The sequence below is a fragment of the Papilio polytes genome, unplaced genomic scaffold, assembly GCF_000836215.1.
Source record: "Papilio polytes unplaced genomic scaffold, Ppol_1.0 DF824303.1, whole genome shotgun sequence".
Classification (NCBI taxonomy): domain Eukaryota; kingdom Metazoa; phylum Arthropoda; class Insecta; order Lepidoptera; family Papilionidae; genus Papilio; species Papilio polytes.
In genome coordinates, this window is record NW_013524901.1 from 2,911,256 (window position 1) to 2,983,344 (window position 72,089).

At 31.4% G+C, this 72,089-nt stretch overlaps 3 protein-coding genes across 4 annotated transcripts; all 3 read left to right on the forward strand.

Annotated features, from left to right (window-relative positions):
• The first annotated feature begins 25,848 nt into the window (after positions 1-25,848).
• On the forward strand, positions 25,849-49,100 carry LOC106102071. Its single transcript, XM_013281481.1, has 5 exons — positions 25,849-25,978; positions 43,812-43,877; positions 45,744-45,922; positions 46,373-46,751; positions 47,429-49,100. Exons 2-5 carry the CDS (start codon positions 43,854-43,856, stop codon positions 47,480-47,482), a joined length of 636 nt encoding a protein of 211 aa, XP_013136935.1. The 5' UTR covers positions 25,849-25,978; positions 43,812-43,853; the 3' UTR covers positions 47,483-49,100.
• An 11,725-nt stretch (positions 49,101-60,825) lies between these two features.
• On the forward strand, positions 60,826-63,242 carry LOC106101003 (cuticle protein 19-like). Its single transcript, XM_013280075.1, has 4 exons — positions 60,826-60,904; positions 61,763-61,906; positions 62,628-62,724; positions 62,835-63,242. Exons 1-4 carry the CDS (start codon positions 60,890-60,892, stop codon positions 62,996-62,998), a joined length of 420 nt encoding a protein of 139 aa, XP_013135529.1. The 5' UTR covers positions 60,826-60,889; the 3' UTR covers positions 62,999-63,242.
• An 877-nt stretch (positions 63,243-64,119) lies between these two features.
• Positions 64,120-68,859, forward strand: LOC106100988. Of its 2 annotated transcripts, none has more exons than XM_013280055.1 (4): positions 64,120-64,355; positions 64,769-64,855; positions 67,589-67,685; positions 67,738-68,859. In XM_013280055.1, exons 1-4 carry the CDS (start codon positions 64,332-64,334, stop codon positions 68,700-68,702), a joined length of 1,173 nt encoding a protein of 390 aa, XP_013135509.1. In that variant the 5' UTR covers positions 64,120-64,331; the 3' UTR covers positions 68,703-68,859. The 2 variants fall into 2 exon arrangements, with proteins under 2 accessions (XP_013135509.1, XP_013135516.1); XM_013280062.1 differs by having other exon boundaries at positions 67,750-68,859.
• Positions 68,860-72,089: the final 3,230 nt, after the last annotated feature.

Genomic DNA, 72,089 nt, shown 5'->3' on the forward strand with positions numbered 1-72,089 from the left:
TAAGCACTTTTACAGGAAAAAAATAACATTGCAGTCTAAGTGGTAATAACATGGTCAAAATTAAAATTTGGAAATCACCTACTTCAATGTTATATCTCGATACTATAAAAGTATTTTAACACTGAAAGAAACAGCACATGATGTAAAACTAGTACTGGCAGGAAGTTAAAATATCTATGTTTGATTTTATTGAATTTTACAATGTGAGTTGTCTCACGATCAATATCAATATTGACTGATTTTGTTTTCTCTCTCAATTATTTAAAATATGAAATATACTTTTTGTCTAGCGAGGTTAGAAAAAAGACTAGCGTCATTACATCCGCAAGTAAAAAAAAAAAATGTTTTGGAAAGTTATAACTGTCCTTGAAAAAATTTGCTAGACGGAAAAAAATATTCTTGGTATGTTTTCTGTCTTAATTACAAAACTAGCGCTAATACTAAAGTATACAAGTTCAATAAAGTTTTCGCAAGATGACAGAACACTTGGGAAGTGTTTTATTCACAATGAAAGATGGAAAGCAATAATCCTTTCACCTCATTCTCACGATCGAAATTTATATTACTTAGTAAAATTGCAACCGGCTTCGAATACAAACGACGAAACGTGAAGCAAATGTCACTTAACAAACTGAAGCTTAGCAAGAAAATGTGCGCTTTAATAAAATGTAATAAATGGATTTATAGACTTTTGTTTTAATAATAATCTTGACTTCCCTGATCTTTTAATTAACTACTAATTTAAAAAAAAACAAAGTGAGATGAAGAAATAGATTTGTTAAATAATTAAGATACTTTTCGTTACATTTTGGACTAAAATATATTTTTAAATCCCTCACAATACTACGTTATTTAATTCATATGATTATTTAGATGATTTATGTGCATTAGAGAGTGTGCACACCTGTAACTAAACTATCGCACAACTGTTGTATAATTATCGATAGTTGATTGTTTCGCAGCCAAAGCAACTGTTTTGTTGTACAACTAAAAATCAAGTAGTGTGCGCACATCTACATAAGCTCATAGGAATCAATGCGAGACTGAGTTGTACGATATTTTAGTTTCATGTGTGCACACGCTCTTATGGTACATCAAAAAGGTTTGACAATGGTTGAAAGCGCAGACATCTAGTTTGCCGCGAGCGTGGGTGTCAGCTTTGTTCATTATGCACGTAGTAGCTATGGGAGGGTTAGTTGCAATGATCGCATTGTTAGTTGCGCCCAACTTAAATGTCAAGGCCGATATATCTGCTTTTGTTTTATTGTCAAGTATCAACATGGTGCAATCCAATTTAACATATTGATCGGTAATTTCAGCAATACATTTAGTTTTTGTTATTAAATAAAAATTTCATCTACTTAAATGTATTGCAGAATTCATATATGTTTCATGGTAATTGGCAAAAGAATACCGTTACCAAATATTGATGATCAAAAGTTGCTGTGAATCAACTAGCAACCTTAAGACAACAAAGTTAGTTTTAATTAAAAAAGACCTCTCTTATTAAAAAATCCTAATTTCTTAGATAATTAACAGTATTAGAATAGTAGAAATTGACGACCTACATTATTAACATTCTCTTATCATATTTGGTCATGCGATCAGCATCTGGGTGCGACATTAATAAGGACGAGGGCAGACAATTATCGTGAATGTAAATTAGTTAAGTGTGACGTCTGCCAAGCCTTAGGAATAACGGAGGCTAAGTTAGCGTGCGAGAATGTCTACCTATGCCATTCATACTTAAGAAAATTATTGTATCACCTAACAATAAACATGAAATGTACATCATGTACATGATAACTCCGAACCTTTCAGTATTCTAATATTCAATCTAATGAGGTATTTCCATTGTCCAACGAGTTAATTATTAGCTTAAGGTAACCTGTTGTTATCTGACTAGAACAACGAGTGAGCTAACACTGATCTTCTATTTAGAGTTGAGTCTATGAGAGTCATCATCGAGATTCTACTATCCCCTGTCCTAAGAGGGGTCGGCACAGTATGTGCTGTTCAATACATTTCTATCATCCGAGATATTTGAATCCATTCCCTTAAGTATATCTTCTTTAACATAATCCAGCCATACTTTTTTCGGTCTTTTTCTACCTTTATAGCCATCCACATTCAATCTTAATAGAGTTACAGATATTCATTGGATGGAAACGGTACAAATTTTGCACTAATAATAGAAGTAGTTTAGTTAATGTTAAAAGAAGCTTAGTCATTGTAGGAGTTTACTTACTGCATCTTATTTATTACTGGTCATCATAATATTAAATTTTTCTATACAATAACTGTTTATGTAAGAGCATTATGTAATAATTTAGTTTGCATTGATGACTGTGCATCTATGAGTCATTTAAAATGATTTAACCTCAAGTGAACTGCACGCTTGCTGGTCTTTAGTTATTTATCGAAAATATTTAAGATTACTAATCATGTAAATATTGCACATTGATTCACAGCGCCTGTCTACACCGATATAAATAAAAGACAATCACTGAGTTTACGTCATAGTTTACAATGACTACATTTGGTATACCACAGTAACAGTGGTAGAGCCCGCTTTAATATCTTCGCACAAATGGTCTGTCTCGCCCGTTGGTATACTACGACCATACAGAAGGCAGGCGAGAAATGGGAGCTATTCCGCGTCTCAACTGATGAGTGTGGTGCCGGAGGCCTACTTTTAGTCTATTTCCCTTGCCATCATTTCCTTAAGAAGAGGATGGGATGGAAATGGTGAGTTGACGGTGGAGGAGACATAGAAAGGAGAATATCCTCTTTATGTGCGTCTCGGCCTTCGTCGATTTAGGGTAGCCGACGCATCTGATTGCGGATGTCAATGAGCAGTGATCGCTTCGCGATTTCGGCGGTTTTAGGTGGCCGTTTGCTCGTTTGCCACCTTATGATATAAAAAAATCCATGATACGGTCGCAGTGAGCTTAAAAGAGTTATTTAGGGTAGATGTAGTATGACAAATCTACAATAAATTACTGCATAATAAATGATTAAACGGTTTAGAGAGCAATTTTTAATTTTTTTATTAAATCTTTAGTTGTTAAAAAAGAACAGAAAATATTACAAGTGAAAAAAATTTGCTGGTATTATCATAATTGAACAAGCAAAAATTAACTATAAAAACAGACGATCAGTATCTCAGTAAAAACTAACCTCTAAATATATTGTCCCCGGCGCCTCACACAACCAGTTAATAAGCCTGCAAAAAAGTTTCAATGACATTTAGGTGTAATATGAAGGATAAAGTCTATACGAAATAACAAATCAATAACTAATTTAAATGCTCAACTTTGATGTCATTTAACTCAGGCAACTTCGGTATATTAATTGGACAAATGAATTGCCAGAATGATAGCGCACGTTTACAATTACAGTCTGATGACTAAACTAATTTTAAACCTTCAATAATATTGCCTGATTTTGTTGGTATCGATAAATCTCGTTATATTTATATCTATCTATACTATTATAATAAAGCGTAAACACACACTTCTTTGTTGCCTAAGATTTCAGTATATTTATGAATCATTTTTTTTATAAAAAGCCCTACACTTACGTCACGCTTTAGGCTATTGGATAAAATCCTAATGTAGGAAAGAGAACAAAAGTTGCTGCCAACATCAAGGAAGCAAGGTTATCATCATGTCGTCATTTTGACATTTGTAATTGATAATTTGACAAATGTAAACAATGAAATAAAATTTTCAAATTTCATGCGGATGAAGTCGCACGGGAACAGCTAGTTTTAGTATAAATGTAAATATGTTTATTAATAATTGTTGATGTTTTGTTTTAATATGGGAATTGTCACTTACTTTGAAAGATTGATAATTAATGGCCGGTTTCCCAGCTACATTTAACTTCATTAGTGTTCTTGGTTAGATAACTTTATGAAATGCGTTTCCGAACTACATAACTTGATTTCTACTCCGTTGAAATTGAAACACAGGTCAACCTAACACTCACGAATCAATAGGTAATGACAAAATAAATGCAAACTTCAGAAACCCAGCATAAGTGTTTCGAAATATAGAAATGTTATACAAATGTTAAATTAATACTAAGTACATTTAAACATTCGTTTAAAAAAAATCTTGACAATTACGTTTGACAAAGATGAAGTACCCGACATGTTTGTATGTAGGTATGTTATTTGTACTAGTTAACCTTCAGAGCGGACGCCTTTTTGTCGTGCGGTCATCAGCTCCTTGGCTTCGGCTTGTTAAGACGATAATAATATATGATAAGCAAATAACTATAGTAATTTATTAGAAGGATTTGTAATTTACACGTATCATGAACTCTATATTTTACGATTTTCAAATGTTTGCATATGCTTGCATAGTTTCATTAATTCCATGTTAGTGGATTGCGAACTCACGGATGCACCTTAGTTTAATCCTAAATCAGCTTTTAGTGTTCTTAAACAGATAAAGTATCTGTGAACCCATATTTACAACACGTGGACGACCGCCCGGGGTCCGGGATTCCAGGTGGAAACTGGACAACTTTGATCAATCCCCATCTTACTTCTTACTGATATTAAAAATGGGAATGTTTAGATGGATGGATGGTTGTTAGAGTTTGTAGCCTAAACTGCTAAATGGATCATAATGAAATTTGGCACAGATATAGAGCACAGTCTAAAATAACACATAAGCTACTTACTTTTGTTTTTATTTCTACGTATACAGAGTTGCGGGCGTAAGCCAGTTACAAATAATTATTTTCTATCATTCTGTATGACAAAAAACTATATAAAAACTATTCCAGTTCAGGAAATAAAGAGTTTCCAATGTATAACAAGGCAAAAACTATGACTTTGTTTTGCTTTAATTAGTCAATATGTTTTATTCATGACCTCTGGGAACTTGAAAAATTTAAATAAAAATACTTCCAGTTCATGTAAAATGTAAATCAAATTATACTCATATGTTAAGTGTACATAGTAAACTGTTTAATATCTTGTACAATTAATTTATATGCGGGGCGTAGAGAAGTTCTTGTATAATTACAATATATCGATTTAGTATTCGAGTAGTCGAAACATTGCGTGCACTAGAACGTAATTAAAGTGACGTAATGCATTGATAAGGATGCGACTTTTCAATTATAAATCGATGTTTTGAATCGATGTCTTCGTGAGGAACTTGCGTAGTAACTGCACGATTTTGACTCATGATAGTTATTTTAACTGGCTAAACGAGACTCGTCGATTGTGAATCAGGTTTCATAAATATATTTCTTTTCACAGTTATATTTGAATTAACCAAAAATGTTGCCTGTTAAAACAATTGAATAAAAATTTTGCCATCCCTATATTAACTACTAGCATCCCCCCGCGACTCCGTCCGCGTGAAATTAAAAAAAAACATTACAAAATATAGCCTATGTTACAGAAAAATTACCTTCCTAACGGTGAAAGATTTTTAAAATCGGTTATCAGTAGTTTTTGAGCCTATACATTACAATCAAACAAACAAAGCTTTCCTCTTTATAATATTAGTACAGATTGATAAAATAAAGATAAATATATTTTTTTTATCTTTCACTGTCTGTCACTACCAACCTTACTACTGTAAACCGTCATGATGTTAGTTTAGTAGTAGTTTCGGCATAACCCTAAAGTGCCTTGCTGTTAAGTGTATTGCTGTAAATTATACAATATATATTAATATTGTAACCTATATTACTGACCTTTACTTATTTAGATGTAATGGGTGCACATAAATTGTAGTATATCTAGTTATTCGCATATGGAAATGCAACAATACAATGTAAGGTGCAAAATAACTCCAGTATTACGAAGTTACTTATAGACGTAATATTTTTATGGTAATAAAACATCTGTTATTTTCCTAGACTATTGCGATAAAGGTGATTGAGTAAAACTATATTGTACAACACATTTTCACTATATATACATCAAAGATTAATTTATGAATAGCCTTAATAAGTAGCTGTTCTCGTACGGCTTCATCCGCTCGGAATTATGAAAATCTAGTTTTATTGTTTACATTTGTCAAATTATCAATTGCAAATGTCAAAACAACATGACATGATGACAAACCGTTGCAATCATACTTCCTTGATGTTGGCAGCTTGTAGCTTATGGTCCCTTTCCCACATCAGTGTTTTTATCCAATTTATTTACCCCCTAAGTTTAATAGTGTGAAAATATATAGCTTAAAGCGTGACGTTAAGTGATTGGATTATTCAAATTTTTATTAAAGAAGTAATTATTCAAAAATATGCTGCTATTGCTGACATCTTACGTCACAAAGTAGTGTGTGTTTACGCTTTATTATATTTGTATAGTTTTAATTTACTTTGAGCTAGTTTTTGTTCATTTCTTGTGTAGAAATAATCGTTTTTTGACCAAATTTGTATTTTATTATCAATTGATTGAAAATTCGAATAGGATAATAAAGTTTTAAAACTAATAAACGTAATGTAATAATAATAAAGTTAGGAAACACAGCAGAAACTTGAGAGCAAAGATAGTTGGGACTTTCCAATAGAAATATATAAAACATCACCTTTGGAAGTAAAATTCTATTTTTGATTATCCACAGAGCGTTTCCGATAAATCTAAAAAAACTTGTGCTATGTAAATTTGGTATAGATGTGGAAGATAGTCTGGAAGAACACATAGGCTACTCACTTTTTTTTTTAATTCCACGTGAACGGAGTCGCGGGCGAAAGCTAGGACCATATAAAAATTACTCGTTATAATATAAAATTAACATTTATCGTACATTGGTATGTTACAGTGGTTATATTTCGAAAAATTACTATTTACTATTTACATTTCGAAATATTTTATACATTAATAACTCTAACTGGGTTCTTAACAATTAAGAAAAAAATAAATAAACATATGTGGATAATCTAGAACATAATATTCTATTTTCGCAACATTTTATAATATTAACACGATATTAATAAATATAACTAATCGCATATATTTCGAAATTAGGATAGATTTAGTGACGAAATAATAAATATAAACGTATTTATGTGATCTGCCATGTGCTTTACATTTAAATGATGTTAAACTATAGTAAATATTATCCATTTATAAGAAATAAAATACTAGTCTAATACATTATGTATATTAAATTACTTTAAAGTATGATTAACTGTATTTATATGACACATATACATATTCTATCTATTCTATACATACAATAAAACTACCTTTCGCCCGCGACACCGTCAGCGTGGAATTAAAAAAAAACAAAAGTAGCCTATGTGTTTTTCCAGACTATCCTCTACGTCTATACCAAATTTCATCCAAATCCTTTCAGTCGTTTAGGCTAAAAACTCTAACAATCCATCCATCTAAATTTTCGCATTTATAATATTAGTATGAGTATGATTGGAGTGTCTGTCTGTAATATCTGAAGAAAAAATCCAGATTTCGGAAAGATGTATTTGCGTTGCCAATAACAAAAATCGCATTTCATTTTTTTATCTGCATATCTGGCCGCTAGCCGCGTTTGTTCCGCATAATCTCCGAAACAGCTCTGCCGATTTGGACCGGACTTTCACTGAAGGGTAGCTGACATAACCAAGCACATTATAGACTACTTTTACATCCTAATATTGCGTTGACGAAGTCGCGGGCTACAGCTAGTGTACTAAGAAACACTTTAACTTAAATTATTAACAAAGCGAAAATGTTAAATTACCGAATGCGTCTGTAAAGGTTTATATGCATTTGGTTAAGTACTCTTATTGAAGAAATTAGTGCATTCTATAAAAGATAAAAGCAAATTAGTTTTTACTTTAAATCATTCGAAATCTTTGAAGCAGTTTTCTTGAAAAAATTTTATATTGACTTTTCATCCGTTTATAGTATGTCAGATGTTATGAATTTAATCTGACATTTATATGTTAGCTCATCAAAGTTTACATAAAAGTTTAAACTTTATACTGGATTATTTATCTCATAGCGGATTAATTTATTTCAATTTAAATCGACATTTAAGTTAAACGACTCAATTACAAATGTGAAAAATTACACGAGCCTCTTTATGAAGTAACGAAGATTTTATCAATTTGAAAGATAGCGGTATTTTGTCTTGAGTTCAAACTTAATTAAGAAAATGAGTTATGGCCGGTTTCCTACCTACGTTTAACCATTAGTTTTTTAGTTCGATAACTTCATGAAATGCGTTTCCGAAATACGTAACTTGAGTTTGAATGGACCACTAGATAATCTTACTTCTTACTAATATTATAAATGTGAACGTTTAGATGGATGGATGTTTGTTAGAGTTTGTAGTCTACACGGCTGAACGGATCTCGATGAAATTTGGCATAGATGTAGAGGATACTCTGGAAGAACATATAGGCTACACTTTTGTATTTTTTTTAGTTCCACACAGACGGAGTCGCGGGCACAAGCTAGTGATGAAATATCTTCAGAAACCCAGTATTAATCAATTAAGAAAACTTTTTAACAGTGTAATCACCAAACTTAATAGAAATACATACTATATATAATAACTTTTTAAACTTCATCATTATCCAGGTCACCTTAATACATAGAAATATGTTAAAATTGATTTGATATTGCATCTGGTTTAACTTCTATGTAATCGCACATTTAAATTCGTAACTTCGAATTATTCCATTTAATATTCAAAGGGAGGTCGTATGCGTCTCTTATTTGGTGCTACAAGTTATGAGTTTAAACCATTAACATTAAATAGTATAATTGTAGCAAGAAAAAGTAGATTCATCTTAATTAATAGAACTTTATTAGTTTTCTTTTTAAATAAGGTGGCAAACGAGCGAGTGGCCACCCGAATCCAACAAAATAGCGAAGCGACCGCTGCCCGCAGACATCCGCAATTGCAGATGCGTTGCCTACCCCTATCCGACGGAGGAGGAGACGCATTTAAAGAGGATACTTTCCTTTCCTATGCATCTCCTCCACCGTCAAATCCGCTTCCTCTTCGCATCCTCTCCTTATAAGGGGCGGTAAAGGGAATGGGACTTAAATTAGGCCTTCGGCACCACACTCATCAGACGAAACACGGAATTGCTTCCATTTCATGCCTGTCCTCTGTGTGGTCGTGGTATTACACCGGGCGTGCCGGCCCATTCGTGCTAAGATATTAAAGCGGACACTACCACTGTTAAAGTTAGTGTCACCAATATACAAGGCATCGTATTTATTTAGTGTCTGATTATATTTGTGGTAGCAATTGTTGATCTAAAATTTGTATCTCTCTATCTTGGTTAATGATACCATCTCTTGTAATCTCACGAATTAATACCAATACACTTTAATGTGATAAATTTGAAAATATTGAAAAACAACGAAATAAAAACAGAAAAATAACTAGCGAAAAAGATGGTTAAAACTGCGAAAACTTACACTTAAATACGGATTTTAGTTGGTTCAATATGTTCTATTTTATTCACATTATGCAACAAATCTTATTCAAATTAATTTCAGTCTTTATTTACTGATTATCTTAATATTTTTTTAATAATCATTTTCTAAACGAATGCAACTTTTCATAATCAATACGAATTTAGGCTATAAAACCATATTAGGATAAATTAATTAGTATTTTTATTAATGAAATACATAATCTAATAAAATAAAAAGAATATAACGACTAAATTTGTGTGGGTAGTTTATTAATATCGTAGTTTGATGTCTTCTTGACATGATATAAGCTGAAAGCTTGCATTGTGATGACGAAATCTAAATAAAATCAAATGTCACACTGCAACCTATGAGAATTTTTAACAAATTTCAACAAAACATTTACATTAACTTGGGAAGGCAATCAATCTAATAAAATTTTTGCCGTGGTCTAAAGTTGACAACCCTACAAAAATCGCGTCCTAACATAAATCTAGTTTACGAGAGCTATTTTCGAAGTAAGGATCACTGTCCTTACTCGTAATCACTATTACAAAATCTATGAAGTATAATGGCATCTATTCGTGTCTGGTGCGGTCATGTGGTGAAACAAGGCAACGGTTTTAGAAGCATCTCCGTTGCGACACGATCTAAGCTCCGAGATGCGAGCACGCACTAATTGGATAAACCGGGATGTATTCAGATGTTAAATTAAGTCAATTTAAATTGAATTAATTGCTTACGTTCACTTGCAACCCACTAATAGTTCAGATTCCGATTTAAACAACGTTTTTTATTGTACAAATTGTCACATGTTTGGAACAATCTAGAAAAAAACAATAAATCGTAATACGATACGCGATACACAACTTGCAATTTTTGATGAATGGATTTGTATGTGAATAATATCTAGAATATCATAATTAACAATTCCATGATATTTCTTTGTAAACTACTTTGCTGCTTTCACCTGCAGATGTTTGTTTTTTCCCGTATATTTAATTTGTTCCGTAACGCTTGACCAACCTCTGATATTTAAGATGACTAACAACTAACAGCAACCCCTTAATTTCTCTCTACAGTACTCTGGTAACAGTTGCCTATGATTTCTACACCATCTTATTATTTAAGTCAGTCGCTGTTGGTGGAATCCTAATTATCTTGTGGTTACTTTGACTATCGAGAAATGGACTAGACAAATAGACACTGGTGTACTTAATAATATGGTTATGGAAAAGATGACACTTATCCATGTGCTAAAATTGAAATGTCTTTATAAATCCAGCCAACTCAAATTTTTGCACACTTACATAAACTGAGCACAAGTAAAAAGTTTAGAACTTATTGTTCGTTTCTTAACAGAGGGTAATGAGCGCTTGACAGATCCTGTCTTTTAGAAGTCATAGAGTGGTTACATCGAGTCGCAGCAGTTTTTCGTAATAGACTTCAATAGTATGTAATCGATTAAACAGTTAAACTGTATTCTGTACTTAAAATTGCGCCATTGTATAAGGAATCAATTGTCATGTAAGGGTAGTTAGATTATTGCGAGAAATTAGTCTTTCGAAAGAAGGGAATAGGTATAGCAAAATGTAAATACTTATATGCAAAATATAACAGCTTTAAACCAGTTTATAATAGAATCTAATTTATCGTATTTGGTGTAAACAGTGTTGGTACTACTTCAAAAAAAATATTTGCACTACTTCTTGAATGTCTTGTTACCAATGTCGATATAAAATATTACATTAGTAACCGTTGCAAAATCATTTCTCTGTAAAATTTGTTATATTTGTGTAGCTATTATTAATCTTTCGAAAGCAAACTGTCATTGATTTTGTAGGACGTAATATAAAAACTGTTTACAGCATGCGTTCATAAAACCAGACGAATATTACCATTCATAAAATTTTCGCCTCAATCTCAATGTCGAAATATTTTACACAATTAGCCAAAAGTTATATTTTCCGAACGAAATTAGGTTCACTGTTATTGAAAACTGTTTAATCAATCCGTGGTATAACATTTCTGATTGCATAAGTTAAGACATTATCTTTAAGAAAAAAAATAACTCACATATGATCTTAATTCTATCCAAAATTGACAACTAGTCTCAAACCTTTAATGTCTTACTAATATTATAAATGCGAAAGTTTAGATGGACGGACGATTGTTAGTGGTCTAAACGATCGAACGAATCGAAATCTAGATATCTGTGACAAATTTCATCCAGATCGCAATGACTGTGCTTTAGCATATTCTGGAAGAACACACACACTTTTGTTTTTTTCAATTCTACACGGACGGAGTCGCGGGCGAAAGCTAGTATGTAATAAATTGAAAGAAAGGAATTCGTAATGGAAGGTTCTGATCACCGCGGCTAGAACAAGGTCTTCCATAAAAGCCTTTTATATGTAATTACAACCGAACATATCAAGTTTACGTATAGATAACCGATTTACATATCGGCATTTTAAATATATGCCGTTCTAAATTAGATGATCTTTAACGCTTTTAACTTACCGCTTGTAATATTTGAAGGTTGTAACGAAATCTGAAGTAATTTCTTATCTAGTAATATTAAAACATTACTTGCATATTTATGCAATTAATTAAAACATATAAATAAAATGGTAAATAAAGCTGATGGATTGAAGCTTATTTTAGCGGTCAACCGCGTATCGGTCAAGGTCAATGCGATTTTGTTTTAATGAATTTACACTTTGGTTTAATTTTAGCAGATTTTTGTTTATTTACTAATATTTTTTGTACCAACTAAGCTCTGGGCTTGACAGGATATGGATTACGAAGATAATTCAATGAGATTCGAAACTTTGACCATGTAATGGGCAATCCGAACTCCTAACCAACTATTGGGGCTTCTTTGTTTGATTTCTTGGTAAAAAAATGCAGTTGATAATATCAAGATTTTCTCTTTTAGTACTGTGTAGACTTTCTTATGTTTGCCTTATAGATTCATTTTCATGTAATTATAATAATTTTACTCTCTTCTATTAAATAAGTTGTTTCTAATGATCGGTGGTATGTTTGATGGATCGGTTAATTTAAATGTCACTACTTATAGGAAATTTCCTCGTGACTGAAAGTAAATAACATACTAAGTGTTAAATATGTAATTGTGCGGATACGTAGTTACTTTAGTTGAAAAACTTGTGGAATTAGCTACTGGTACCTAAGTATCGTAAGTAGACGCAATTATTAAGTTACATTATTCCATGGACGATGTCTATGAAAGATAATTTAGAGTGTTTGTATTTTTTTTTATAGAAAGCTGTAAATATTGTAAAGTTGACTCTAGTTGACTAGTTTTGAGCTTTTTTAAAGAGAAGCAAGTCGTTTCACGATAAATGTATAAGATTCTTTGTAAGCTATAAAATCTTGTTTAGCAGCCTGTCTTCGTTTCACATCATAGTAGACAACTGGCGACAAGGCTATAATTTTGCATAACACGATTTAAAACTAAGACCTTTATTTTTAAACGTAACCAGTAGTTGAGAAATGATTTTATCTTTTATATCAGAGTGAATTTGCATTCGATCCGTGACATCGCGAGCGCGTGCGCAGTTTTTAATCCAAATTTGTAATCGGCTTGTTTCTTACATTTTCGTCAAATAAATCTTTCGCCATTTAAATGTTCGTATAACGCTTACTGTTCATGATCTGTATAACGGTTAAGTGTGAAGAAACAAAATAAATATTGCAATACAAAGGTTAAAAAACCTTGAAGGTCTTTAAATTTTGTTATTATTTAAGTTTCGTTTGTCTCAAAATTATACAAATATAGATTGATATTGCATAGGGTCAACGTACCTATTTGTTATTTTTTGCTTGTTTACTGTACCGTTTTTGTCATTGAGGCAGTAATTTTTTTTTCTTATCGAATTTCGTTGCATTTATGTCTCAGCGTCACAAAAATAGACTTGTATCAGGAAGCTCACAACTCCTTTTTAGGATTCTACAACTTTAGCGATTTATAATGAAAGCATAATTTAAGCAATGTTTAATATCTAATTTAAGATCAATGTTGAAAAAAAGATGTACGAATGTTTTATATATTTTATTGAATAAAAAACTATAATGTATAATAATGTTACTCAGTGTTTTGTTTTGAATAAACTAAAAATTAAAGAATCGATTTTGAAAACTATTCACCAATGAAATTGACTTGGTTTTTCCTCTCATTCCAGCTTTGGGTAGAGACCCGAAAATGCTGACAAGGAACCAAAGAAACGACGTCAATACTATAGCAATGACCTATTACGAACATTTGTAAAATTTGTAAACCAATGTTGTTGGTATCGAGACGACAATTGGGTAATTTGTTATCTTACTACTTTACGTACTCTTGACAATGTCTTCGATCATTAATGTTTTCTTTTATGGTAAAAACAAGTAAATTGGATATCTTTGTACTCGACTACCATAAATGAGTTGAATAAGATACGTAACAGAGAATTTCAATTAGTGACGTCATTAATCACAAATTCTTATCGGAGTTTAAGGATTAAATTTAAAGTTTAAAGGGTCATCTTAAGATCGAAATAATTTCATCAGAAATGCTTTTGTCAATTTTAATGTTTTTGGATTGATTGTCTAGGCTACGTAATTTAAATAGTTTGGGGTGTTTATAGCCTTACGAAGGATGTAAAAACCTTTGTGGGTGCTTCAAACTCCTCCTATATTACACACTTTATTAAAATACAGAAAGAAATTAGGACATATTTTTTTTGCAGTATAGCGCTGATTTTTATATTTCTTGTCAGTCTATAGAGTTATACGAAACCACAAATTTTCTACACTCTTCAGTAAGAAGTTAGGAAGCATAATAATTGTTGTTATAGACACCAAAAATGCAATTTGAAGTCTTACAATATGTTCAAAGTTTCTTTAATAATTCATAATAAAATATTACATGTCTGTATTTTTTTTACTCTTAGATGTACATGTATTGTTATTATGTTTCAGCACAGTTTCTAAACTCATTATTCAAAGGCACGTTTATTCGCCTCCTAATAATATTATCTCTACGGTACTAAATTTACTTTTATAATTATGTCTGAATTAACTTGGTAATAAAATAAATTTCATTCAACACACTGATTATTAAATATTAACAACCTGTACTTATCTTTTTAAGTATAATTTTTATTTAAATATATTTATGGAACGAAGTGGCAGACACGTTTTTACTTTTAGTAAATTAAAAAAGAAACAATTCATAGTGTTTATGATCACTGAAGTAACTTAATCTATGGCTACTTATATTAAAAAAAACAGCATTGTTAAAGCTGTCTATGAATAATTGTGGGCGGTATAGGATACCGTTACTACATATTCGAAGGTATAAACGATCAAGCATTAAATGGGAGGACAAAATTTGACAGCTATTATGTATTGTCATGACATTATCATACAATAAGCCTCCGGAACGAGCACACTTAAGGTGCAATACTAATCAAATAAAAAATTGTTTTGGCAGTATAATAGTCGCATAGAAATATTAAATAAGCACTCACAAACTCATCCATGAATTCTGACTAATCTAACTCATACTGAAAATTGAAATGCGAAAGTTTAGATATATGGTTGTTTGTTACTATGTATCAAAACAGTTTGACGGATCTCTGTGATATTTGACACCGATATAGAACATAGTCTAGAATAACGCATGTACTTATTTTTTTTTTATTACACGCATTTGTAGGCAAAAACTATTGTAGATAAAGCAAAAGTGAGGTGTTCTCACGAACGTGTGCGAATGGTCTTATTAAAAGCACAAACCGTGACATTAAATTGAAATTCACGTTTATTTCTTATTTTGTACATACTATAAATAATATTTTTTCTACAATATGTTGACAATTCTCTTATTTAGTAGAGTTAAATGATTGTTTTATTTGTCCTCTAAAGTTGTCTTCATTTCTTAGATGGATGGATGGATGTTTCTTCATTGTTTAGATGGATGGATGGATGTTTGTGAACGTTTGTAGCCTAAACGGCTGAACTGATCTCCATGAAATTTGGTATAGGTTTAGACCATAGTCTGGAAGAACACATAGCAAACTTACTTTTGTTTTTTTTTTTGTATTCCACGCGGTCGGGAAAGCTAGTGAGTTATATTTTGATGATCAGTACAACACAGGCTAGATATTCTTTATTCGAATTTAGAATCTCAGTCTTTGATAAATAGCTCATTGAAAGCGATCACGATGGAATTCGACCGTGGCTTTTCTGTTTTAGGACTATGATTGCGACATCGCCATTGAAATGAGGATCAGATAAATTCGTTACAATACGGAGTCTGTAAGACGTCTTATAAAATGCTTGCTTGTTATAGTGCTCATTCAAGCTGAGGTGTTACTGGATTTGTAAGAACTGGTACTAAATATGATCTTAAATGCAGACTTTTATAGTCCAACCGAAAATATATTTTAACTAACTTCTTATAAAACTCATCTTTTATAATTGTCCCGAAGAGGATAAAAATATTTGTTGAATATTTCAATCTAAAACATCGAACTCATCTTACTTCTTTTCTTACTAATATTATAAATTCAAAAGTTTACATGGATGAAAGTTTGTTAGAGTTTGTAGCCTAAACTACTTAACGGATATTTTTTTTAGATGTAGAGAATAGTTTAGAAGAACATAGACTACTTACATTTGCTTTTTTTAATTCCATGCGGACGGTGTCACGGTCGAAAGTAATTATTAAATAAAACTAATTATTATTTAAGGGTGAAGAAGTCAACTCCTAATAATGTACAAGACTTCCTTCCTTTTTGATTAGCAGGTTTAACGTGATATTTATTATGATTGATTATGTATGCGCAGAATAATAATATGCCATTATCTTGCAAATACAACTTAACATTCCATACAACATTAACTACAGACCCACAGAGTTCAGTGTAATTTGCTACCGCTGTTTAAGTGATTTATCGGGTCTTACGAAAAATTTAAGTGAAAATCTTTATTAATTATACTTGTACAGTCAACTGCAGGTCGGCCAATAAGTAAAGAGCACCGCTGATTGATAACACGCGTGGAATGATGAAGGTCAAATTGAAAGGTAAATGCAATTTTAACCATATTCTTTTAAGATTGGAGTCATATTATAAGAAATATGATATTTGCAACATTCTAGTGCAGTTATGTCCTTGTTTTATTTTGTTTACTCAGTGTGTTTATATTTTGACGGTTTTATACATTTTTTGTAACTTATGGTCAAATAATTATTTACCAGCAAGATTCTTATATTACACTAGTTGTTGCTCACGACTTCGCCCGCGTCAAATTTACATTATAATAAAATACGTATTCTATGCAATACGTAGCTTTTTACTAGTGAAAGATTTTTTTAAATCGGCCCAGTTGTTTTTAACTTATTGCAATACATACAAAAATACATTTTTTCCTCTTCATAATATAAGTAAGTATAGATAGATTTTTTTTAATAATAACTAATAATACGATATAGGATCAATACTACATTACATGTAGAAAAATAATTGAAAATTTATCATTTAATGGATAATTTTGATAATAATAATGTATTTTTTGTCACTTTTTCTGTGTTGTTTATTTTGAAAGTATCTCGGTGTGAGTGAGGTCAGTTTGTGCGGCATACTTTACTGTATACGTAATACATCGATTGTTCTATCGGGGGTACGACGGGTTTAGAATACAAAGTTACTTTGAACCCAAATTCGGTTAGATTTGAAGGCATTATTACGTTTTGTTACAGATTTGTTTGTTTTTTTCATGTCTACATATGTTATTTAACTAAATAATATATAACAACTGTTAGTTAAAAAAATCTTAATAAGGGAAGACGGATCCCTGCTGGCGACGCAGTTGTGTTATTGCCAATTTTTACAAGAACACAAGTATTACAACTACTCTACTCAAAATAATAAGATACTCCACGTATTACTTATCTTCTTAAAGTTATACTTGTAGGAGTGGAAAGGTTTTTCTATGTTTATCAAATGACGTAAACAAATGCCTTTGTATTTATAAGATGTGGTTTTCATAGTACTTATTACGTTGTACGATGTGCCGATGCGGTTAAGCAACATTTTGTGCGGTTAATAAATTTATAGTTGACCGCTTTTGGTGCGTTTAGGCGCTTCGTGATTCTAGCATCAGTGTCTCAAATACGTGTATATAAGATTTTAAAACATATACAAATAAATCAAATGTTACAATTAAATATAAAACTTGATAATAGTAGTATGTTTGAGAGTCAAAATCAACAATTTTTTCGAACCTCAACCTTTAATCATAATAAGATTTACTAAAAGTAAGCAAGACAATTAAGGACTTTTGAAGACGTAGTAAATCATTTCACAACGTGTCTTTCATCACAGTTGTGCCTTATTGCTTCAATCAATATTCCAACTTTTGTTATAACTGTGTCTAATCTAAATTTTCAATAAGCGTGAATACATATGGATGTGATAAAATAGTTTTTGATAAATCGTAGACGACCGTGCAGTTATTTCATTACGTTTTGTACACAGTAAATATTAATAGACGTCGCGAATGAATAAGTGTTTATTGCGAATTGCAAACCTTTATCACGTTGCAACAACATTAATTCAAAAAGGTACACGTTGGATTAATAATTGGCTTAACATCTATTGTATAAATATACTGACATTCCGACTCTGTCCGCGTAGAATTAAAAAAACAACAAACAGCATATGTGTTCTTCCACACTATCCTCTACATCTATGCCAAATTTCATTAAGATCTGTTCAGCAGTTTAGGCTACAAACTCAAACATACATCTCTCCATCTATCCAAACTTTCGCATTTACAGTATACTAGCTATTCCCGTGCGGCTCCATCCGCATGAAATAATGAAAATTTTATGTTAATGTTTACATTTGTCAAATTATCAATAGCAGATGTCAAAATGACATTACAAACCTCGGCTATCTTGCTTCCTTGATGTTGGCAACAACTTATGGTCTCTTTCCCACTTTTCACTAACGAAGGAATTATTCAAAAATATGCTGTAGTTGCTAACATCTTAGGCAATAAAGAAGTTTGTGTTTGCGCTTATTATAATAGTATAGATGAATACAATTGATCTAAATTGGTCGACTGTTATTTAATAGAAAGCAAAGTCTATGGATATGGTATGGACTAGGAAGTCATGCTTTCTTTGTCGACCATTAAGTCCAGTGTACGTGTAAATTTATTTGTTTAGTAATCTAGTCTTAAACCAGAAGTTCGTTATTCAACCGTTATTTTAGCTTTGAAGATTTGGATCTTCGCATGCTCTTTGTATACATTTTGATGTGAAGTAATACATGGTTAGTTAGTATTGCATTTTTTTTATGAATGACCTACATCATCCTATTTAAGGACATTTCAGTCGTTAAAATCCAAATTGAAATGCCATCAGAATTCGACGTCCGGGTTGTCAAATTTTTCTTATTCATCTATACTTCCATACTTAATATTATAAAGAGGAAAACTTTTTTGTTTGATTGTACTAAATAGGCTTAAAAACTACTAGGCCGATTTTAAAAATTCTTTCACCGTTAGAAATATTATTTATCTATGAGTAATATAGGCTACATTTTTTCATTTCTTCATTATTATTTCTAAATTTCACGCGGTCGGAGTCGCAGGCAAATGTTAGTTTTTAATATTCTTATAAGCGTTACTATCGAAATTTAATCAAATAATAATTGAAATTGAAATAAATAAATTGAATAAATAATAAAATAAATATTGCTATTTCAAAAATGTTTTCAAGCAGTTGAGATGTTAAGTTTGCCGCGATTGTTTTTTTTGTTCACCGCGTACCTATATTAAAAAGATTTAGATATTTCTTAAACCTTAACAACAATATTACTTGATGTAATTTTATACGATGCTCGATAAAAATGATAATATATCTACACTTATAACTTGAAATATTTAATACATTTAGAATTACGATGTGCGAAATAGGATGAAATGAATCGTTGATAAGATCGAGAGAACAATAGAAGAATGACAGCATTGTGTGAACCAGTAACGCAGAGAAATAGGTATCATAAACGAAAATGCGGCAGTGAAATCATTTTGATTTGTCAATTTATTTCAAAACAGACGAGAGATTGGTGTCGTTACTTGGCGTTAACTTCTCAAATATGAATAAGCTTTGCAAATATCAATACTATTCGAGCAGGCGCACACCATTGACTAAACTATCGCACAGCTGTTAGGCGATCGACGATTGTCGGTTGTTTTGCAGGCAATTCAACTGTTTATTTACACACCTAGAAACCGAGTAGTGTACGCACCTCCATATAAGCTCATAGGAATCAAAGCACGACTTAACAAAATTCGGTAGTCTAGTCAAAGGTGTGGACGCGTTCTTATATGTTTATTCCCTTTCTTTGGAGTTCATATTAAACTGGTTTGGCGGTAGATTTATAAAGATACATATCATATGGTATTTACAAACGGATTCGATAATTAAAAACCCAAACAAAAGAATTAAACGGTAATAAATCCTACACAATTTACAAGGTTGTTTGCTCATCGTCTGAATGCCATGCTCGCTCGCCTATGACTGACCTCGACGGTAAACACTTAGATGGATGAAAAAATGACACAAACAGGTGTAATTTCCTGCGATTGAATATGCTTATTTTACAATTTACATTAACGATAAGGAACAAAAAACTTGTACAAGACAATTAAAAGACACTACCTAATGTTAATTAAAATTTATTCACAGAAATACACAAATCTATACAAATATCTACTACTTTAATATTTAGCAATTACCTTGATTATCAAAACAAAGTTATATAGATTCAGAAATATTATTCAAACACCATTTCAAATAAAATTCAAGATGATACCAAGCTTTCGACATGAGCTTAAATTTATAGTTGCGTGTAAATAATGTAAATCATTACATAAGGGCGAATACCGCTTTCTTTACATGTTCTTAGTGGACAACTGCCGGCACAATTTGAATGAAACTTTCACCAATGTCCCTACAGCTTGGATAAGATAAGCCATACCTTTGCCACATTGTAGAGCATGGAAGCGAATTTTACTTCCCTTTCACATGAGAAATGGGTCACCAGTCAATCTTGTTAAATTATTTTATAGTACAACAGCAACATGCGAACTCTATTTATTATCTAATGCGTCTGCAATCGGCAATTATCTATACAAATCTCTACTAATACTATAAAGAGGAATATTTGCATTGAAGGATCTCCGAAACTACTGAACCGAATTCAAAAATTCTTTCAACATTAACTACGTTACCACTAAATAACATAGGTGTGTTTTTATAACTAAATACGAGAAGTGTATTTCATGACACCCTGAAGAAGCTGGGGCGAAGCAAAATATGACAATGTTTTCTATTTAACTGTCTGTCATATCTTTATCCACCCTTTCCGTATCATTAATTTAAAAAAAAAATTAGTTACGCCATTTTGAAAGCGCGGAATTAAAAAAAGGTAGCCTATAATATGCCTATCCATGTCAGCTACCCTCCAGGGAAGTTCCCGTCGAAATTGGCCTAGCCGTTTCGGAGATTCCCCAAAACAAACGCGGCTTGCGGACAGACAGGAGACACACAGTCCGACAGACAAGAATTTTTAAATTCGATTTTCGTTATCAGCAATGCAAATACATCATCTTCCCGAAATCTGGAATTTTTCTTTTGGTATTACAAACAGACACGCCAATTTTATTATATGTATAGATAAATGCACATACAATTGCAATAAATAAAAAAAATGTTGTTCTTTACGTTTAAAAGTCTGTTTAAAATTAATTTCGTCGTGTAATGCGGTCAGCGATCTTTTGTCTGTTGTTATCCATATACGTTTATCATAATGGAGGTCAGTCCTTAATCTTCTTATCGTGTTACTTACCGAGGCTTGGACAGACGGCTGCGGTAATTTAGCACGTTTAAGTCACAGTAGCGACTCACGGACAATCTTTAGACCTCATTATTAACGACAGTCGACTGTTGTGTGCCATTTAAGATGCTAAAAGATGATTAATCTCATTTAAAACCGCTAACCACTATTCAGCGGTAACACGAACTACAATAATTTCATCCAAAATTAAAAGCTTTAAAATATTCAATATTGTTTTTTATGCTAAGTTTCTGAAGATTCCATTTGCTTTATTATTACTCAGCGATTATTAAGAGTTAGGTTAACCTATGTTTGACGTAAAACTCAAGTTACGTAGTTTGAACGAATGAAACTTTAAAACGTTGCGAAACCGGCTATTAATTGGCTACTTCAATGAAGGTATACTGTCAACAAAAGCATAACATGCAGTTCAATAACATTGTGCTAAAAAGAAGTATGCCCTTCAAATTACTTACTTAAATGTCAAGTTTCCGTAAACAGTAATATCTATTCTTTATGAAACCAGATAACAATGATATAATTGGTTTAAACAGCTTTCATAAAACAATCTTATTCAGGTTTGGACAACCAACGGAATTATTAAATTGATATAATTTCTTACGATTTACTTGAAACAAAGTGAATTCTTTTGTTTTTAATATTAGTAAAGCGTAAAAATACAATAATATTATTATGTTCTGTATAATACGTTTCTTCACTTTATCATGTTGTATCGGTATTTTAAAGAATTCACTTGCGACATAATTGATGTATAGTAATAATAATTTAATATTTTGCAATCGATGTTGCCATAAACGAACATTTAGTGTAAGTCCATAAGCAATTTATGTCCACAAATATTTTTGCGAAAACTATCCACTTCACATTTTCTTACAATCGAAAATTGCGAAACTTCGAGTATCTGCACTTATTCCTATTACATTTAAAATTCTTTTAATCCTTACGCGAAAAAATATTTCAAACCAATCGTACAAAGTATCTTAAGTACGATTTTCTCTACAAATATATATCGTGGCACGTGAATAATTTTAATAAGAGACCTTTGCCCGGTAAAATAAGCAGCGAAATACTATTGCAGTAATGTTATTTAATAACAGTTTTGGAGTTGTAATTCATATTGATTTATTTGCCAATCTTCTACTGAACGATGGTATTGTGAGAAAAAAATGTTTTATGGTTATCACGAGATGATATACCATTAAAAGAAATAATTATCAAGGTTTAACATCGCCTATTAGAGTATAAATCTTATCTTACTAATATTATAAATGCGAAAGTTTTGATGGATGGATGTTTGTTAGAGTTTGTAGCCCTAAACGGTTGAACGGATCTCGATGAAATTTATCATAGCTGTAGAGCGTAGTTTGGAAGAACATATAGGCTAGTAACTTTTGTTTTTGTTCAACGCGGACGGAGTCGCGGGCGAAAGCTAGTAAATGTATCTATTTAAATCTTTCCTCGTCGGATTCCTTAATCGTTGAACGCTTTATTCTTATACTATATAATAGTAAGTTAATTTGAGAAGACCCGTGTGTGTTTGTTCTCAAAGAAATGTTATTCGTTTTATAGGTAAATTTTTTGCTCGCACTATGCTTCATTTTTTAACTTCGTATGGTAACCCGGAATGGGTACAGCTTGTATAGCTACAGTGCGTAGGCTTACAGACTAAGTATACGTTATCCAGAAGAGGTGAACCGCTTAAGGCAGATTATAATGATGTATGTAGCGTTAATTGTATAGAGTGCCGCCTACTGTACTAAATAGTACGGTATTATTATGTCAGACGCTCTACTTCCTGAGAGTTTGAACATAAATAAGGATTAAAATTGCGGATTATACATAATGAAAATAATCAGAACAATCGTAACAAAATGTTTAAATGCAATTATTCTCTGCTTAAATGTTATTTTGAAAACTTAAGACGACTTTTTCTGTAGATACATTAAAATGATGATTTTCCTAAGATACTTAATCTGTTATTAAGAGCACGCTCACACCTGTAATTAAACTATCGCATAACTGTTTAGTCGCGCTTTGATTTTTAGAGTTTTTATAGAGGTGCACACACTACTCGATTTTTAGTTGTGCAATTAAAAAGTTGAATTAGCAGCGAAACAATCGAACATCGCACAATAGTTGTGCGATAGTTTGATCATAGGAGTGCGTCCGCTCTAACTCCGCAGATTTATCTGTTGATCGATTTTGAACACTGAGTTATTAATTAGTACCGACCACATTTAATATTTGTTTACAAATTGACTTTCGATATTTTCTTAGTGTCCTTACAGACGATAATGTACCTTTTTACCTCAAAACTGATATATCCTTATTTGGAGAAACACATGTACTTATAACACTTTAAAAATGTTGATTTTGTGAATGATGTTATTTTTAACAGCATGTCGTCATTTTATTTATTTAAATTCAAGAGTTGGTACAAAATGACAAAAACATTTGTAAAATCCTTTTTATAAACTCGTAACAGATTTCTCAAGGACACAGTACCCAAGTTAGTATTAAAATAATATTTGTAAAGCATAAATAAGAAGCGACCGTTCCCATAGACATTCGCAATAGCGCATGCGTTGCCTACCCTTAATCGACAGAGGAAGAGACGCACATAAAGAGGATATTTCCTCTTCCTATGCGTCTCCTCCACCGTAAAATCCACACTCCCTTTCTATCGTATTCTTATAAGAAAAAGGGTGAGAAGGAAAAGGGACTAAAGTTGGGACTCTAAGTACGGAAGACGGCCCTCTATCGACCTATTAAGTACGGATGACTCTTTTCTTAGTCATTACTATTTAAAAAAAAAAACAACCTAACAGTTTTATAATAATTAAAACAATTTTTATAATTAGTTGAATATTTTTTATTGTGAGTCTATGAACAATGTATTACCAAAGCACATACCGATTGAGTTTTCGTTAAGTTGCTGATCATTAAAATTGGGCAACAAATGGTAAGGACAGCATAGATTGTATAATTATATTATTACGGCGAGCGCCATTTTCGTCTAAACGAAATTAATTTGGTCGGTAATAAAACAAGTGCACAGATTATTAACAGGTGCGGTTTTGTAAATAACAGATGTTTTTGTTTAAAATGCGTTTTGATAAACAACAGTCTTGTAGAATAAGGGTTAATTTTGCTCTACGTTTAATGGGATTTTCGAGTGCATTATTCATTTTAAATCAGTTGATATTTACAGCTAAAGGAATAATATACTTTAGATAAGCAAAAATGATTTAAGACAGTTATGATTTAATCTTACTGTCTTATTAACTACCGAAATATCTGACAAGCATCGTAACAAATGAAAACATTAAAGAATCTCAGAATATTTCCTTAACGGCCTAAGTTACAACAACCTTAGTAATGCTAGACTTACATAAAAATACGAATATTTATGCTTTAAAAACCTGTTCGGATCATCGATTATTACTAAGAAATTTATAGTAAGATTGACGTATTAAAATTCTGCGGATTGACTAAATCACAGATTATAGTGTCGTGTATTACGAAATTTTATTTTATTCTAGTCTGATACTTGTCTCTAATAAAAGTTTAATTGTTACATTAATAGGTATTTATCAAAATAAAGGTAACTCTTTACGTTAACGTAATATTTAACTTATTATCAGGACTTCAATTCTGGATAGATATTAAAGAATTTGTTTGGAAAATGGCTATTGGTTACAGATGCTTTTTTGTTTAGTTGTTTATCGACAATAATGTTAGAAGAGCCGAAGTTTGTTTTGTTGTTTATTTGATACGATGTTATTACAAGTATCGTTTTCGTCATTTAACTCAAAAGGTATGAAAGCAAAAGAAATAGGGGAAGGCTACAAGTTATATTATTGTGGGTGTGATGGCAAAAAAAATGGTGTAGGAATTGTGCTTGATGGTGAATTAAAGAATCAGGTGAATAATGATGTTTTTTTTTAATCGATTTTTCAAAAACTTGAAAGGTCCTTATATAATGTTTTTAAAAACACACACCTTAAAATTGCGTTTTTAAAAGTGAGTGTAAATACCAAAATTTCATTCACAGTTATGATAAACAACTTTCCAATCTGTTATTTATTCATGAAGTTTTAAACTTTTCCATGATGCTTATTTTTGATTGAATACACGTTTTAAATGTAATTTATAGTAATTTATCGAAATATTGATTGAGTTCAACGTAACACTAATGAATAAAATAAATGGTAACTTCAGCAACCCAGCACCTTTCAAGAAGATGTTATAAATCAAGAAATTAAACTCTTCAAAACAATGATGTGGTTCTTTCAGAAACTATTGGTTTCAAAATGCAATAATAGGATTACGTACATTGTGAGTCAACATGAAAATTAAACTCGAACGCATCGATTATCATATAGAAAAAATTCTGCATGGCTTTTGTTGATTGTAACTACATACTTGATGTTTTTCGTAATGCATTTTCATCGGCTATACTTATCGGTTATCAGACGTCGTGAAGGTGCGCGCCGGCGGGACGGACAGTTGATGTTCGTGCGCCGAGAGGACGACACATCCGCTACTCGCCTCTTATAAAAGTGTATATAACAGTGATACGTTAAACAATCCTACGTGATACCAGTACGTGGATAATAAAAGGGTGCGTGGTGTTTTTATACTTTCTTATTATTTTCTTTTAAGTAGCACATTTTGGATATTTTTATTTACTTTTTGGTTATATTATAAGTTAAATTGTATTAGATAGTTTTAAGTTTAAGAAAGGATGCAACCCTTACACCTCAATAAATTACTGTAACGTTAAACCTTTTAACATAAAACAGTTATGTTGATGTTTCTATGATTGTACATATCGTATTTTTTTTGTTTGAATTTTAATGCAACCAACTTTTATGACATATGGCAACAATTATGTATATTAAAGTATGGCACTGTAATAGCTATTTAATAGCTTCAAAATTATGCAATTTGAAATTTAATAGCAGTTAAAATAATTAGCTTTCTCTCAACGAACGAGAAGCAAATTGGAATCGTACTGCATGACGGATTTCATGTAAGACTCCGTTGTCAAAATATGTACATACATTAACATTACAACCATCTGTGGACACTATTGTAATATTTCCTGGTCAGTCAATCAAATCAATTATCTAAAAGTCAAGACAACGCCGATAAGTCGTCGGTACAGTTTAGGCATCCGACAACATTCATTTTAAAGACTTCAGTGCTGTTTCGCTGCAAATCACGTCGAGAATTTTAATTGCAGCAATACATTTATAGGTAAATAACAAGTTTTTATCGTGAACTTTTTCCTAAACTTATATTCAGTACGAAAACAAATTATTTTTAACATATCGAAAATTAGTTCCACGAATAAATAAACCATGAAATTGAAATTGTACCTAACTACCAATGTGAGGCTTAAAACGTCTTGGTACTTTATTTACGGGATAAAACAATAACAGGGAAGCGACCATAAGTTTCTCAAATATTTAGACAACACATCCACGTTTTAAATAAAGAACTTCAATATTCAATCAAATTGTATATGCAGCGGTTTTTCATTCGTAATGGAATACTGTATGAAGCTCGTACCAAACGTATCCACAGTACTTAGTTAAATTGTTACCATCAATCAAGATGTCACCAAGTCGTGTGTTTATTCACGGCGTCGTAAACTTGAATTTAAAGTGATTTTCCTTGACCATATATTCGTATGGTTCGTGTTATTATAAACGTTAATATATATTTAAGCTCTGCGTGTACTGAGTCAAAATTAAAATCTTTAGTTTAACCAGTGACAATTCGTTTCCAGTTTAATGAGATACCTATTTTAGAGGATAACTTTTAAACCAACAACGTAATTTATCATCTATCTTCTTCGTGATTTTTTATAGTAAATCCATGTTTATGAATTTTATATTCAGCATATTATGACACTGTCATCATATTTTGCGCGCTTTTCCGTATAAAGTAGCTGGTATTTGATATGCAAAAATAAATTGCAAGTTATGGTTGGTGATACAATAATTAAGGCATGTTTAATTTCTTACATTGGCGTAGAATCCATAAGTATTAAAACGTGAGACTAATTAATTGATAAAGTTTAACCAGTTTTTTTTTTATTAAATGTTCAACTTTGTTTAAATCGCGGTTACATTTTGAAGATTCGTCATTAATACGTACATCTTAATTAGGTGTTACACTTCCGTATAAACATAGAAGCCAATCTATGCGGAGTCAAGGACACGGCAGCTCCACTCATTAGATCATTAGCACGTTTGCGAATTTTGTTGAATCGAATAAAAGTGAATCGATTTCCTGTTTAGATCTCGATTCTCTATGAAGTCTTTTAGAATTATTAAACGTTACCTGCGTTAAAATCATATAATTTCCTGTCTGTGTTAAAATGTTAAAATCCACCTTACTTCCAAGCGGTACACTGAATTCTTTCACGTACAAATGATATGTAGAATTCGGCTTCGCTTTTTTATTGAACATTCCATCTTTGGGTTAAAAATCAACAGTTAAATATTGTAATATGATATTTACGTAAAGTTTTGAATTTTTTACATTTAATCCATAACACATACGATAAATAAATTATTTCATTTTATTTAATTGACTAAATTAATTACTAAACTTCCTATCATTTCATCGTTACACTTTACGTTTTCCGTAAACGAAATAATATTAACTTTTAAGCTAAAAGGGTGAAGTGACTTTAATTTTTTTTATGGCGTGCATATTTAATTTTTTTAAGAAGTGTTAAAATAAAATCAGAATAAAAACGGGAAAACATCAAGTCTAACATACTTACGTATATAAAAATAATAGACAAAATAGTATTCATAACAGATAAATATTTCTAAGAAAAGCTTGCGGATAACGTTTAAAAAATCCCTACTTGATATTATACGATACGCGTGTTATTTACAATTGAACATAGGTCTTTTTATCTTTTTAAACTGTTTTTTCCCTTTTTTTGTACACCCAAGTTTGCCTTTCAAATATTACTTTGAGTCTTGAAATCTTTTTGGCCTTTAACAAGTTAAGGAAACGACAAAGAAGGTCCTAGGGTATTTTGTATAACGCACTTTAAACCACGGAGTATTAAAATTTGCAAGAAAGTATTAAGAAAATAAGTATCAGATATGCGTAGCGCTCCTGCCGGGAATCTACAAAACCTCATAAAAATTTTGCCGATGACGTTGTGGAAAATTTTTGTGCTATAACCTCGTTCTTCGTGTGTTTTCTATACGTAGTATAGTTTAGATTATTTGATTGAGTTCATATAATTCTAGTATGCTACAATATCTAGAAAGATCGATGACGAAATTTATTTTTGTGACATATATCATGTTGCATTTCTGCGATAGTCCTAGGTCATTGACGTGTTCATTCTGTATTCAGTTACATAACTACACAGCCAATTAGTATAATTTTATATATAACATGGTATATTTCCTATAAAATGTCTTGTTTCACATCGTCATAAGTCTATTTGCAATAACTATGTAAAATGATTTTTTAATGAATCAACGAATTATTAATTTAAAATAAGAAGAGATTTTTTTTTATAATTCATTTAACTTTTACGTTTAAGCCAGTCATACAATATTTGTTCTTGAACTAATGTATCATATTTCTGCATAAAAATAAAGGACTAAAAGGATAACAAAGTAGTACTTGATTGTTGTATATTTGTATTCACACTGACTTCAAACCAGTCATGATAATAATATTTATGCGCATAAATTTGATCCATTTTTAATTTCCATCACTTCAATATATGTTACAGCTTTATTAGATTTGTTTTTAATAGAATTTATAATATATTTTAACCTTCAATTCCGTCATGTCTTCCTATATTCTAGCCGTCTGCGATAACGTCATTTTTTTATTAAAAACCAACTACCAAATAGAATAAGGTTTGGAACACAGCCATGTTAATGCTATGCGCTTAATAATGAAACAAATCATTTTTGAATAAGTTTTTTTTTACTATTATGAGACTTTATGGCATTTATTAATTTTTGTATAACAATGTGTCAGAAATGGCTAAGAAGTTTTTGAACGATTTTGCACGATATAGATTCAAAAACAAATGATGTCTCCTCAAGTTTACGAGTAAATAAAACGTATTTGTATTACTATAAATAAAAAAGTATCAACATAAAGTAGTATTAACTATTAGCAATACAAATAAACTTGGAATGCTAATTACGGGCGTAGCTGTTAAAGAATGTACAATAATAAATCAACGTAGATGATTAAACAAAGTATAAACAAGTGTTGTTAGAGAAGTGAAAACGTCAATGAGTTAGTGTTTTGTTACTCACACGTTGTGTACAAACATTTGTAAATCATACAGCAGGTTTCCACTGCAGAAACATGCTATCTCTAATCCCAAACAGAAGCTTTTGTATGTATGATAGAAATTTTCATAAAATAAACTAAAAACTTAGTTGTTTTGTTATTTAAGTAATGTAATATCAATTTCTTTTATTTTTATAAACAGTAATGGAAATATAAATGATAAATAATTATGGAAAATCACTTGGAAGTATGAACTATTATAAGATAATGTAAACGGTCGTCTTAGTCGGTCAGTAATCGGCATCTCATAAATAAAGCAATAGACAAATGCGTTTGCATAATACTAAAGTAGATATGTTTTATTATATGCAATCCGTAATTGTTTTTGCTGCTTGTAAACTATTCCCTTCAATTACATGTAACGTAAGTAAGTATCCTAACATAAGTGTAAACCGCTAAAGGCGATCACAATACGCGACGCGATTTGAAAATATCAAGGAGTCGTGCGACTTATGTACGTTGCATCGAGTTTGTCGCCAAGCTACTTATTTACTGTTGATTGCGACTTCATCCTCGTGATATTTAAAAAAAATTATAGCTTATGTCACTGATAACGTAGCCTTTGCAGGGTGAAAGAATTTTTAAAATCGGCACAATAGTTTTTAAATTATTTAAATATATACAAAAATACAAATATTTCCTCTTTATAAAATTGGTTTAGACAACAGTCAACAAGCTGTCCACTAGCGTACCATTTGCAAAAAAACTTATTTGTCCTCGTTTTTTTAAAAAATGTTTTGTTATTACACACAATGCATTTATGTAGACCTATTGATTGAGGCAGTGTAACTAGAACATGTAATTTTCAGTCGTCTTAATAATATATGACTTACACTTGTTAGAACTACAATGAGGCTGGCAGACGATACTCGTCAATACGCACAATTCCCACGGCCGGAGTACCATCTCTCGTAAATATCGATACGCTATTTATGTAACATTTTAGACGTTTTATTTATATTTGTAACTCGATCGTTCACGCTCAGTAAATTATTGGTACAAGTGCGTTAGAAACTTGAGACGCATCTTACAGAAGGTATCGCAGCATTCACTTGAATTTGGTAATTAAGTTACAATGTTATAAAGCATTAATAATTTCAAATATTTATAACTAGATGGAATTCGATGAAAAGATAATGTAGGGTTAAGTATACATTTTACTAGCAATTATAAATGCATCCACAAATTGTGGGGCGCCTAGCAAATAAAGTTACAGGAAGAACTATACTCATAATAATTTTTATTATGAATAAATTTTACAACATTCGCAATTACAAGTATATTTTTCACTGTAGGTTGATCGTCTATTCCCAATTAATTACCTTAACATATTTTATACTTATATCCGGCTGAGAATATCTTAAGTACGCGCCCTGACAAGCCCAATGGTGATTTCAAATGGCAAATGGCGAAGTAAACTTACATATAATAACAGCTTTCGTGTCGTTAACAAATAAATTTATTAGTCTTATTAGTTGCGATTAACATGCAATAAATGATACACCCAGTAATAGTTTGAAATATACGTTTAAATCTAAATAGAATCTTTCGTTGCTGGACTCGGTTGCTTCATCTAATTTTAACACAGCTTGCGTTCCTACACCCAATTGAGTTTCGACACCGGCCGTATCTTCCCATGCCCGCGATACAGTCAAACAAAATGTCTTTGCGCTTTTGTAATCGTGCTCACCTCACTTCTTTACTTACTTATTTATTGCAAGATTTATTGTGTCGACGGGTCATCTGATATTCCGGTAAATACTAATGCTATGATTGGTTAATGAAAATCTAGTCTTTAAATAAAATTTATGTTTTATATATGCTTTGAGTTCTTAAACCACTGGATCTATTAGTTCATAGTTTCTTTCAATGAGATGATTTTTTAGAAGTAGGTTAGGAGTTGCAGTACATGCTTGGATTAATTATGTACCCTACAATTAATAAAATTATGTCACATAAGAATTTATTTTATTCGTGAAGTCATTGAACATTAAGTACCTCAATTAATTTCTTATAAATATAAGGAGCGTTTTAAATCGTGCTAAATTCTATCACGAATTTAATCTAATGTTTATTTGATATTTTAACAACATGACAGACAAGATAAGTAAGACAATTTATTACTTTGAGTAGTGCTAGATTAATATTTTAATTCCTATTTTACTTGTAACATCTTTTGATAAGTGTCTGTATGTAATTATGACAAGATTTTTTTTTATTACAAGTGGATTGATTAAACTAAACTACGCCTTATATGGATGTACTAAAAACTGTAGTAGTTTATTAGTAGTATATTAGTCTTAATGAAAAACTGTTGTAATCACACTTTAAAAAAATAGATGACACGACATAACATTATCTAGCTTTTTTTGATTGCATAGTTGTTTCCGTAGTATAGACTCAAAGTCAAGTGTACAGTTTACAGTAATTTTGGTCATTTATATGATGATATTATAATAACTAAACTATTTTTGATAAGCTAATTATTTGCAAAACGTGTCTGTCAGTAATACAATCCATGTGGAGTACCAGAACATCGTGAGTTTAATTTCCCAGCTTTCACTACCTTATCTTTCCTTCTATATTGTGCACGCGTGTTTACAACATCTGATAGTAAAACTCACGTTCCTGTACCGCAATAGACACATGAACTTAAATTGAAACACGATTATGCTGAGATTTGAAAACCAAATTTCGTTTGTTTTTATCAGAAAAGTTAAACTTAAAAAAATGCGATTACAATCATTTGTTTACTGTACAAAGTTACATTTTAAAGCATTTTAGTTACGCCAACTGCTGCTTTACATCCTTGTTTTTTTTTTAAATTATAGTTACAATTATCACTCCAGGGTAAATTATATTGTAGATTTACAAAGCTTGGAAGTTCTTGTAGTCAACACTTATATTCAGAACCGTAAAATAGAATTTTTTCTTAAATTCCTGTTTAAAATATCGCTGAAATTGTTATTTCGTAAATTAACTTGGTTCACATAACTACACAAGATCTACACTAGACTATAATAAAACGGTTAAGCAAGAAATTCAATTACACGCGGTATATCAAAGAGGTAGAGGTCATTTAAATTAATAAAACAAACTATTACTCGCTTATTTATTAGGTTATTTCTTGTCTATTTTTTCTATACACTATATATTTATGTATTTACATTTCAGTACGGAGAAGTACCATGTAAGTTTTGAAATACAGTAAGAACGCTATGAGTAAGGTAAATTTAATATTTACAGAAGATCTTTGTCGATTATGTTTGCTAACTCGAAGGCTAAAGGAAGTTGAAATGTAAATACTCAAATGGTTTTTACCATTGTCCTCATGTATGCTTGTCTTTTTAACAATATTTTATCGTAGTATACGAATACGTGCGCTCGTTTAAGTCTTTTGTTCCAGAAAAAATTGGAACAAATATTATTCTAGAATAATTTCAATTTTTTTTAAAAGTTTCTTACTGTATTTTTATAGCACTTGACGATTATCGTCACCTTTTCTATTTGAAATCACGTAACCATCCTTTGTAGGCATTATTGGATATTACTAGCACTAATGAGGATCATTCAACTCGTCCAACATGACAAAACACTGTCCAATTTGTCAAATAACATCAGATTACTTAATCGGCCCCTTGCAATGGTTTGTTCTATTTCATTCATTGCGCTGATCGCTCCGTGTTCCATTATATGCTAATTGAGACGACACAACCAATTGCTTAACATTTCAAAGCACATCAACCAAAAGTATGCTGAGAATTCCGAATTATTTACAAACAGTTGGAAAAAACGAATTTATGTGTTTTTTATACAGCCTATCTACTTAGGTTTATCTTAATTTATTGCCTACAAATTTATGAATCAAAATAAATGACATAAATAACGTTACTAACTAATTAGCACGAACTTCGGACATGTTATATTTTATCTACTAATAATCTAAAACGTTAGATTCCTTTATTCCGCAATCTATATACGTAGATAATCTAGATTTTTGCATTCAATAAATCCAAAACATGTTCTAGATATAAAATCATTTCGCGGTTCACACTTCAATTACAACCTTTATTGCATTTTGATGACCTGCACGCGCTCGCTTAGATCGCTGACAGGTAATTTTGCACGCGCACAAATGGTTCAGTGAACCGTGTCCGTTGCAGTACGGTGTTTTACATCACCGTAATCGAATTTCCTAATGATCATCATCGCGACTCTTGACCCTTAACAAATTATACGTTAAAATGTTGTTACTGTTTCAATGCTAATCATTGGAGGATAAAATATTCGAATACACGGGTGTAAATCCTTAGGGGTCGTTATTATTTTTCGGCTACTGCTTTTTATTCAGGTGTCGGCACCTCTGCTCATACCTGACCTGATCAAAGCTTGACACTCGTAAGCAAAATGAGGAGGAACATTAAATTGGAGTCGTCTATACATAATAGACGTTACGTCATCAACAAAGCACTACTGCAAGGGGCAGTGACAATTGCCTAAGATTTTTAGATATAGAATAGTATAGGCCTTTTCATTTTCATTAAAGGCTCTCGCGTTTTTTAATCCATCTCATATCTGTTTTATAAAAAGGAGTTACTCTATTGTAAATAACTATGTATTCTTCAGTATCAAATCAGTCAAACCGATACGTCAGCCGCAATTAAGGTATTGCACGTGCTTTTGATTTCACGTACCTTCCACTTTAATAATAAACAATCGTGACCGCAAACAGCGCACGTAACTTTCGCACTTTGACCTCCATTGCCGATGGAAGTTTACACAACGAAGACGAATCGACTTTCATACATCAACCGTACCAAGGTTTCGATTAATTACAACGTACAAATATACACAACATAATTATATTATCATACTTCTATAGAAATAAAGTTAAGACAGAAAGTAATATCAGACAAAGAAAACAATAATGGATTTTTTTTTTAGTAACTAGCGATCGTCCGCGTCTTCGTCATCAGATAGAAAAGTGGCCTATAATAGTTTAATTATATAATAGTTCGGTCAAAATCAGGGCAGTCTTTTGAATTAAACTTTATTTTTTCGTTATTAATGCTATTGCATAATGTTTACGTTTTTTATTATGCATTTCATACAAACACTTTAATTTCCTAGAACTACATAAAGATAACAAAACCAGTTCTCAATAACTTTTGTGTATATTGAATCCCTGTGTGGTTACATTCAACTTAGTGTGTATTACATTGCTACTTCTTGTGTTTAGCAAAAGCTATTTTTTTATATTAAAAAATTAGAATAACAAGTGAATAACTCTTAGCAAAATCGCAGATTTTAATCACAAAATTTTAATATAAGAACACGTCAATGCTAGGACAAGGTCATTAATTTGTTGCTTCCTCAGTATTACGTCGAATGATGTCATTTTGCTGACTTAATGAGATATGTATGATAATATACGGCGCATTATTTTAAGGTTATGGATTAAGGTCGTAGGGATCAACAACTTGGTTGAATCTTAATTTTATTACGCTTCATGTAATTATGATAATACAATTTATTTAATTTATTAGTCAACTAGCTTTCGCCCACGACTCCGTCCGAGGGGAATTAAAATAATAATTTTAAAAAAAAAACAAAAGTTGTAAAGTTGCCCATGTTGTCTTCCTGACTATCATCTGCATCTGTGCTTAATATCATCGAGATTCGTTCAGCTGTTAAGGCAACAAACTTAACAAACATCCTTCCCTCCATCTAAACGTTCGCAATATTAGTAAGATTATTAAATTTTTCTTTGTACAGAAAATGTTACATACATAATTGAAAAATGTCTGAAGTTGTCGTATGTATAAGTTCCCGTAAATGCTTATTTTATTGAACCAATTTTGTTGAATTTTTGATAGTGAATTTGTCCACATAGTAACATTTATTTTTAACTTTAATATTATTTTTAAACGGCAATTAAATAAAATTACAGCTAATTTAGTAATTTTTTTAAACCGTGTCAAGAATTTAATGCGGAATTTTTATTTTAATTAAACTACATGTATGCGGTAAGATTGATTGTTTTATTCGTTTTACTGCACATCATTTTAATGAGGGTTACGCAAGAACAAGTTGACCGTGAACTCGGCCGCTGGTTTGCATTGTTGCGTGATACTGGACCACGATTACTTAACATTATCTGTCGAGTCCTCGCCATACTTTTGTACTGTTTAAATCAGCGATGATAACTTACAAAGAAGTGAAACGTAAGTTATAAAGAAATAAAATAAATTTTAGAGGTTACGATAGTAAAGGGATTCCCAAAACCGAATCGTATTCTGGATAAAATTGAAGCCTTCTAATGCTTTTAGAAAATAATCTGTACTAATATTATAAAGAGGAAAGCTTTGTATTTTTGTATGTATTAAAATAACTCAAAATCTATCGGTCCGATTTCAAAAATTCTTTCACCTTCCAAAGCTATGTTATCGGTGACATAGACTATACGTATTTTATTTATATCACGTGAGCGAAGTCGTGTGCAACAATTAGTATATTCTTGATTATATTTTTTTGTCATCAAGTGCTACACGTTTTAATTTGTTTTTAAAACTATTTGATAAGCATAATGTGTTTATTATTTTATTTGCTTCGTAATTAAAATTATTATGTTTTTATTTTAATAATTTAACGTAATACATATTAATAAACGTAATGTGTTCTATTTTCCTATTGCTGTAGATATTATAATAGAATGACGAACATTCTTCAAGGTTGACCACTACTTCCTTGTTTTTCAAAACATCCCTAATTACTGTATTACACACTCGAGTGAAACAATGGCTTGTTAAAAATATAATTGCAACTTCTTGATGATAATAGTATGATAGCAATTGTTCTAATCGTATAAAGAATACGGCCATATGTGTATTTAAGGTCTGCTTAGCGGATGCGTTGTTTAAAGTTGTTTTATTGTTCATATTTAAATACATGTTGATTTTATCTTATGTCTTCCTTTATGGTTGACAATTAAACACAAAGTAAGGACAAATCTGGATATTTAGTTGTGTATTATGTGAGCATCACAGCCATGTTATGCTTAAATAAAATATAGTCTTCTTTACCTCTTATGTGTTCTTCCACTTTGCACAGAACAACCTTACCAATATGGCCGTCGTCGTCGAGCTAATGCAACACCCTTATTTTTGATATCCGATTATTAACATTACAAGCAGAATTACGACATTTCAAAACCATGACATAAATATTTAAATAAAGTTTTGGATCACAATTACAAAGCTTACATCGTTATTTCAAATTATGACAAATTGTATCGATTTATAGCACAGACTAAATAACCTTCAAGAATACAGAATACATCAAAATAGTTAAAAAGCTAACAATTATTAATGGACGAATATCATTCATTCGTCATTCATTAAAAGGGTTATTAAACTCGAAAGATTATGCGGTACTGTGATGTAATAGCAAGGTACTCGTACGAGTTAAGGAAAATATAGAATTTATCGCAATCTTTGACTAGAAGCTAAAAGAAATAGAAGAGTATTTACTTGTTTGAAACAAGCATATTTTAGTTGTCTTGGGAAGCAATGCTAAAAGAAATGAAAGGGTATTTACTTTTAAAACTAGCATAGTGTTGTTGTCTTTGTAAGCAACTAGAATCTTTATCTTTGCTATTTTTAAATAATAAGTGTCATACATATTTCAATACCGTTTCACTACTCTAAATGCATTTACCAGCAGACAAAAGTAATTAACACGATAAATCTATACTATTATAATAAAGCATAAACACACACTTTTTTGTTGCCTAAGATGTCAGCAATTTCAGCATATTTTTGAATAATTCCTTTTTTAATAAAAAGCCCTACACTCACGTCATGCTTTAGGCTATATATTTTCACGCCATCAAACTTAGGGGGTAAATATTTTTGGAGGAAAACCCTAATGTGGGAAAGAAACCGTAAGTTGCTGCCAACATCAAGGAAGTAAGATTGCCAAGGTTTGTCATGTCATGTCATTTTGACATTTGCTATCAATATATTAATAAATTTTTCACGGCTAGTGTGCTAATATACGTAAGCATGGTGATTTATTTTATTTATTGAATTTCTAGGTCAGGTCTAATAAGAACTCCGACTATTTCAATTGCTTACCTAAATCTACTTCCTCGTGTTGCGTCCAGCAAATTCAATTTACACTTTAATGAAAATAATTGGCGGCCCACACACAATGTACGTTGTTAGATTTCAAATTAGGAATAATTGCATTAATCTTATTAAGCAAGGTAAGTGCTAATAATAAAATACTCTGTCATTGTGTTAACACCAATTTAATCACGAATAGCAAAGAGTTCTCAATATATAGACAATTTAAAAATAAATTGTCAAATCCACGCTTAACATTAAACTTGGATCTGCAAATAAATGGATTATAAAGAAAATATTTAAACTAAAAACCTATACAAATTTAATAGATTTAAAATACTTGCATCTTAAAGGATTGCAGATATCTGTCAATAATATTATATCTCATTTTTACATTGTAATACAAAAAAACATTGCGCACATCACTATTATTAGACAAGCAACAAAAAACTATTATGACATAGAAACTTCATCCGTAACTTCTAAGCAACAAAAAATTAAACAGCAGTCTATATTTTTCCTTTTTTGTTTTGCTAATGTTGCTTTACATCCTTCCCTCCATACTATACTCTAATACTGTTCTTTAATTATTAATTCAAATCAAATATATATTATTATCAAATAACCTATCTTTTCTGTAAAAGTTATTGATAACCATTTCTATTTATTCGAAACTCTACATTATTTAGGAATTATTAACATAAAAACGTGACTTGTAAACTTCACAGATAACCACTAGACACATTAATATAATAAATCTCTATGTACATATTAACAATTAAGATACGTTTCTAAATTGCATTAAATCTTTTTAATAAGCAATAAATTGCAACTAGTTTTTATTGATACAGTATTTATAATGCTACACAATAACATATGTTTTTTATTCACTTGTCTACATGGTATATGATAGTTAACATGATTATGCTTTTATAATGTAGTACTAGCTGTCGCCCGCGATTTCGTCCACGCAATGTAAAGATAAAAAAGTAGTCTTACGTGAAAGTTCGGTCGAAATCGGTCCATTTCAGAGATTACCCGAAATAAACGCAGCTTGCGGACAGACAGACAAAAAATTTTTAATGCGATTATTGTTGTCAGCTGCGCAAATACATCATCTTCCCGAAATTTGGAATTTTTCTTTTGATATTGCAAAGAGACACTCCAATTTTATTATATGTATGGAGTATATTTATGCTCTTTGAATAAATATGAGATTAACCATAGCGTAAGCATTGTTTAATTTATGATGTCTTGGGTTATAGGAAAAATAACATGTATGTAGCATATAGAGTTCTTTCCTACAGAGATTTTTAGCTATTACCTGTGATTACACATTGGTCCAAAATTGTCTATTTTTATTTAATTTCTAAAGAATTTCTTTCTTAATAGCCTGATATTTATCGAAAAAGAAAAACTTAAATTTGTTCCCAATGACAGTTGCATGAACTTTGGGCCTTATATGACCTGAGAATGAAATCTGATATCTTAAAATATGTTTTAATACGATACGATGCCAAGTTTAAATTGCAAAATAATAACTACGTAAATTTATTATAATGGCACAATTTACGTGATGTGTCTGTTGATAATGACCTATATTTTAATGTAATGGACGCGTTTGCCTTGTTTTTAATTTATGATGTCATTCCGTGTTTACGCGACAAATTGATAGTTGTTTTTTAATAACGCGTCTTGTATATTAACTATTACAATAATAAATAGTTAAATTAATAGTATGTTAAATGAGACTTCAATTAAAAATGACTAAATTCATTATCAACTTGCCCTTATCCCTACGGAGGGTCTGCACAGTACGTGCTGCTCTTCCATACATTTCTATTACCTCATTATCTGAATTTAATCCCTTCTTAAGCTTATCCTCTTTCACACAATCCATCCATATCGGTTTTCCTCTACCTTCGTAGCCTATATATAAATAGCTAAATTATCGTTTAATATTTATTGATGTCTAATACTAGGTAGTACATAAAAGTTTTCCTTACGATACGTAATAAAATTAAAAAATCTGTCAAAGAAAGACCATGGTAACATAAGTGGTGCGTGCAGTAGTGTAGAATTATCAAATTACTTAACAAAATAAATTGATAATTACATTAATAAGCCAAAGCCTTTGTTTTGAAGGTTATGATAACAATTTTAATTTGTTCAAACCGTTACCAATATAAGAAGCATGAACATAACAATGGCCTATGGATTTGTTAAGTTACACGAATTAAAAGTAAAAATATCTAAATACAAACTCAAACAAAACGTAAAGATTGTGTGTTTTTTTTTTAAAAGAATTTTCTTTTTAATAGACATACTTTATAATACACTTACATCATATTTCATACTAATATTGTAAATGCGAAAGTTTGGATATATGGATGGATGTTTGTTAGACTTTGTAGCCTAAACGGCTGAATGGATTTTAATGAAATTTGGTATAGATGTAGAGGATAGTCTGTAACACACAGGGTACTCACTTTTGTATTTTTTTAATTCCACGTGGACGGAGTCGCGGGCGAAAGCTTGTTTTTTAAATTCATAAGATACGTTGCAATATCATCTTACAGTAGTAAACAAAGTATTTTACGTATGTATCAAGTACTTGTCACCCAGTAATCTATTGGGCAACAATGTACGCGTGAGTGGGTGCGATGAATTTACATTACAAGTTCTGAATAATGCTGGCTCTTTGTTATTTGACACATTGTCAAGGCACTGAGCCAAGGAGACACACCAATTACATCGCTTCCTCGGCGCTTAAGCACGCCTTACTTAATCGCAAACATCAACAAAAGCTGTACACCTTATTACCGAGGAATAAGGTCTTATATGTATGTTTTGTACTTATGAATTGATAATATGATATTGTGATATTAATGGAATGTTGCAGCAAAAACATATTGGTATTAGCATGCGATATAACTTTAGTTTTAATCGTACTAATATTATAAATGCGAAAGTTTATATGGATGGATGTTTTTGTTAGAGTTTGTAGCCTAAACTACTGAACTGATCTCGACAAAATTTGACACAGATGTAGAGGATAGTCTGGAAGAACACATAGGCTACTAACTTTTTTTCAATTCCATTTCGACGAAGTCGCAGGCAAAAGCAACTAGTGAATGTATTGTAATTCGATATGTCTTGTTATAGAGTTTTACAATATTATATTCGCGTAACTATAGGGCTAGATTTCGTCCGCAACTCCATCCTCGTGTAATTGTGTTCCAGACTTTGCTCTAACATCCCTTTATCCATCTATCTAGATTTTACGCATTTATAATATTAGTAAGAAAAATATTGGAAAAATGTTCTTTAAATATTGCTCCTCCTTTAAATTAAGAGTTTAGAAGCATTTTTATTGATTTATTAAAAGATTTGATTTACATTTAACTTTGTAACAAAGCAAAAAGTCGTACTAATTTAGTTCATTGAAACATTACAAAAACATAGAATCCAGTTTGCCATAACACATAAACTAAATAATTCAAGACTTTCCTTATATTTAAATATATCATCTCTTAAGGAACTTGCCCGCAAAAAACTATGTCACAATCATCCCATAAAAGGTTCATAGATCGTTCCTGGTTACGTAGTCGTGTATAACGAGCACTCGGTTTATGATAAATTCTGTGTCAGGTATGGAGAAGTTATAACTTAAAATGGAAATAGATGCAACATGTAAATGTACTTATTATTTGCACTCATTGCAATTACTTTTTTTGTGCTTTTTAATGTAGATGTATGCATCAAATTTATTTTTATTGTTTTAGTAGCTGTTGCTAGCGACTTCGCCCGCGTTTTAATAAAAAAAATAGAGCCAATGTTACTCATAGATAAATTACTTTTCTATCGGTGAAAAAAATTTTAAAATCGGCCCATTAGTTTTTGAGTTATTCCTATACATAAAAAAAATACAAATGTTTCTTCTTTATAATATTAGTACAAATAAATATATTTTATTTTTCTCTTAATATACGTTAATAACTATTGAATACGGTTTACATTAAGTAAAAAAAACTTTAGCTATCTTTTAATTAGTTCCTAAATCGTTGACATTTAAGAAAATATCTTAACATTTGTAACATTTAGCATACTACTTAATATAGATGTAATTAGATACGCGAAAGGTATCAATGATGAAAGAGCAGAAGGATAAACTGCTGTTACATGTGTTGGATGTTTTGCGCCCCCCGAAGTGCATACTGTTAGGAATAAAATTAGTACCGTGCTATAGAATTGGCGCAACTCTAGATTATCGGCATAAACGTCACGTCCCTAGCTGACAGCTGTCAATATCACTAGAAGTATGGATAGATTTGGCGCGCATCCTAAGTCTTGACGAGAAGTATTGCTCTGAGTTAAAAGCGACAGTATCAATTAAATAAGTTGTCTAATAATACCTAGATCTTACTTGCCTTACTTCTTTATTACTCATCGACTAATGAGACGACTTATAAGGCATGTACACTTTCCAGTTAATTAAATCCATACTAATATTATTAAGAGGAAAGATTTGTATTTTTGGTTTTTGTATGAATTCGATTCACGTAAAAACTTCTGAGCTGATTTCAATAATTCTTTCACCATTAGAAAGGTAATGTATCGGTGAGTAACATAGGCTGTGTTTTTATTTCATAGAAATCAAGAAAGTTCAAATTGCTATACGTTTTGTAGATTAAGATTAACATTTTTGTAAATACTTTAAAATAATAAAACTGTCATTGAAGCTGGCATACACAAAAACTGTAAAAAAATGAAGCGATTACCATTTAAGAACATATCTTCTCGGTTTTTATTACGTCGGTATTATTGTAATATCGTCCTTGAATTAAAACATGGTTCCATTATTGAACATAATGTATCCAGAAATACTGCCATTGACATACTTGTCAAGTGCATTGTGTAAGGATATATGTATGTATGTATGTCGCGTGCATGAGAATCGTTAATACCCACATATATTAAATAAACTTATTCTAATTGTGTTGCATTTTACAGTAGTTTATATATAGTACGTCTATTTCATTACAAAAGTATAACTACTATTATTAGAAATGGAATGTCTAAAATCTCTAATCACAATGTGGAGTAAAATCAATTGTGACGTTCTTGTAACACAAAATACTCTCTCCAGTCCTTTGATCCGTTAAGTTCCTCACCTTAGAAACACCTGTATTGAATTAAATTTTTGTAATGAACCACCACACTAACTTAATTTGCTAATATGCTAAGTTACGCGTATTTTATGCAAACGCACTTATTATCCTTCATACAATTGCCTATCTTAAATACCTCTATCTGATACTACTAGTTTACGAGGCCTACATACCCCTTTAATGTTATTGTTTGTTACAAAATTATTTGAAATAGCTTTAGAAATGCCAGCCTCTTCGTGTTCTTTGAACTTTGCCGCGTGCAGATGATTTCATGTACCCTCAAATACAACTAAATGTTAACTAAGGATATGGTCGTTATTTCATATTATTATTGGTTTTCATTGTTAAGATACTGGTATAAATGTATGTGTTAATTTTAACAGTGGTAGAGCCCGCTTTAGCATCTTCGCACGAATGGGCCGGTTCGCCCGGTGTAATACCACGACCACACAGAAAATAGGCGCGAAGTGGAGGCAGTGCGTCTGATGAGTGTGGTGCCGAAAGCCTAATTTTAGTCCCTTTCCCATTCCACTCTTTTCTTAAGAGGAAAGGGTGGTAAGGAAAAGTGGATTTGACGGTGGAGGAGACGAATAGGAAGGGAAAATGTCCTCTTTATGTGCGTGTCCTCCTTCAATTAAGGGTAGGCAACGCATCTGCAATTGCGGATGTTTATGGGCAGCGGTCGCTTTCCATATCGGTGGATTCAGGTGGCCACTTGCTCGTTTGCCGCCTTATATTATAAAAAAAACTGTTAGTAATTAAATCAAAGTTTTTGTAATAATTTTCTATATTTTTACAGATTCATCTCAAAATAGTAGTTTAAAACGGAGCAACATCAACCATGAAATACTCCATAAGGTTGCAGGTACGTAAATTTTTATTCCTTCCTCGATTATGCTCTTATAAGATCTACAAAAGAATTAATTGATAAATTACCCCGAACTTGCATTTAGCTTACCACACACCACTTTAACACAATAAATTAAGCAAAAGCAATTTAAACGGTTAGATAAGTTTATAAAATCATCAAGATTCACTGATAACGGTTGAAGGTGCATTAAAAGTGAAGCGAAATTTTAAGAAGGTTAACAAAGTCTATGTGCTAATTTTAAATAAAAACAATGGTGACTTGTAACATTAGTATTTGTGCAATTAACATGCCGTGGACTTCTTTGTAATTTTTTTTTATTTACCTTCGTTCTTATAAGTTTCCTAACAATTTGCAAAACTAGATTTATAAAGACTAATCAGATAAAACGTCCAGTATTTGGTCATATTTACATTAATTATATTGTCAGTGGAGTGTTGGTAATTAAGAGAACAGTCACACAATTCTAATGAAGTAATTTAAACGTACGTAATTATTATACTAAAAATTAATTTAATAGTAATCTAGGTCTTACTCATTAAAATTGATCATTTGAACACTTAAGTTTAGATGACCAATTTTAATGAACTATAATAAGTATAAATAATTATTAATATATAAATTGAATTTATTAAAATAATTTGTGAATTCAATAAGTAAGTTAATTGAGAAATTCATTAAAATGAATCATCTGAACTATCGAGTTCAGATGATCAATTTTAATGAGTTTATTTCAAAAAAAATCAAAACAAAAAACCTAATAAGTTCAACAGTTTTCTCCATCTTACATGAATTACCTTAAAAGTCGTAGTAATCCAACGAAGACATCACATAAACAAACATGAACGTATTGAAATCCACACGGATGTTGTTAGGACACGGCGCTGTGTAATATCAGTCTAAAAAAACTATAATTGTAACATTTGTATAGCTCGAGGTGATTAATAATTTTCCATTGCCCGCAATACGTTACGCTTCGATCGTTCTTCACATTTATACATATACGCATGAACGCATGTTGCTGGTTAGTTCTATTAATATGAACCTTTTAGCGTCAATCTAACAAATTTACAATTTAAAACGTTAAACTGGGTTATTTTATAACCTAAAACTCTGATAAAGAAGCGGTTTTCTTCATTTGTCATACAATACAACTCTTGTACTCTATGTACGTAACTACAGAACGGCTCCATTAAACCTGTAGATCTGAAGAAAATTTTGTATTGGGATAGATCACCGTCTTCATTACCGCATCATTTTATTTTTTAATCCCGCGTGGACAACGTTGGGAGGCAGCTGATGGCAACTTTACCCTGCTGTCAGTTTGGTAGTAATTTAGGTTTCCATGTTTTTTTTTGCGTGGGAAAGAATGACTAGTATAGTTGGAATCACTTCAAGGTTTCAAAATGAAGATTTCTGATCTTGATTGAATTTTAATGAATTAATTTGCAATCACTCAACTCGACGAAGGCTCTATTTTGCTGCAGATAATCTTGTTTCTCACCCACTCAATAAACTGACGTAATACTGTCTCTCGTAAAAAAAAAAATATTTGTTTGTTGATTTAAATTTGTATGCTTATCGCCATGGAACATTCGTGATTATTGTCTTCTATAATCAGTGCAATTTTAGAGTTAACCTTAATACCTTTATGGTAAACATTGATTTCATCTTTTTATTTTGTATTGTATTGATGAATGGCAAAAGAACTAAACTAATAAATTTGTAGACCTAATTCTATTTATGTTTTTGTACACTACATTCTGTACTATAATTAGATTCCAGTGTAAATACACTTATACAAATACACATTATAAAATTATAATCTTTATTTGAGATGTAAAATTCAACTGCTTCTCACAGTTGCTGACATGCTTAGTGTACGCGAGCTGCGTGCATGGTATCATGATAAAGTACGGCACGAAAGGGGGGCCGATAGAGCCTCCAACGCCGGAACCGACACCCGCCCCGCAGCCCTACAGGATACCAGCACCAGTATGGGAAGATCGTAGTGACGACTCACCTGATCCCAACGCCACTTGGTAAGATAGCTAGCAAGTCATTATCTAATATTACGTATACTTTATTAGTTGCTATTATAGTAAATATAAGCTAAGATCTTCTAGACATACCTATTATAATGCATCTACAGGCATTAACAGGGTGTTGCTTATAACCTTTCCTACGAATTGTCGCAAATATCCCCAGCTTCAGTATGTTCCTGTTACTTTGACTAGATCCTCTAGTAGAAAATTTAGTATTCGAGGTCGGTATATTGTTTGGTTGCTGTCTAGTTTTATTTGTGATATTTAATATTAGGGGCAAATTAGAGGTAATTATTTCCATTGTTAATTTGATAAGGATTGGGAGAGACCTTAATTGAATGCAACAGTAATTGACGATAACAAGGCATCATTTAATTCACATGCATTGCAATTCAATTGCATACATTATAGTATCGAATTACTTTTTAAATGATCAATTTCTTACAGGCGACCTCCATTCTTCAGACCACAGCCGAGATACACTGAAGTTATCTACAAGGTTCCTTCGCAGACTGTTAACAGCGCTCAAAGCTTTGTCAATTCGTATCTACCAAATCAACCACTTAAAGCTGAAACTGTTAGGAATTATTTCACACCGGCGCAAATACTTACTTCCCAAAATTTACCCGGAGTTGGCATCAGATATTTCATACCCGCATATCATCACAACCAACATGTTAAAACGCATAAGAAACAAGATGATGCGAAACACAATGATATCGAAACAAATGAAATCGATGATTCTTACGACGATGACGCTCCTAGTGATGTACAATGGAAATTTGAGAAGAATGCAGCGAAAAGCAGTCAACAAACTAGTTCAGAAGTAAGTGTTACAGTAATGTAAACAAAAGAATTAAAACTAAAGATAACTACAGTATTCAGTTAATTTTGGGTAAATTTAAAAACAAAAGATCATGTATAACCATAACAGACGTTTTTAAGAGATAAATGGTGGGCTATTTTTTATCCACTCGAACAAATAATTTGCCGGCCCGATGTCGCGGGCGAAAGCTAGTTTCTCATATATTACAAATATATTTACCAATTATGTCTCAACTGCAAACTATTAGTGTTTTTAATGATATGGGTGGACTCGATTAATTTTCTTTTGTACAGTATAGAATAGTAAATTCTCTTTTTGTTATACTGTTGCTTAACATATTTTACAATTAAAAACACAAAAATAAGCAAACTAAGGCACTGGTTAAATATTCTGCTGTCTGTATCGTTTTTATACATATACCTTTCGCCCGCAACTTCGGCCTCCTGGAATTGAAGATAAGTAAGTAGCCTTAGGTCTTCTTCAAGACTATTCTCTACATCTACGCCAAATTTCATCGATATCCCTCCAGCCTAGAAACCTTATCAAACAACTAACTTCTATATTTACAGTATTAGTAAGATGGAATCGGGAATACCATGTTTTTATATGACCTTTTTTGTTGCAGGAATTCATAGTAAAGCAAATAAGGTAATGTTTGTCTATATTTTTTTTTACAGGGCACAGCTCGACCCGTTTACCGCTGGCCAGTGTACGTACAACCCAGACATTAACGACGTTCAAAAGTTATTTAATTATTAAAATTGTCAGTGGTCAAGTTACTATAAAGCCATTAGACATAAATGTTAAAGATGAAGACAGTAACAAAATCCGCTAAGATTAGGCAAAGTGTACGGTACAGAATTATTATTGTGATTTTAATATAGACAAGTAGAATAAGTAAAAAGTGCCAGAATTTTTAAATACAATCAATTGTCAATTGAAGCACTTGAAGATTATCAATGATTTTTTTTATATATCTTAGTACTATAAATAGTTTGTTGCGATAATTGTGCCAATAGTGACACATACAAGCTGAAGTACGATTCGCGTGATTGAGTTGAAGTAAAGGGCTACGTGGATATTAATTACATAGTCATGCAATCGACTGACACAAGAAGACATCTCGAGCGTGTCGGGACACCTGCTATGATCCTAACCTTGATACAACACGACCACTTACCCAATTAAATAATTTATCAATCTATAAATAAATTTAAAGTAAAAGAAAATAACAAATGTAACAATAAAAAACAACTTGACTTAAATTTTGTAACCTATGTGTAATTATAATTAGGATTTTTTACAATACAAGATTTTAGAATTTCATGACTCCTTTCCAAACTAAAATTGCAACAATTTTTCCTTAAATAGTTTAAACTTTTGTGAGTTATTATTATAACTAAATCTTTAACTGCTAGTACTCAAGTCTATTTTTCCGGTGGCGGCACCGACTAATTTCGGACTCATCGGGGGTCCATCTATTTCTTGTTTTTTGGGATTAAATACTAGGCTGTATTACACAAAAAAATACAAGACCCTTTAATAGACCCTCTGTTGAGATTGTAGACGTCAGCCTGGTCATATATTTTACCATAAATATATATCAATACCGCATTTGGTATAAGTACTTTGTTATATATTGATTGAGATGCATTGCACAAGCCGACGCATAATAAAGTTTTTAATAATCATGATTTTATAGTATAAAAGAGTTGACGAAAGTCCAAGCTAAGATGAATTTGGAACACTGTCTTATTTTTTTATCGTAAGGATCTAAGTATGCAGTTGATTTTATTTTATATTTTTTTTGTTAGAAACGCTTTTGCTTTTGATCATATGGCTCTGTTTGAAAAAATCAGGCAAACAAAATGATGAATTGAGGTGATTTTTAATTTTTAAAACTTTTATAATGTTTTTTAATTCTACATTTATTCGGTTGCTTTTATTTATATATTTTAAATATTCTACTTTTCTTAACACCATAGCAATTTGTTACGGTAAGGTATCAGTATTCAGATGTATGTTTTTTTATAGTATTGCCGTTATATAATATCTATTGTTCCATTCCTTTGTGTACCTGAAAGTTTTGTTATGTCATTAGATGCATCATCATTTTGTCGTTTGCTTAAACTAACGACAAGGGAATGCTTTGTAGAAATAGATTAAGAGAAACGACTCCTATTTATAAATCTAAACGGAACTCTTTTGGAGAATCTCTTTTGGAGAATCTCTTTTGTTAAAATCATAGCTATTCTGACGTAACGAAGTTGCAATTTTCGATTTTTTACTATCTTAGTGATTCGTCTTTAAAATGTGTTAATGACAGAAGAATGATTGTTTGTAGTTTTTTCTTTCTATTTGTAGACTAATATAGTTTTTAATTGTAATTTTTGTAAATATGTAAAATAAACGATTGATATATTATCTGTTTTTTATTTAACAGTTCAAGATATAATAAAAAAATAATATAAATAAAATATTTTCTATTAACTTTAGCTTTAATGTCATAGTTCGACTCCATAATAATATATAAGCTATACTTTTGTATAATATATATTGGTTACATCAAAACATCGCCGCATGCGATGTTCGAGACAATCGTCACGAAACACGATGCCTCGATTCCCATCGGATGAAATTTACAAGCCCCGAGATAACACGACTGTTTGAAAGCATGCTGTTGTACCTTCACTATCACATAAAATTTAAACAGGAACTAAGAAAGATTACATCTTAATTGGTGGCAATTCTTTAACCAACGCTATGACTCGTTAAATTCAATTTCCTTACATATTATTAACATTTAGTCATACAATTAAAAAGTTTGGGAAGTCTAATAGGTTCTATTATTTACGAGGTCATAATTACGAGTACATGAATAGAATTAAAGAAGTAATCGAAAACCTTTCTTGTACTGGAAGAGAAGAGTAATCCTGCAGAAAAGGAGATGAACAATAAAGGATTATACCATACAATTTGGATAACAAGAGAGAGAGACCTTAATGGTCTCATATGTGTTTGTAGTATTTCGTTCCATCTAATGCTTTATAACCCCGTTACCGTAACGAGCGCACGCAGCGCCGTGACTGTCATTACGAATCCGTACCATTGCTTATTTATTTATGCCTTACGCAAGCGGATTCAATTTACGATTTTTATTTAACAAATATATTCACAATCAAAAAGTTTTTACAAGAAAAGGGCAAAAAATCACTGGGTATACTGAGGTAATGATATCGTTCATACCCATTGGCATCGGCAATAAAGGTACTGATGATGCTTTTGACGACAAAGTACGCTCACTTCTTCAATTTAAAAAATATTCTATATCCTGCCCACCGAGGATAGGAAAAATTTCCTTGACCTACGCAGCACTGGTGTTTATCACCAGCTTAACCTTATAATTCATATTTATTCCGTGCCAAAGTTCGTACAATGTGCCTTCAGTATAAATATTCTTATATAAAAACGAACTGTTGCCCGCGACTTCGTCCGCGTGGTATTAGAAAACATACGAACTATATAAATTACGAAAAGCTACGTATCCCTCGGGAACCGGACATTTCTCGGGGATGAAGCTTATCCCATGTGTACTCCAGACTTTGTTTTATATCTGTGCCAAATTTCAATAAGATATGTTGAACCGTTGCAGAATGATCGAGTAAACATTAAAAAACTAAATTAATGAATCCCACGGGAACTGTAACTAATCCAGGGATAAAAAGTAGCCTATGTGTTCTCTCAGACTATGCTCTAAACCTGTGCCAAATTTCATGAAGATCCGTTCAGCCGTTTAGGCTACAAACGCTAACAAACATCCATCCATCCATCCATCTAAACTTTCGCATTTATAATATTAATAATAAGTAAGAAATAAGATTAAGCAAGCTGCTTACAAAAGCTTCGACTACAAAGTCAAAAGTGATTGAGGTCAGTAAACTTTGCAATTGCTCTGCACTCTCAAACTCTAATGACTTCAATTATGATAAATACTTTTTAGTTCACAGCCCATTATTAATTCATTAACAAGTTAGAAAATCACAATAAAAATTAATATTAAATTAACTTTTGCTTAAATAACATAAAAATGAATGATATATTTCAAAGTCCATTCATAACTTTGTCAATAACGTTTCTTGAAGCTTTTTTAATAGGTCGATATTTCAAAACAGTAAGCAATAGCAATTTATTATTCAATTACTACAATTTATGACGTATTCATAGTATACGATTTGCGGCTCCTTTAAAATGATTTAAAACCTTCAACAATATAAACAAACCAAATAAAATAGTATTAGCGAGTGTTTTTGATGAATAGAACGTAATTGTTATAAATATTACTTCCACGAGGTCTATTTAAAAGCGTGCGCACACCTGAAACTAAATTATCGCACGACTGTTTAGTCTCGCTTTGATTCCTTATATGGAGGTGCGCACAGTACTCGGATTTTAGTTTTTTTTTAATAATAACGTTGAAAACGAGCAAGCGGCTACCTGAGTCCATTGAAATGGAAAGCGACCGTTGCACATAAACATCCGCAATTGCAGATGCGTTGCCTATCCTTAATTGACGGAGAAGGAGACGCACATAAAGAGGACATTTCCCCTTCCAATGCGTCTCCTCCACTGTCAATTCCACTTTTCCTTCCCATCCTATCCTTTTAAGAAAAGGGTTTTTTTTTAATAACATAAGGTGACAAACGAGCAAGCGGCCACCTGAAATCGCTAAAATGGCGAAGCGACCGCTGCCCAAAGACATCTGCAATTGCAGATAAGTTGCCGAACCTTAATTGACGAATGAGAAGATGCAATAAAGAGGACATATGCCCTTCCTATGCGTCTCCTCCACTGTCAATTCCACTTTTCCTTTCATAGGACGGAAACAAAAGAGTGGAAAGGGAAAGGAACTAAAATTAAGCTTCCGACACCACTATTCAGACGAAACGCGGAATTGCTTCCACTCCTCGTCCATTTTCTATGTGGTCGTGGTATTACACGAAGCCGAACCATTCGTGCGAAGATGTTAAAGCGGGCTCTACCACTGATAATATAAGTTCTGCAACTTAACAGTTGAATAACCTACGAAATAATCGACAATCGGACAACAATGTGCGATAGCTTAGTCGAAGATGTGTTCTCGGTCGAATACGATTTTTAATTCGAGGTCAAAGTCATAATATTATTTTCCAATCAATAACTGAAATTCCAATTTATTATTGCCAGAATATCTGAGGTAAGACTATTACAATGGTAAAAGACCTATTGAATTTATCCACGATGAAATAATAGCAAACGAAATTATTAATAATTCATACAAAATTAATAAAAAAACTCAATTTACTCATCATTAATAATTCAAAGTGCATTGTTAAGCAAAGTGAGCTTATTATAATCTTTTTATCCATTGTATGCAATCGTGGTTGACTAATTTCTCACGCGCATTGTATAATTACACTTTTCTAGTTCATTAACCTATTTCTAACATATTTGTCAAGAATTATTTAATAAAAATGTCTTACAGAAATACTTAATGTGTTATTTCCTTATTCATAAACTTTTGGGTGATCTTCGATCATTAGTCTCATATACATTACGTTCTGTAATATACTAGCTTTCGCTCGCGACTCCGTCCGCGTGGAATTAAAAAACAAACAAAAGTGAGTAGCCTATGCGTTCTTTCAGACTATCCTCTACAACTATACTAAATTTCATCGAGATCTGTTCAGCCGTTTAGGCTACAAACTCTAACAAACATCCATCCATCTAAACTTTGGCATTTATAATACTAGTAAGATTACATAAAAATAATAAAAAACATAGCCTATGCTACTCACTGATAACGTAGCTATGTAATGATGAAAGTTTTTTTGAAATCGCCCCAGTAGTTTTAGAGTTATTTCAATACATACAAAAATACAAATCTTTTCTCTTTATAACGTTAGTATAGATAGTATAGACAGTTTTAAGTATAATAAAACAAACAGTCTTACATTTTAAAATCAAACACTAATAAATAAAATAATGTATCGTTCATTCATAATTCATTTGTACGTCGCAACCAACTTTAATGATAGTCGGTGTTACAAACGATTAAAATTTCAATTTCACTTTTACGTTGGTTCACATTGAAAGTGCGAGTGACCATGACCTACCTCACTTTTGACGACGGATGACGACTACTTTCGCGAAAGCAACATTTCGACTGTGCAGCGGTACCGAATCACTTTTACTCTTTTTTATTTGTAAAGATGAGAAACAAATGAAGAAGTTGCGACGACGATTCGAGTTCAAAGTAGTCTTTTAAATTGTCTTCCCTTTAGTTGTGTTTTAAAAATTGCATAATCATGACGTCATAAACGTCTTAAAATAATTACAACGAAATGACGAATGGCTACCATAATCACGAAAAACGTTAGCGGATTTATCGTTAACACGCGTCGACAATAGAAAGAGCACAAGGCCCGTCACTGTCCGACTTGTAATTGCATAACTAGACGACAAACATAAAGGGAATGATGTACCGTGACACAATAAAGCAACGTGTCCGCAACATTACTGAACAGAATAGACCGGATTAGTTGTCAATAAGCAAGCCAAATGTTCGTTTCTATTTTCTATTGAAACAAATTTTACCATAGAAATACTCGACTAAAATTAGATGCGACAAATGAAAATATCTAAATTGTATATTGTTGTTTTGGTATGAGTGAGTTTGATTAATTTCAGTGATTTTATTAAATTTTACTGCGATTTATTCCACGGCACTTTTAAATCTAGTTCTCATGATTATCAGAAAGAACTAAGGATTAATTTGTATTAAAATAAAAAAAAATATCTTGTTTGTATGAATATAAAAATATATTATTTTACGATTAAATATTACGATCAGTTGAAATTATAATTTTTCTCATCATATAAATAATGACATTAAGATTTAATTATTATCGTATTTTATCGAGAATATCAATTTGCTTTAACCTAGTTTCGTGAAGCGCCAGAAAATCAGACGCAATACGCCGTCCGTTTTCGTTAAATTGTAGTCACATTAAATATACGATGCGTACAGATTGATGCGTTCGCTCTGTTCCAAGTAGAACCGGTATCGGCCGCGGTTAGCCTGTAATTATGTTATTTATAGCTCATTGAATCCAGCGTGAAGCAGATCTATTCAGACACATATTTTTTTAACATTTAATTTTATTACAGGGCCATTTACAAGCGGCATGCAAAAGGTTAAGTATCCATTAATCTTTTAACTATAGCTATTTGATATTTTTAAAATAATTTCGTATTTATTAATTAGTTAAAAGTAATATAATCAATGAATTAATTGCTATATTTAAAAGGATTTTGCTGTTACACTTTTATGTACTTCTAGCAGTTACCTGCGACTTCGTCTACGCAATATTAAGACAAAATGTAGTCTATAATATGACAGCCTATATCAGCTACCCTTCAGTGAATGTCCGGTCGTTTCCAAAATTCTGGAATTTTTCTTTTGATGTTACAAACAGACACTCCATTTTAATTATTATATATGTATAGATAAAGATGATGATAATTTACATGTTATACTTTTTTTCGTAAGACGAGCTTTAAGACGTGTAAGATGTTCAAACGATTATTTTTTTAATGCTAGAATAGCGCCAGCAAAAATCTCTACCTAAGGAATATGGAGTATGTTAGTTGTAAAATAGATAACTCGCAATGCCTATATTTATTTGTCTGATAAATAACTATGAAGCTATTTATTTGCAAATTGTATTGACATCCTTGTGAAAACGGCTTTGACATATTTCTTCCTCGCGACATTCTTGGCAAAAAGTTCTGGCATGATGCCGTCCTGTTGTAATTTTATACCTAAATTGTACCTTAGGGCATTGTGGAATTCTTAAGTATGAACAGGAAGACATAATTTTTCCAACATATGTCACAAGTTTACTTAATCTATACTATTATAATAAAGCATAAACACACATTTCTTTGTTGCCTAAGATGTTTTTGAATAATTCTTATTTTAATAAAAAAAACCCTACACTTACGTTACGCTTTAGGCTATATATTTTCAGGCCATTAAACTCAGGGGGTAAATATTTTGGATAAAACCCTAATGTGGGAAAGAGACCATAAGTTGCTGCAAACATCAGGGAAACAAGGTTGCCATGATTTGTTAGCATGTCATGTCATTTTGACATTTGCAATTGATAATTTGACATATGTAAACAATAAAAAAAAACATACAGACGAATTGAGTACCTCCTTCTTTTGGGAAGTCGGTCAAAAATAAAGAATTTATAATTTCATGCGGTTGAAGCCGCGCGGGAACAGCTAGTTTTAATATAATTTAACGAATAATAATTTCTACAGCAATTATTTTGCATAGCTAAAGTTAGCCATTTTTTGCATTAATTGAAAATGACTACAATAATCCGTTTTATTTTAATATTGATAATAATTATATAATAATTATTGGAAGCAACGACAGTTAGGGAATATTGGCAATTAATTTTTTTAAATGTGTCGAATCTGAAACATTTTAATGTTCATATATAAATACATATAAAAGCCTATTAGTTTTTAATTTATTTTAGTAAAAATTAACACAGTATGCCACAAAAATTGTGGCGTTTATTTAGTTATCGTTTGTAAGTTGTTCAAAATTTTTACGTGATAGATGTTTTGCCTTCTCTGTATTTAGCACGGAATATTTTAAGTGAGGTTTGATGTGTGTGAAGTAATTTGTTTTCATTATTGCGTCACCTATTTGTCGTTTATATAAAAATGTAGACACATAAATAAGACGTGGTAAGGTATTAAAATGTATGCATTTAGTTATTTTTCTTTACTTAAATATCAAACATTGAAGGGCGACTTGAGGGTTTTGTCATGATTTTTTTCAGAATAAAATATCAGTAACATAAAAATGTTTTAATCAATGTTTCATTTGCAAATTCTTGGTGCTGTGTTTCGACGAATTCAATTGAAATATAAAAATATATCAAAACAATTTTACCTTTATAATACAGTTATCACAGACTTATAAAATGTTTGTAATATTAATTTACTAACTAAACACCTAAATCAAATAAATCCAAAATCAATAACCAACATTCTTAGCCAGTGAAATGTGTAAAAACAATTTCACATTTAAATTTAATTCAACGATACAGACACTCTTCAAATGATGATTTACCCCGTTTTATCGACAGCATGACATTTAAGATACGACTTACAATCGAGTACAAACCAAGTAAATTCTATTCTAATTACAGCTCCAGGGTATAGCTCAAGGAGCACGTACGAGTAATAGACAGTGCTACCGTATGTTTTCACTACAGAAACATGTATAGAAAAACAAAATGTCATCTTAGTCATTCTTTATAAAAAAAAAGAGATAGTTTTTGGACTATAAATCAGTAGATGAAACACGAAATTTTATTCAGTGAAAATGAAAAATTAAAATAACGCGCGTCAACGGCAGTCAATTTTATTTGTTGTCTATGGATTTATTTTGGAAAGTTTTTTTTTTTTAATACATAATACAAACACGTATATTTATAATGAGTCTGTGGTTATAGCCGTATCTAGGTAGAAGTGTATCCTTTAGTTTGTTATAGTCTCATTAGAATTAATTTCGACTATAGTTCATATTCCCTACCAAACTACATGTGTCGGCAGAATCAACTTCCCATTATACCTTTGACACACCTTTAACTAAACTATAGCACAACTGTTGTTCGATTGTCGATTGTTTTTCAGCCAATTCAACTGTTTAGTTGCACAACTAAAAATAGAGTTGTGCGCGCAGCTCCAAATATGCTCACATGAAAGCGAGACTAAACAGTTTTGCGATAATTTAGTTTCAGGTGTGCGCTGATTAAGTCAATAAAAAACAAAGGAATTGCCCATTCGCAATAATACCGTTTTTACTTCAATGCGTGTCGATAATTAGTTTAATGTCTTCATTTTCGCCATTTTCAGTACCTCACTAATTGTACACGACCTGGTAACATTTTCAATAGCGACGACAGAACTTTAAAACATTTCGTTAATTGGAATCGCACTGGCCTTTACAGCTTTTTTATGTAAAAAAATATGAAGATATATTATTAGCGGCTACAACTGAAGAAATACGTTAATAAAGCAGTTAATATTTAATTAGTATTGATCACTTTACTTTTTTCCAATTTCCGTGAAATGTAGGTAAGGCGAGATTTATTGCAACACAGGTTGACGCGATCGTTAAAACACTACAGCAGGGTTAGACAGTAAAAAACATGAACGAAACGAAAGCGATTATCGTTCGATTGTGATTGGTTGAGACAATGACGTCTGACGTCACGCGTTACGTTCACGTCGTTTTTTGTTTTTTTACTGTCTAACCCCTCAGCTCTATAGAAGTTGTGAAGAAGTGTATTCTAAACTTCATGTAAAATATGTTTTTGAGGTCCAGTTCTAGTTCTGTATCTTTTGTCATCCCTGTTCAATATAAAGATGGTGATACACGGCATTTGGCGGTGTAAGAAATGCAAATAATGTATTTACGTGTGGTACGACATACAGACCTTAATAATATACTGACAAGGAATAAAATGTATTATGTTTTATACATAAATGCAATTTAATTCTAGCATAATAATATAAGAGGTCTGGAAATCATAAAAGTGGAAGTCCTTAGATTACAATATACAGTAGGCAAGACGTTAAGAATGCAATTACATACATCATTATGTATTTGAATAAATGTATTATTAAAACTGACGGAGTCAAGTTCATAAACAAGTTGATTAATTAATTACAAAGTTGTATGAAAATAGCCAAGGGTTGTGTTAAGATTTCTAATCGAACTATAAACAATAGAATAGCGCCATCTATTGACGCTTTACTAATTTGTTAGTGTCAACTTATACGAACAGCGTCTATGATGCTGACTAACGTTATTGCTGTATATATAGATGGCGCTGTTGTTACTTGGTAGAAATACGCGCAATAACGCCTGTTATCTATGAACAAGCAAACTTTAGACTTTGATTTTTAACAGTCAATTTTCTGAAGGCGTTAATGCACTTAACTAGAACTTTAATTGCATATCCTCTTATTATCTTATTATAATAATTTTCATTATTGATTCTATAACAAATAATTTATCTAAAAGATCTATGATCGATTTTATATAGTTAATGAAACATTCTACTGTTTACTTTTAAATTACAAGAATTATTCTTACCATATAGTAACAAGTCAAAAACGTATTTATATTTTATTCATAGAGTACCTTAGCACCTATTAGTTTCCAATTATCACCTAATATCAAGGTTACTTTTTAGCCAACTGACCGTGTGAATTCACCTCCAAGTTTTTGCTCTACTTTCGATGTGACTGTACTAATTTTAGCGTATTTACGTGTTTGTAACAAATTAGTTCATGGTAGTTTATTAGGTTTATTGCTTAATTGAAAATAGCTCATAGATAGTTTTCATTATCTTTGCATACAAATTTTGTTCTAGTCCAGATTTATTAAAGCCTTTTGTCATTATAAAAATAATGCATTTCTGTGTCTTTGATTTTGAGGTTGTTATTTATACATTTCATTGATGTTAACAATATATAGAATTTAGTAAAGTACAGTAAACAAAAAAATAGTTTGTTGTAGCACATATTCTTGTACGAGACACCCTTTTTAAATGAATCTAGTTATGTAACTGTAACAATTCTATCGAAGCTTGACGGCCTAGTATACGTGACTATTCTTTGTTTATTTTCCTTGGCCGAGTATCAATTGTAATGAACTCATTTTTTACCTCGGAATTCTTGGATTCTATGTACTTTATTTCCATTCTTAATATCGAATTCTTAGCTGAATTTCTTTAGCTTCTAAAATGTAAGTAATAGGAATTATATCATTGCAAGTTCTGAGTATGTTATTACTGTAATAAAATAAAGTATTTACTAAGAATTTTATGTCTATATTAAATAATACGGTTAGATATGGTTACAATACAAACAAAAGAACCAATATGTTTTAATTTATTCTCGATTAATACTTCAAATTAGATTGATCAAGTGGCATACAAATTTATTGTACAATGATTGTAATTACTTCTAACATTGTGATGTAACGAACATAAAGAGAGAAATCTATGTTGGTAATTGTAAGTTAATTATTGTTACTAATAATCGTCATGATCAGTAAGATAGAACATTTTGCAAATGTACCTTTGATTTGTATAGTCATTTATATATTATATAATTGTTTATACTTAGATGCAAGTTAACTGTGCAAATGCGAAGAGAATTTAAGACAAATGCATTACTAGATGGTAAGTCAGATGACTAAGTAAAGGTAGAGGAAGACCGAAGAAAGTATGGATGGATTGTGTGAAAGAGGATATGCTTAAGAAAAGAGTGGATTCAGATATGACGGCTGATAAAGATGTATGAGAGACCAGCACATACTTTGCCGACCCTCCGTATGGGATAACGACAAGTGGATAATGATGAAGTCCGATGACTAAGTACTCATTAAAATGATGTTGTTTGAAGGTTGATGGATTGAAGTCGATTAGGAATTTAATAAGAAATACTAATATAATCTAAAATAAGTTAGTATATACTTCAATAGCTATAAATACTACGTTTATGTAAGTTGTTTGCTGTTTAATAGTCTCTTTCGTAAGTCATCCTACAGTCAGTGGTAAAAGTAGATTATTTAGAAATACAAGTTTCAAACTATAACTAACCCATGCTATGACAAAATAAACTAACATGATGTTACATATTTAAACCGCGAAGCGACCTCTGTCCATAGACATCCACGAAAGCAGATGCGAAGCAAATGCAGATTAAAAAATCGACAGAGGAAATGGTGCACGGAAAGAAAATTATTCTCCTTCCTATGCTTTCTCGTTCAAATCACTTCCCTTCGGATCCCCCTTTTGAGCAAATGTTAAGAAGGGAAAGGGGACTAAAATGAGCCTTCCGAACGAATGTTAGAGAATAGAGAGACTGAATAGAGTATTCAGCTACTATTAGGGAACGACAAAATCGTAACTTTAAAAAATGATGCGATTTATGAAAAGAAGCGAATTTTATTTCGTCTATATAATAGTTTACAAAGATAAATATTCGCTTATGTCAAACAATATCTGCACACAATTTCCGAAGAGAGGAAATTTCTGGCTGGATAATTATTGCAACTTTACTTTTGTAACATGACTGCGAACGTAATTTAAAATACAACAGAGGCTTTTATACTATTGTTAAAATTTCATGATGTTTAATAAAAAGTTATTGCCTTTTAAGTATTTAAGTAATATATTTACGTAACATATGAAACAATAAACGTTTTTCAGATCAGTGTACATTTTTAATTATAACAAGTGCTGTAGATATTTAAATAGAATTTACTATGAAATAGATTTAATTTTTAAATCAACTTAACTATATGTCAATAAATTAAAAACTAGCGGGGTAAATTTATGCTAATACTAATTATTTATGTAATTTTTCTATGGCCTAGTCACCCCTTATTAGAGTAGGCTCCGAGCCCCTCGGCGGGGACATATAGTGAGCTGGTGATGATGATGATGATGAGGGTAAATTTAAGTATGTCAAATCTAACATAAACTAAATATTAACATAGAATTTGTTTTCAAATGATATAGAAGGCGAGTCCCACTTCCATTATAAATACCGACTCCAAACAAAAAAGCAAAGAGAAAAACTGTAATCCGTTTTTGTAAAATTGAACAAAAAATTTGCGACGAATCATCAAACTAAGGTTCTCTAACAATTAAATCTACTGAACACGAGGTTGTTTTAGTTTATTACACGACCTTATTTTTCTAAGTAATGCCATATTATTAGCGTAATCTTTGTCGATTTTAAGATTAAAAATATTAAAAAACAATAGAACTAAATTTCCTGATAGTACATTTTCTGCAGGCGCTACACTCTAACATGGGAGTTAAACCGAAGCAAAGAGGATCATGTTTACAAATAGGCGTATACTAAGAGGTGGTGTAACTGAGAAATATTTCATATAAATAGTGTGCGGTTTATTTTGAGAGGCACAGTGTCAGTTCGGCTCCTGTCAGTCGCTGAAGAGGACGAAAGTGACCTACTGTGATAACAACACAATGCGTGCATTCCAAGTAAGTAAACATATCAAAAATAACTGTAATCGGTGAATAACTATCACATTAATTGATGACTAAGGGTGCCCCATAGTGTAGATTTAGGAAGTGATATATTCACTTAAATACTACTTAAATAACCAGTAAACGACTCTGAGTGACTGATAGTTATCCGTTTAATATGTAACAATTAAATGATTTAATATTTTTGAGTTTAGAAATAGTTGCTTAAGTCTACCTTTAAGTAAACTATGACAAATACTTGAAGTTACGTACGCAATCTTACAAATTATACACTAGTTCGATTTTCCGCACCAATTTCATTCTTATTACCAGTCTAACGTCCTTATTTCTTGTACCGTATTATATAAATGAGAAGCTATTATAAGCTATGTTTGTAATGTGTAGATTTGTTCCCAGTCTTTGTTTATAATTTACATATCTTTAAAAACGTATTTAACCCTTTTCTCTTTCCTTTTTGATGAATTTTTAACTACATAAAAGTTCGAACTTGGTGAATTATAACATAATAGCTTTCGCCCGCACTCCGTCCAAATTGAATTAAAAAAAAAGCAAAAGCAGGTAGTCTGTGTGTTTTTCCAGACTATTCTCTACGTCTATGTTCAATTTCATCGAGATCTGTTTAGCAGTTTAAGCAACAAACTCTGACAAACATCCATGCATCTAAAGTTCACCATTTCTATTCCTAGCTGTTGCTCGCAACTTCGTCCGCGTGAAATAAAATTAAAAAAGCCTATCTTACTCACTGATAACATAGTTTTTATAATGATGAGTTATTTCAATTTATACAAAAATCCAAAAATACTTAACTTTCCTTTTTATAACATTATAATTGTAACCACTCTTATGTTTAAGGTTTTAGTAGTGATCGCGGTCTGCGCCGCTGTGAACGCGGGCTACATTGGCTACGCTGATGCAGGGTATGGCGGGCTACAAGGATACTCGGACGGGTACTCGGGGGGATATCAAGGAGCAGACGACGGGCATGCAGATTATTATGTAACTATTACATTGTTTATTTCGTATAAGTAACGTAAGCTTATCTTATGAATTTAAGCAATAGATGTTTCCGTAAACTAACTATGGGTTTTTTACCCATGTAACTCACAACTTACAAGAATATGTGAAAAGACACATTTGAGTCTAAGAATAGTAATTAGTAAAAGTAAATTATGTTAATTTGATTAAACTAAGAAATTTGAGTTCAAAATTTATATTTTCTTACATTGCAATTTTGCTATGAAATTTACTCAGGAACTAAAAATAAAACTATGATTTTTAGTTCCTGATTTTTTTTTTTAGATTTTTAGAGTTAGATTCGGCGATTATAATGGACAACAGATAAATTATTAGTAACCAATCGAAAACATTTTTTTAATTACTAGGATACGTTTGTTTATTTCTTTGCAACTAATTTAATTTTTGTCTACAGCTTTTATATATTATACCTTAGCAACTAAGCTTCGAAGCTTTAAGCTGGTTTTCAAGATATTCGTTTTTATTTCATACTTTATGTTTATTCGGCAATCGTTGATGTCTTTTGCTTACTCATACTTTCTTGCTACAAAAGATTTCAACGATTAATAACATTGCGTCGAAGTCAAGCGACATTGCAATAAAACAAGTTATTTATTATTAAAATTATGAAGCCTCTTACCTTATTTCATAAACGTAATTTTTGACGATTTGAATTTTATTGTTGATTTGTTTCTGGTTTCAGGCTTATCCCAAATATGCTTACGACTATTCCGTGAGTGATCCACATACTGGAGATCATAAATCACAATGGGAATCTCGCGATGGCGATGTTGTTAAAGGTAATTTAAATATGCAATATAGAACTCACACACTCCTCGCTTTCTTATGTTTTCATAAAGAAGACCCGTTATAATTAAGAACATGTTATACCTTTTTTTAAATTTTTAAGGTGCATATACACTAGCGGAACCAGATGGCACCACTCGTATCGTAGAGTATACCGCTGACAAACACAATGGATTCAATGCAGTCGTCAAGCGTATCGGACATGCTCAACACCCTCAGGTCTACAACACCCACAGTGATGGTGCTGGTTACTACGGATACCACTAGATGGAGCTGTTAATAAATACTGTGTAATAGTTGCATTTTAGATGGCGCTGTAAATCTCAATATGTACATACAGGTATCGCTAAAATAAAAAATTGTCGCAAGCATTGTACAATTATGCGACATTTATGGTCTGTAAATATTCCTGCCATCTGTTACCTATTTATTCTTTTCCTTAGCATGTAAGATTTCGACGGTAAAATTGTTACTGTTTGACCAAAACAAAATATACAATTTGTAACATGTATTTGATAGCGTTTTATTGCATCAAAAGAATGCGGTATTTGTTATTAATTTCCTTATGAAATTCATCAAATTTAATAGAAAGGCAATCGATCAAGTTACATCGAATTAGGTATTACTTATTAATTTTAAATGCAAGCAGTTAGCGTTAAAATTATTCAAACGAAACCAAGAGGCGGGGAAGTTTTCGTTGCAAGAAATAGCTTACAAATTGCCTCATTATTTATCTTGTCAACACTTATTACATTTCCTTAACGAAGAAAGTTTTTCTTTGTCGAGAAAAAATGATTAATTCGTCTGATTTAGTAATTTTATACATTACGTTGGTATACGGTTATTGTCTTTTCAAAGATTCATAATATAAACGGTACTTTAACAATATACAAGAGTTATCGGTATAATTTATCGGCCTATCTATTCCGTGTATATTGTTTCAGTTATCACGAAAAGTAATTAAAGTCAATCATTTTGAAGTTAATGTTATAAAAGTTAAAATTACATTTTACGGTGTTAACAGCTAGGTGTTTGCTACCTTTAAGATTAGAATATAGGTATTATTATATGTTCCTTATTAAAACATACACAAAAGCACTTGATTTAATTTGAAAAGCAACAATTATTTAACTAATCGATAGTCTATCTTATATTTTTCTTAGGTTTTTAACGTTCACATTATTTTGTCAAAAGAAACTACATTATATGTCAAAACACTAATAAATTTATTTTGTTTTTTTTTTAGTTATAATGTTAAACGGTTATCATTCACACTGTAGCTTTAGTATACTAATAACGAAGATGAGATATAGTTTTACTAATAAATAAAGTAATTCCCGCTCATTGAACATTATTCGTAATCATAGTGTGTGTATCATTCGCGCTGCTTTAGCCCGGGCGGTGCAAATGTGTGCGTTTATAAATAGGTAAGTGATGGTCGACACGTCGCGTCTTCACGTAGTCCCAACCTTGGAAATGGACAAGTTCACACTCATGTAATTTAAAAAAAATAAAAAAAAGTAAAAAATAGATCCGAATTATTTGTGGCAGTGAACGGCGTAGACTATCCAAAGTGCATGTCGGAGTTTATGGAAACGCAATGGCAAAACCGTTTGCTTTTTTGGTAAGTTGTACGAAATGAATTTTACAAGTTTTTATTTTATTTTATTCAAAAATATGGAAATTTATAACAAAGAAGAAAATAATTTATTTACCTTTAAAAATAATTCAGTAAAAATGATCAAGATTTGTTCAACACAAAGTTTCCTTTTTTTATAGTGACTTTTTTATTTATTTTTTAATTACTAGATAATTTGTATACAAAATATAAACGAAATAAAAACCCATTTTTTGAATTGGTTCCTGTCTTTTAGCAAGTTCTTCATTTACCTTTTAACTGCGTAAATAAATAAAAAAACTACTGCATAACCCACAGACTATTTAAATATAATGAGGAAGAAGTACCGTTCGCCGTACAACAATAATTACCTTATTAATAATTGTTCCGCGAAATTAACATGACTTTTTTCATTTAAGGTAATATTTATAAACTTAGCAACATTAAAAGGGGAAAATGCATTAATAATCAGCAATGACAATATAGAAAACCTCCGTAAAACTGACGTAAGTATATATTTTTATTAATTAAGTAGATATGGTAGTAATCCAGCCTTCATTTTTGAATAAAATTTGCTTTTGAATAAAAACAAATTGTGATAGTGAATTACGCTAAATATCACGTCATCAGATATCAGTAAATTAGGGAAGTTAAAAGAATTTAATTTCATCAGTACAGGGGACCTGCATCATTTCCCAACCTCCTGTCACTGATTTTATTACATATATATTTTTCTACGGGACATACAATTTAAGTGTTAACTATGGTATAAAATTCTTGTTTCTTAACTAAATGACAATTTTATATAACCAACGCTTATAACTTAGATCCAAGTATTCTAATCTATTTACGGATCTAAGATGAAAATTCGGTTTAAAAAACTATTTAATTTGATTTTAAATTAATTTCATTTGATCATATTGCAAAGCTAAAATTTTAGCCAAAATATAAATGTAAAGTACTTAGTTTCATTCTGTTTTATTTATACTAATCTGTACTAATATTATAAAGAGGATAGATTTGTATTTATGGAATTTTGTATATCTTGATATAACTCAAAAACTACTGGGCCTATTTGAAAAATTCTTCCACCACTTACGAGATACGTTATTAGTGGGTAAAGCTATATTTTCACGTGGACAAAGTCGCGAACAACAGCTAGTTTTCTAATAAAAATGAACGTAAAATTTTCTCCGGCGTACGGCACGCAATGTGTCAATGACGTACTTCGATTTAATTGTTTGGAACGCACTCGCACTTGTATCAGACGCTGACGAACACTTTCAATGGAATATTTTCTAATCTTATAACATTTCTCGTGTTTTATACACATGTATTATATATGTATTGTCTACATGCTTATTGTACATTAAAGAATGTATGCATCACATTTTTAGATAAATATTATAAAGATAAAATTCTGAATAGTGTCGTAACCTTTGTTAATCATCGATATTTTTTATTCAGATGACGTTAAAGAAGTTGTAGGTGTTTTCGATTTGAAATAGTTATCGTTATGCACAAATATTGAAAGCTATTACTCCAGTTATGAAACAAGTGATAAATGTACGAGTACTGGTGTTGTTCACCCACTTTTCTCCCGCCGAGCGGTCGCTTATTGCGTAGAAGTAAAAGTAATTTACGCACCGTATTAAATATAACTTATCGAGATTGTAGGTTATATTGCCAATCACAATACAATGAATGTTGTAATTTAGTACGACAAAAATGTAATTGAAGAACCAGTTAGATTAAGGGCCTGTCCCACTACTAGCTGATAGAGGCTCAGATAGCTTAAATATGACGTCACTGTCAGATAAGCGAACAAAATCCTATGAGGAAATATCTTACACGTTGGATTGCTATCAGACAATTTACAATTTGGTGGCCAAGGCCCTAAATCTTGTAAAAACACCAGTAACAGATAATATAGATCTACATGTATCTTATCTCGGAATATCTCTTTCACTACTAAAATTTTATTTCGATTATATATGTGTGACCCATATTTACCTTTTTACATCTTTTAAAACCTAAATTAAATGATTAATCTATTTAATAAATAACCTAACACGATAATTACTATTCAATAAATAATCTTGTTTAAGTAGCACTTAAGTTGCTAAGTGTTAGATACAAATGAAAGTGAGCGTACACCCGTCATTGACATTGTAAATCGCGATGCGTTCAAGTCATGCGTCGCCGCGTAGGCTGTCTTGAACTTGTAGCGCCGCGACCTATCGTTTTTTTGTTTTACTTAAAAATGACGAATGTTGTTTGCAAAGATTCAAAGTCAAAAAATAAAATAAATTGCATGAAATTGTTTTAAAAAATAGAAAAAACATACTGACGAATTGTGTACCTCCTTTTTTTGGTAAGTCGGTCAATAAAGTTGATACCCACATATACATGTACATACTTGATACAATTTGTACAAGTATTTGTTGAAGGATATTTTGTTGGTATTACACATAAGATAACAGCAGGTGCTTATTCCACATTGTCCATTCTGGTTATGTGACCGGTTTATATACACACCAATTGATGTCAACGCAATAGTGAGGTGACAGATTACATTTTATATGTAATACAGTAAAAGCTGTACATGAGGTTATTACGAATATGGTTTTATTTGACATGATTAATCTTACTCTTACTAATATTATAAATGCGAAAGTTTAGATGGAGTGATGGATGGATGTTTGTTAGAGTTTGTAGCCTAAACGGCTGAACGGATTTTGACGGAATTTGGTATAGATGTGGAGAATAGTCTGGAAGAACACATAGGTTACTCACTTTTGTTTTTTTTTTTAATTCCACGCGGACGGAGTCGCGGGCGAAAGCTAGTGTTTCATAAATTCTCTTTACATATCTCGATATGTTACATTTTTGTATACCAGATAAGAAACGAAATGAATAATCTTCTGTTTTATAGTTTATGTTAAAATTGAAAACATTTACTGATTTCATTACATCATACAAAGTGACAAGAAAAGTTATCACCTTTAATTTATTTGCATTCCAACGTCATGGAAATAATTAAATGACTCATTATGGATTCAGAATAATAAACTATAGGCGAGCATGCAACTCATTGTCTTAATGAGTAAAATATCGAATTTTCACACGCGATCATTTTTTTTATGCCCCGTGCGATTTTTTACTATAAAAAACGTAATTAAGGCGCAGTAAATAATTATGATTGAAGAGTACTTATTCCTATTTCTTTATTTTTTCAGGAAGGTCGAAACTATGCGTTTTCTTACGGAGTCGCAGACGAGCAGACTGGAGACATCAAAAATGTATGGGATTCTAAAGATGGAGATATCGTTAAAGGTGAATATTCATATTTTGAATTGACAACCTTACTATTGTAAATTCAAAAAAGATTTAATTACAGGCCAGTACAGCGTGCTAGATGCCGATGGATCTGTAAGGACTGTAGAGTACACGGCCAGTCCAGACGCTAGCGTTAACGCGGCTGCCAACAACGACGGAATCAAATCACAAAAGGAAAAACATGTCATGGAAGATAAATCTTACAGAGACTTTAACGGACCTTACGATCTCTCCGAAGATCCAAACTATGAATTCCATTACACAAAACATAGAAAGAACAAGGTACGCCCTTACGATCTTTTTAAAGATTTTCCAATGAAAAGACCTAGCCATACTCATTCTCAAGCAGATTCTGGCGAGTTCCGCTACAATCCGACACTAAAACACTATTACAACGGTGAACCATATAGAACCACAGGCTACGGCCATGATCCTGATTGCGATACTAAATATGCAACAGAAGGGAGTAATTATTTTAAAACTATAAGTGATTTAGATTTTCGTAGACAAAAATATCCCTTACTTTATTCGGATCCATATACGCAGGAAAAATATAAAGACATCCCTTATGATGATTCAGAGAAGTACCTGAGTTATAAGTACAGAGGTGAAAATAAATCACCGCGACCTGAAGAAATGAGTCTAGCGACATCGGTTAAATACAACTATCCTATGTTACCTGATATTCCAGTTTCTCAACATTTCTATCGAGATGATGTTGAGCAGAGACCTAAAAAGAAGCATAGACCTCCCAAACCAACTGATGTGTTTTATTCTAGTGAAAACTTTAACGATTATGTTATGGTACCGAAAAAGAAGTATAAAAAACCACCAAGGTTACCTGATATTAATGATTATTCAAACGATAACGATGAAGATTACGATCCTCTGGATGAAGAAGATGACAGAAAACGTAAACCCTTTCGAGGTTCCGGACAGAAGGAAGTCGTGAGAAAAATTATTAAAAAACCAAAACCGACGCTTATCACTTTACTAGACATATTAGATATTTAATATTTAAATACAAATTAAAATATAATTGTACATATTGGCGTTATTTTGTAGATTGAGTTTCTACAATTAATATTTTGTTGCAACACTTTATTATGACATTTTACAATGCATGCTGCTTCGAATACTGTCAAAAAAATTATCATGAATTAAATTAAAATAGACATTCAGTGTTTGTGTATGTTTTGTATATCTCTTACTTAATATTATAAATGCGAAAGTTTAGATGGATGAATGGATGTTTGTTAGCGTTTGTAGCCTTAACAACTACACGGATCTCGATGAAATTCGGCACTGATGTAGAGCACAGTCTGGAAAAACACATAGACTACTTTCTTTTGTTATTTTTATTTCACGCGGACGGAGTCGCGGGCGAAAGCTAGTTTTTATTAGATACATTAGATTGTAGAAAATGTTTACTATTTCCTTTGTGTGTAGTATTTTTTAGATTTCATATGTCAATTTTCAACAAAAAAATTTTTTCGTTAATATAAATTGTGGGTTACAGTTTTAGTTAAAGTGGTATTAAAGTGACGTCATAATTTTAACATAAAATACATACGATTGTGTAACTTTACAATGATAGTGAAAGTGTTCGAGGCTCGGAAACTGGAGCAAATGGGAGTGTCTGATACGAATTACAAGGACGTTTAAGTTATTTTTAAACAGAAACTTCAATTTCTGAACATTTCACAGTTTCATTCGAGCTCGTTCGTAACTGAGACTGTTATCTCATTAACCGATCTATTTGCAATATCTTGTAATTGACAGTTGAAAATGAGACAGTAAATTGATTTATTAAAACGCTAACCTTAGCGTACATTGATTAGAAACAAGTATGTGGTATCTTAACTAAAATTAACTTACGTTAATATATGCTTTTTGGATTGCGAAAAGTACAGTTAAGGCGTTTATCAACTGTCTTCTTTAAAACAATAGAGAAGCGTAGGTATATACTTGACCTTTCACTAAATAAACCATAAATATGTACACACAAAGATAATTCGAATTCAATTTAAATATTGAAACGCATATATTCTATGCCGACATAAAAAGAAAAACACTAAAAAAGAATGATAACAGTGATGTGAGGAAAAAATAACAGAAGTAGTAAATTCTAGATGTTGTACGCGACTTCGTCTGCGAGAAATTAAAAAAAAATTAAGAACATAGCCTATATTACCGATAACGTAGCATTTCAATGGTGAAAAAACCGAAATCGGCCTAATAGTTTCCGAGTTATTTCAATGCATACAAAAACATAAATTTTTCATCTTTATTTTATTAGGATAGATATAAAATTGCTAAAGTTGACTTCACTTGTTTGCTTTCATTTTCTTTTTTACATTATTAGAATCAAGACAAAGAGTTCACATGGTTACCATACATGTCCTAGCCCTGTTGTTATATTTTATTTAGGTAACGCATGCATTCTTCGAACGTTCACCAAGGCGCGGCCGTGACACGTGCATTGCGACAATACCCGCCGTCGCACGCAACGCCGATAAAGCGCATTCAATATTCTTTCTAGATCGAAGCCGGACCGCCCTAATTTCTATTGTATGGTCAAAGCAAAAACTAATATAAATGAAGTATTTCATAAAAAAATCTTTGAATCACGGTTTGATAACTATTTACTCAGATGAATTGTTCGATTGAGTTAGTTTTGGAACGTTTTTAGTCACAAAAAAAAATCTTGAAGTAATTATTACAATAGTTTGAATATTTTTAATTGGACATTTAAAACTACACACGGATGCAGTTTTATAAAATAATTTTTTTTCTACTTCTTTTTCAAAGCAAAAACTTATTTGTGAGGGAGATTATAAGATTTTCAAATTATGTAAAAATGCCCTAATTTCTAGAAACATCTATCGAATTTGTTCTACATACAAATGTAAAACGCCATAAATTCAAATAATCTTCAAAAGATAAACGATAAAATATCTCTTACGAAAGTTTAAACAGTTTAATTGATCAAATACCTATCAATATAAATGGATACCTAAACTTATAGGTATTAATTTCTTTTACTACTAAAGCAGTCGGCAAAAATGTCCAAGATTACTTACAACCTACCATAGATAAAATTTTATGTGTTCGCATTACTCGAATAATATCAGATTATTATGGCAATAAATTGTACTGAGATTTGAAACACGAAAGTTAGGCTTTGATTTTTATACTGTTACAAAACTCTAAAACTATAACGATATACAATTTCGAAAGAATATAAATTAATTAGAAGACAGGTGTGAAGTGGGAGCAATTCTGCGTTAATAAGTGCGTGCCGGAGGCCTGATCTTAGCTATTTTTTCTTTCCTCCCTGTTCTTATAAGGAAAGGATGAGAGGGGAAGGTTTTGACTTCTCCATTTTGCCGGATTGAGTGACCGCTTGCTCGTTTGTCACCTCGTATTATAATACGAGGTGAAAAACGATAATTATAATATTATTATTATATATTTATTTTTATAAAAATAAATATATAATAATAATATAAAATTTAGCAGACGTGATAACGGTGTCAGACATTGTGACTAAACCTGTAAATATCGATGAAGTGCAACACTATGCGTGAAATCAAGCAATCCACTGGGCCAGGTAGTTGACTAAGGACTGGTCATCCCTAAGCCTTGGGTAGGCTCCTAGCATTTAAGTAGTTATAGTGAGTTGATGATTATGAACATTATTGTTATTTATTCAATAAATTATTTGACGTTATCAATCTTTTTCGATCATACCATTGTGAAACCATTTACAATACTTTATCCTTATTGAAAACGTGTTATAATTGTATCAATGATAAATTTATTAACTTAACGTACCATATATAGAAACTGAAAGGAAAATAAAGTCTAAATTAGTTGAAAAGAAACAACTGCAATTGTACCACATATGAGACAAGGTAAACTAGTTAAGGCAGCAATTCTGTCGAGCACCAAGGATATAGTTTCTTTATACTTTCAAAATATGGCTTATGGGATACCATAACCACACATAATGTGAATTTATTAGGACTGCTAAAAACCAGTTTATTAAACCTATCGTAGTGAGATAATTTTAAAGATGATTCCGATGATGCTGATGCTGATGATGAATCAGAAATTATTCAGCATAACTATTGTATCAGTACTCTAAATTTCTTTACTTATTGGAAACTATTAATAAAAAAAAATCATATTAATAATATTTATCTGAACTAATTATACATAAAACACTCTTATTACATTTTAAACAACGGTTCACACAGCTAATTTGCATAACATAATTTTAATAGTATACAACTCTGACCTTTAGTATGATAGCATCAAATTATGCTATTTACATATTAAAGCGAGGTTGAAAGGTGAATGACATCGAATGGATGAGTCACAAAGTCGCAATTTAAC

What these genes read in the sequence shown, in the direction of transcription:
- LOC106101003 (XM_013280075.1), top strand. An exon ending in ACGGGCATGCAGATTATTAT is followed by an intron (nt 61,907 to 62,627) that starts GTAACTATTACA and finishes TTCTGGTTTCAG; the next exon opens with GCTTATCCCAAATATGCTTA. An exon ending in CGATGGCGATGTTGTTAAAG is followed by an intron (nt 62,725 to 62,834) that starts GTAATTTAAATA and finishes TAAATTTTTAAG; the next exon opens with GTGCATATACACTAGCGGAA.
- LOC106102071 (XM_013281481.1), top strand. Translation starts at nt 43,854, where the DNA reads ATGAAATACTCCATAAGGTTGCAG. An exon ending in AATACTCCATAAGGTTGCAG is followed by an intron (nt 43,878 to 45,743) that starts GTACGTAAATTT and finishes TGCTTCTCACAG; the next exon opens with TTGCTGACATGCTTAGTGTA. An exon ending in CCTGATCCCAACGCCACTTG is followed by an intron (nt 45,923 to 46,372) that starts GTAAGATAGCTA and finishes AATTTCTTACAG; the next exon opens with GCGACCTCCATTCTTCAGAC.
- LOC106100988 (XM_013280055.1), top strand. Translation starts at nt 64,332, where the DNA reads ATGGCAAAACCGTTTGCTTTTTTG. An exon ending in CAAAACCGTTTGCTTTTTTG is followed by an intron (nt 64,356 to 64,768) that starts GTAAGTTGTACG and finishes TTTTCATTTAAG; the next exon opens with GTAATATTTATAAACTTAGC. An exon ending in AGATGGAGATATCGTTAAAG is followed by an intron (nt 67,686 to 67,737) that starts GTGAATATTCAT and finishes AATTCAAAAAAG; the next exon opens with ATTTAATTACAGGCCAGTAC.